We start from the raw sequence: 72,089 nt of genomic DNA, 5'->3' as shown, positions 1-72,089 counted from the left end.
CAACAACAACAACAACCTCATTTCATATTCACATATTCACCAATAATAACAATTCATGTTGACATGGTCTTTATTAACAACGTCATCTCAAATCAATATCATCATAATTATCATTATCATCACATATCAGTTAAAATCCTCAATAGCAACATCAACAACAATTCAAACAAACACAAAAATATCATTTCCACACGCACGATCTTCAAACAACACATTTCAAACAACCAAAACAATATCATTCATCACAATACATACATACATACATACATATATATATATATATATATATATATATATATATATATATATATATATATATATATATATATATATATATATATATATCGCATCCCATTAGTTAAAACATAATTTTCTTTGAAGAAAAATCAGCATGCAACAAGGACAGGCAGATATCCTCATAGCTAGGTTCCCTGACCCTAACTATGGTGTTAAAACGGTAAATTTTATATTAAACTCCCCTTACCTATCGTGAGCTACCCCGCGGATTCCTTGTCGCGTCACTTGAAGATTCCTTTTTGTCCTTGCTCGTTGATTCCACACAAGCCTCTACCATGCCAAAACGAAGGAGACTTAGTATGGATTTCAGAAAACAAAGCTAGTAACAGTGCTCTGGGTCAAACACCCACATCACTACATGAAAGAGCTAAGAGCATTTCGGGTTTTACAAAGGAACGTCATTTGGAAATTCTGACCATGCCAATGTGACCGGGGTTCAGTGTAGGTTACGAAAATAACATGCATTTCATGAAAGGATAACGTTTACAAAGTCTCTTTCTCTAAGGTTTTTCAAAGGAAGCATAAGACATGCAATGGCGGTTCCAAAGTCAGAAAAAATGCAAAGACAAGATGAAACTAACAAGAAACAAGCATAGAACCATGGTTACCTCAAAAGAAAACAAAATGTCAGATTAGGGTTTTCGTTCTCTACCGAAACCGCAAGCCAAGTTGGAAGATTCCGCTTCGGTTGAAGGGTTCCTCTCGGTGTGGGTTTTCAATGGAGAACAATGATGGTTTGTTGTGGTTAATGGTGGCTGTGGGTGATGGAGAAAGTGCTTGGAACTTTATAAATGGCTTTGGAAGAAAGAAAGAAGAAGAAATGACATTTTTCGTAAGCTACACGAAAGCAAAGGCTGAAATGCTTAAATAAGAGATGCTCTCGGGAACGGAAGCTTCTAGCACACTCCAGACATCTTCTCAACGTTCCCAACGGTCAAATCATGGAAAAGTGTCTTGTGAAGTTGCAGACCAAATTTAGAGAAGATCCAACGGTTAACGAAGGCTGGGCAGCGTTTTTACCGAGGCAGCTTCATGTAGCTTTCTCTAGAAGCTTCATTAAGAGGCTTTCTCCAGAAGCTTCCTCGTGGCTTCTTTGAGAAGCTTTCTCAAGAGACTTCTTTGAGAAGATAGATCCTTATCTATCCACACCACTCTATTAACTAAATTAACCTCCTTAAAAATAATTACGGATGAAAATAACGCAACAAAGAATCAAACATCAAACATAATTTCTAATAATATATATATATATATATATATATATATATATAAGGGTGTTACACCATGTATAGCTTGTAGACCTTGGATCTTCTTCATTAATGGAGTCCTTTACGTCTTGAAGATCAATAGAAGCGGAATGGAGAAGGAAGAAAGGTGATTGGAGATGCCACTTCAAGGAGAAGATGAGTCAAGAACAAGCTCACCACCATAGGAAAACCATGGATAAGAGCATGAAGGTAGGAGAAGATGAGTGACTAGAAAGGGGAAGAGGGGGGCACAACATTTATGTCTCAAATGAGGTCTGAAATTTGAAGTCTAATTTCTCAAATGATCAAAGTTAAAAAAATACACACACAAGGCCTCTATTTATAGCTAACTGTCACACAAAATTGGAGAAAAATTTGAATTTCTATTCAAATTTCACTTGAATTTGAATTTGTGGAGTCAAATTTGGAGCCAAAATTTCACTAATTATGATTGGTGAATTTAAGCTATGGTTCAACCCACTAATCCAAGATCAAGTCCAAGATTCTCCACTAAGTTTTCTTAGGTGTCATAAGGCATGTAAAGCATGAAGGACATGCATAAAGTGTGACTATATGATGTGACAATGGAGTGTAGCAAGCAAATGCTCACCTCCCCCTTAAGCCGGTCTAAAATTTAATTGGATTGGGCTTCTCCCAATTCTATTAAATTTCTCTCCCAACACACACACATCAAATAGTGCACTTAATGCATGTGAAATTACAAACTTACCCTTAATACAAAAACTAGTCTAGGTGCCCTAAAATACAAGGGCTGGAAATTCCTACATTACTTGGGTACCCTCCCTACACTATGGAGCCCTAAATACAAGGCCTAAAAATAATGAAATCCTAATCTAATATGTACAAAGATAAGTGGACTCATACTTAGCTCATGGGCCCAAAATCTACCCTGAGGCTCATAAGAACCCTAGGGCCTTCTCCTGCATCTCTGGCTCAATCTTCTTGGAGTATTCTATCCAATGCCCTTGGGGGTAGAATTGCATCATCCTATCCCCCTTGAAAAGGATTTGACCTCAAATCCAGAGGTTCTTGAAACTTTGGGCTTCTTCCCTTAACACCTTTAAAAAGAATAAAAACATATATATTAGTGGTGTTGGGTATGTTAGAGTAGGGTAAGATTTGAAAATCCATTTCTTGGGCATCTTCTCATGAGGGAACATGGTTCCTCACCAACTCAATGAGTGGTGCTACAAGTGTAGAAAAATAGGGGACAAACCTTTTGTAAAAGTTTGTTAAGCCATGGAAGCCCTAAATTTCCCTTATACTTGGTGGAGTGAGCCACTCAGGAATGACCTTTATTCTCTTAGGGTCTGTGGGAACCCCTTGATCACTATTTAAAAAATTAAGGAAAGTGATGCAAGAAAACATACATTTTTCAATATTTTCATGTTTATTACTCCTATGAAAAATTACAACAAACCTAAGGTGTCCCATATAAGAACCTAGGTTTGTATTGAAACCAAAAATAAGAAGAAACCTACCTAATGAGTCCTTATGTATGTGAATCATGAAGATGTTGGGTGCATGGGTGATTTTACAAAAGAGGGTTGCACCACTCAACACATTCATCATACCACCTATCTTAGGGATTTGGTGTCTAACAATACCTATTTTGGGCACCAACAAAGCACAAAGATTTAAGCTCTTACGAACCAAACCCTCATCCAACAACTCCTTTACTTGAGGAATAACATCGAGCTCGAGAGGTATGACAGTGCTAACAAGTGTCCTTTTGCAAAGGAAAAGATGTGGAGGTTGTCTAAGAAGGGAAGTTTCTTTAATGTTTGTCTTTATTGCAAAATGAATTTCCTTCTTAGCTAACCTCTTCGAGGAGACACTTACCTCCTTACACTTCTCTTTAACCATTAAAGGTTGTTTTTTTTCTTTTTATATTCTTTTCCTCATTCCATTTGAGTTTTACTTATACTTGATCCTTAGCTACCTATGAAGGTGTTTGAGGATGCAACACAAATTTAGTGCCAAGATGGGTGAAGGTAATCTCATTAGTTAGGCCATTGTAAATGATCTTCCTATCAAATTGACATGGCCTTCCTAAGAGAATATGCCCTACCTCCATGAGAACTATATCATAATTAACTTCATCTTTATATGTCCCAATGGAGAAAGGTACCTTCACTTGTTGGTTAACTATCATTGAAGTTTATAAGGTTTTGGGTGGGGAATGATAATGAGGTTCAACTTGAAAACCAATCTTGTGTTACAACAATTGCAACATGATCCACTATCCACAATGAAAAAACAAGTTTTATCTAAAAATTTTCATCTTGTATGAAAGATGTTCTCTCTTTGGGATTGGGATAGATCACGAGATTGGCCTTCAAGGAGCCTTTTAACCATTAGGAGGTCACCTTCTTCATGGGGATAGACTTCCTCACTAGACTCTTTACCCCTTACTTCATCTTCACTTCCACTAGAGGAAGGGGAAAAGTAGTCTCTTCTTGACTATTGTAAATATCTTGACCCCTCATAATCATGATTTTCTTTGTGGGGGCATTGAGAGATAATGTGACCTCTCCTAAGACATTTGAAGCATTTAATGTTGCTAGTCCTTGCTTGGGAACTAGTCTTAGGGGTGGATTTCTCTATTGTCTTACCCTTATCTTTCTTGGGTTTTGAAGGTGCAACCCCCAAAATTCCTTAGGCTTGGTCCTTCCTTGGATAAGAGTGAAAACCATAAGATTTTGAAGAAGGATTTTTTTTAAGTTGTTGCTCCTCTCTTATACAAAGTTGGACTAGCTCATCTAGGTCCCTATATGGAAGGAGTTCAACCTTGTCCCCCAGTTCCATATTAAGTCCACTAAGTAACCTAGCTATGCTTGTTCTTTCCTCCTTCCTAAGTCCAGCTCTTAAAAGGAGTAGTTCCATTTGTTGTTTATATTCTTCAACACTTATACCCCCTTATCTAAGCCTTTGGAGCATGTCCATAAGCTCCCTTTCATAGTAGGAGGGAATGTGTCTCTTCCTAAGAGCACTCTTAAGATCATTCCAATACTTTACTAGAGGATCCCCATGAACCCTTCTTTACCTAACAAGGGAAGTCCACCAATAGAGGGCATACCCTTGAAAGCTAAGGGTGGCCAATGGAAATTTTCTCTCTTTACAAATATGATAGCAAGCAAGAAGTTGCTTAACCTTCATTTCCCAATCTAGGTAGACCTCAATATTATCTTTTCCATGGAAATATGAGAGGCTAATGTTAACCTCTTGAGGCCTTCTATCTTTTTCTCTTCTTTGGGAGTGATGTTTAGTATGTGACCTATGCCGCCCTCCATAATAGTCGCTAAGTTATTCACTTAAACTCTTGCAAGAGTCATGACTACTATAGGAGACATGTTTTTCTCTTTTCATTTATTTCATTATTTTTCTTCTTTCTTCCCCTCTTATTTTTTCTCTTTCATCTTGACTTATTTCTTCCACTTTTTTCCTTTTTCTTTTCTCTCTTGTTTTTCTTTCCATAATTTAAGGGACCTCAACTCATCTAATATCCTATACAAGGGGTCCTTAGGAGTAGAACCCTGACCATTAACACTAGATGAAGAATGAAGACTCATTTTGGTTCCTAAGTTGTGGTTCTTTCTTGATGGGGGTTTGAAAACAAAGGTAAAAGAAACTATGGTTGAAACTAGCAAAAAAAAAAAAACACTAAAAGAAGTGTGAAAGATAAGGTAAAAACTAATTGGTAAAAAGTAAGCTATCTAGGCGGTTTGACAACGGAAGGTAAAGGAAATTTAAAGCAAACTAGACGGTTTCCTATTTGAAGACTTGGATGACCTTTGGAGGTCCCAATTGGCTCTTCACTTAGTATACATGGTTCATACTAAGCTATTACACATAAATAGAGGTTTAGGTGGTCTCTTGGAGACTCCCAATTCACCCCTGAAGAATGTCCAAATACAAGGAATTGTAATAGAAAAAATTCAGCACTTAATTGTTCTATTGCAACAAATTTAACAAAGCAATTAAGGTCTTCAAATTTGTCTTCATTGCTTGTTTGTTTTCTCAAGTGTTTCACTCAAAATTTGGTGAGGCTTTGGTTGCTTCAAATCTAATGGTGCTCCTAGGATGGTTAACCTCCAAGACTCAAAAATCTTCCTTCAAACAATGCACCAATTTCCTCTTCCCATCCTTGATGTAGGCAACACTTAAACACAAAAAAAGAAGAAGACAAGCAAGAAACCAAAAGACAAAATGAAGGCTAAACCAAAAAGGAAAATTAACATGACATTAATTCAATGAGATTCAAGGAAAAATAAAGCAAAAGAACAACACCACAAGCCAAGGTGGAACACAAAGGAAGTCCTAAAGTGACACTAGATTAGATTAACAAATTAAAAACAAGACTCAAAGAAAAATTCTAGTTATGTCCATTTGGCAACATATCTAAAAGATGAAAAACTCCAAGAATTCAAATAGGCTTTTAATACAACTCAAAATAATGAACAATTTTTAAGCAAATCAAACATACACATTTTTTTTGCTGTTTTGAACGTGTATTTTGACGTTAATCTTTATCACCTTTTCTTGCTCATTTATTTTTCGTTTTGTTAATTATTTTTCCATTGTTTTCTTATAGATATATATTTTTTCCATTTAAAATTTCAGCTAAAAACTTGAAGTATTCAAGCCATAGCGGAGTTAAGAAGACAGTCTGCCATAATTGACAACAACCGAAATTTCAACCTAGAAACTAAGAGTAGTGTTTATGTTGATTAAGGTTTGGATAGTTATAATTTGTGTTTACTTATGCTCAATTGTCTTGGATAACACAATTCAAGAGAGCTTAATACTTATTTTGATTCACAAATCCAGCCACAACTCAACACCACAACTCAATTTCTTCATAGGCATCATATAGGAAACTTAGAAAATAAAAAAAAGTTCAACAATAGGGCTACTTCTAGGAATTAATTTAGAACATGTTATGAACTAAATAACATGCATGAATTAGACTCAAGATTCAAATGATAGGATAAGAACTGATAGAATACATGAACAAATGTATCTAGAATTTAGTCAACAAAATCAAAATTCAACACAAACTTAGAATATAATGTGACAATTATTATGACTAAACATGACTCTAAGACAACATGAATGAAGTGATTTATACTTAGATTTTTGTCTTTTCTTTTCTAATCAATATTTTTCAAGAAAATTGAGATCTAAATGTTCAGCATAAGAAGATTATGACTGAAAAAAGATAGAACCTAAAATCAACACAAAAACATGATTCAGGAGTAGATCTATAAAATTTGAACCATAGAAATGCAAGAACAAGTGCAGATCTAAGATTTAATCGGTTTATTTTTTTGAACCTACTCTAAACAACACCAAACCACAAGACAATGGAGGAGATACATGAAGAAGATGATGAAGAACAAGGAATTATAGTGAATTGACCGAACAAAAGATAGAGGAAGCAAAAGAACATCACCTAGATAAAGATGCTCTTGATACCACATGATGTAGCTCTATGTAGAGCTTGTAGGCCTTGGATCTTCTTCATCAATAGAGTCCTTTGATTCTTGAAGATCAATGGCAGAAGAATGGAGAAGGAGTAAATGTGATATGAGACGCCATTTCAAGAAGAAGATGAGCCAAGAACAAGCTCACTATCATAGGAAGTCATGAATAAGAGCTTGAAGGTAGGAGAAGATGAGTGGATGGAGAGGGAGAGAGGGGGGCACAACATTTATGCCTCAAATGAGGTCTGAACTTTGAAATCTAATTTCTCAAATTATCAAAGTTGAAAAAATGCACACACAAGGCCTCTATTTATAGCCTAAGTGTCACACAATAGGAAGAAAATTTGAATTTCTATTCACATTTCACTTGAATTTGAATTTGAATTTGTGGAGCCAAAATTTCACTAATTATGATTAGTAAATTTCAGCTATGGTTCAACCCACTAATCCAAGATCAAGTCCAAGATTCTCCACTAAGTATGCTTAGGTGTCTTAAGGAATGTAAAACATGAAGGACATGCACAAAGTGTAACTATATTATGTAACAATAGGGTGTAGCAAGCAAATTCTTACCTCCCACTTAGGCTGGTTTGAAATTTAATTGAATTGGGCTTCTCCCAATTCAATTAAATTTCTCTCCCAACACACACATCAAATAATGCACTTAATGCATGCAAAATTACATAACTACCCTTAGTACAAAAACTAGTCTAAGTGCCCTAAAATACAAGGGCTGAAAAATCCTACATTACTAGGATACCCTCCTTACACTATGGAGCCCTAAATACAAGGCTAAAAAATAATGAAACCCTAATCTAATATATACAAAGATGAGTGAGGTGATACTTAGCCTATGGATCCAAAATCTACCCTAAGGCTCTTGAGAATCTTAGGGTATTCTCCTACATCTCTGGCTCAATCTTCTTAGAGTCTTCTACCCAATGCCCTTGGGGGATAAGATTGCATCACATCCCATCGTCAAACCTCTCTGATTTTTGGATTGGAAGTGGGACCGTACCACCACTCCACCTTCGCTCATGGTTTTGGTTCAATGGCAAGGTTTTGCTCTAGAAGACACCTCTTGGGAGGATTGGAATGCTCTTCAATCAGCTTATGACCTCAAGGATGAGGTCACATTTGGTGGGAAGGGTATTGATAGCAATTCCAACCAAGGGAATAACAGGCCCAAGAGAGACATGAGAAGACCCACTTACCTTGAGGATTACGCATGACAAAATTGGTTGCTGCTTTTCAAAAATCTGTTAGAAGCATTAGTGGAATTATTAGTGAAATTGATAATGGAATTTTGTTATAGCAATTTAGTGATTTTGTTATACCTGCTTTTTTCATTATGTATTAGGATGAGAGCCTTATTCGTGCTTTGCACTCTTGTATCATCCTATATAAACCAAAAAAATCTATGAAATAAGATGAGAATTATCTTGCATAAATTAGCTTTGGTAGAGTAGATTAGCTGTTACTACCAAACATCCTAAACCTTGTGTTCAAATCAAGGATTCTTGCTGAGGTTTTCTTCTTCTGGAATCTTGTCGTACTCTTTAGCTGTGGAATCCATCAACAGGTCAAAACAAAATCATATAATGGTCTTCCAATTTCTCCTCCATTAAGCCTAGCAATTTCTTCTTGTTTTGTGATGGTCTTGGATATGACCCAAGAACAAAAGATTTCATAGTGGTTGTAATCTCCTTCACCGAATATGACTCATCAAGCCACATGGAGTATTTCTTAATTAAAGAGAATACATGGATACAAATTCAACATACTCATTTGCATTACAAATCATGCAATTTTTGGAACAACTGCAACTTAATTGGGACATTTTTTAACAATGCCCTCCATTGTTTTTTTTTATATAATTATGAGACATATAGGTATGTTTTTCTTGCCTTTGATTTGGTTGGAAAAACTTTTTTAGAGATACATATGGCGAATCAGTTTGAATTTATGCATATCAGCCTCATGCTTTAAATGTATTTGGAGAATCATTGTGTCTGTGTTATGAGGGAGATGGGGCAAGTTGAAAATTCAATTCAAATATGGGAACTGAAACAATACATTAACCACACATCTTGGATAAAGGCGAATACATTGATTATCAATGACATTTGGTCTGGTTTATTCTTACTAGTATGAAATACTGAAATTGGTAGTATTGTTGGAAGTGATCCTATTGGCATATTGGTCAAATGGAATCAAGATGGAGAGGTCGAAGAACAAAGATCATTTAATTATATTCATGATGGATACCAACTGATTGTGTACAGAGAGACTCTATTTACAATTTAGGAATATGTATTATTATGTAATCTTGTTCCAATCTTTAATGTTTGTCGTATATGCATTAAAAGTGGTCCATCTATTATGCTAATTTGTCGTATATGCATTAAAAGTGGTCAATCTAGAGTTAAGTTGGTGCATTATTGAATAACAAAGTATACTAAAATGATGTTTTTTTCCTTTCTCCTGTACTTATGTGTTTGGATAATCTCTAAAATTAGGATAGAATTGAAGCAAATAAAAGTAACTTCTACTTCTACCAAAATTAATTTTAGAATAATTAATTATGTAAAATTAATTTCATTTAAATTAATTTTGTCATTATCAATCCAAACTACACTAATTCATGGTGTGTGTTTGGATTAGATTCATAGTGAAAAAAAATTAAAAAAAAATTCATGATAACAATAAAACAACAAATAGATACTTTTACACTTTCATGATGTAACCATGATTTTATGGAATAAAATTAATTCTTGTGTGTTACTTGATCGTTGCCCGACAAGTGTACCGGGGGGCGCAAGTAGTATTAAAACGATGATACAATTAATGGTTGAAAAGAGAAATAAAAGTATGATCTAGTCTAAATGAAAGCGAGTAAAGTGAGTAATGGTGTGTGAAAACAAATATGCGAACATGTTTGTTCCTCCTACAGAGTATTTTGATGTAATTTAAGGATATTTCTCTACTTAACAGTGCTCTTGTATTCTATGCTGAGGTCCTAACTACTAAACCCCGATGTCTCGTGAGTTTAGCCTAATCCTAACTAGACTTCATTCTCAGATGTCTCTTGTTGAACTTAGCGTAACCGGACAACATTACAATTACAACATATCGAAAAACCAAGTTACCGCACTCTGTGTCCAGATATACGATAATTAGCCCTGTCCTATCAAGTTCTAAGGATCAAACCATTTTCCAATGAGGATGATCCTAACTACACATGTGTTTGCGTGATCAAGACAAAAACATGCGAGAATTAAAGGCCGATAGGAACAAAGAACACATGAAAACACTATTAAATAGATATGAAAGATTTTACATCATTTACTCTGAAGAAGTTCCCAACTGAGGATTTAGCCTTCCATTGCGAGAAAGCTCCTTTTTACAAGTTTAAAGAAGAGAAGAAGAGAAATTGAAAAAGTACAAAGTGGTGGGGATGTCTCCTCCACCTTTAAAAACCTCACAATCTCTCAAAAACTCCTTCAAAGCTCTTCAAGATGCCTCCTTTGGTCTGCTCAGTCGCCTTTGGGTCCGCATGCTCCAAAACTCCCCTCTAATTCTGTGTTTTCAGATTTTATATGGAAATCCTGTCGGTGGCCTCTCGCTGAGCGCCAATCTTGCGCTTAGCGCGCATTAGCGAACTGTGGCTCAGCGCCAATCTCGCGCTTAGCCTGGAAGATGACGAATGACTCGCTTAGCGAGCGACAACGAGCTGAGTGCGTGCTTGCAAGGTAGATTCTCTTCTAGATTCTTGTGTCTCGCTGAGCTCGCTGGTGCCTCGCTTAGCGGGATATACTCTCTAAGCGCACAAACGAGGCTTAGCGAGACACCAGATTCACCACTTCACAAAATCTCTTTTTTCACCTGAAATAGAATTGAAATTTACATTAATTACAAGCGGAAGATTATAATGAGTAATGATCAATTTATTAACCAAAAGTATTTACAATCCTACAAAAAGAATTGTAACTTGGAGGAATTCTATATAATTATCAAAAGTTTCTATACAAAAGTTAGTCGTATAAAACGACTAATGTTACTTAAACACACTATAATTCTATGGCCAGTTTATTCTCATGTTGAGTATATAATAGACTATCTTGTTATTTTGTTGAATAAAAAATTATAAGAAATGGAATTAATTTTTATGGTGACTAACACATAAAAGCCCTACCACAACTTATTTTTGCGGGTTTGGGTGGTTTGGCAATGGGTGTAAACAAAGAGCACAAACTATTGGTGTGGGATTGAGCTCGCTTGCAAAACAGGGTTGGTTCCAAGTTATTATTGTTTCAATTATTTATGTTGATGTCCCTCTGGGAAGAGAAGTGTCATGGTGATGCTTTGTTTTATTATTGAAACCTGGATTTGTCTTTTGGTAAAATATAAATTATTCACAAAGACAAGACTCTATTAGAATTTGGAACCCAAACAACACGTACTTTAATTGATTATGAAAATATTAAGAAACTAGATTATATTTTTTTTTGCTTAGTAAAATATGTTTTGTTGATGTTGGACTTGACAATTTTAATATGGTTTGATGTATCTATGCAACTTAACTTCTTCTACTTATTTTCTTGTTGTCATATGTATTGGATCAAGATTTCTAACAAAACATTTATCATTCTTTTATTTTTAAATACTTTCCATATATATGTAAGTTTGTTAGGTTGTTATTTTGTTAGGTAGTTATTCTATTTTATTTTTTGTTTATTTCCTTCTTTAGTTTGTCTTTCTCCTTTTATATATATGTAGCTGATAATTATCAGCCAGACACTTATAATTTTCTTGCTGTTGATCCATACAAATTCTAAGGCTTTTCTAGTCTTTTTTCATCCTTTCTTCATGTACTTTCTTTTCAAGTTATCACAAGATTAATAACTTCAATATGGTATCGATGAAAAAGAATATCTATGATCCTATTCCTTATTGGGCATGTGATCTTCCCTTTGTGTCTCTCTTCTCCTAATCATTCTCACATCAGTTTTTCGGGTTTGGATTCATGGCGGAACAAGTTAAAGATTCCAGTCAAGATCCATCTCATCCACTGTTTCTACATTGTTCGGATGGACTAGGACTCATCCTCACCTCCTAGCCTCTTGATCACAAGAGTTACACCACATAGAGCCACGCCATGATGGTAACTCTTCAATGAAGAACAAGGTGGCCTTCATAGATGGTTCCCTCCCGATGCCAACCACAACAGATCCTACATATGCTGCATGGACTCGTGGTAACAATGCTATCATTTCTTGGCTTTATAATTTTGTTTCTAAAGATATCATTACTAGCATCCTGTTTGCAAATATGACTAAGGAAATTTGGGACGATTTGAAAATAAGATTTTCTAGAAAGAATGGCCTAAGAATTTTTCAATTGAGAAGGCAGTTAATGTCATCACAACAAGGAAATTATGATGTTAGTACCTATTACACCAAATTAAAATCTGTTTTGGAAGAACTCTCAGGCTATAAACCAACATTCCAATGCAAACGTGGAGGGTTACAAACTCTGCAAGATTATAATGAATTTGAATATGTCATGTCTTTTTTAATGGGTTTAAACGATAGTTTTGCTCAAATCCGGGGTCAGATTCTCCTCTCTGATCCTTTTCCCCCCGTTGGTAATGTCTTTTCTCTTGTTATTCAAGAAGAAGCACAAAGAGAAATTATTGTCAATCACATACCTTCTCTAAACTCTAACAATATGGCCTTTGTTGTCAATTCTACAACCAAGAACACTACTAATGGCAAGAGTAGAAATCCCAAGAAAGAGAGACCTCAATGTGCTTATTGCAACATGTTGGGTCATACAAAAGACAAGTGTTTCAAACTTGTTGGCTATCCTCCAAATTACTTCAAGAACAAGCCTCAACATACTGTAAAACAGGTAACTGATTATGCTGAGTCCTCAAATCAAGGTGCCAAAAATAATTTGTCTACTGCTTAATGTCAACATTTGATTAGCTTCTTGACAAATCAATTGAAAACTGAGAACAATGTTGATACTCTTGCCACAAATGTTTCAGGTGTATGCATGAATACTAATGTTGATACCCCTATGCCACTCATAATCTCATCACCTCTAATAACTCAGATGACATAGATATCACATCAATCATAGAAACACCGCAACATACTCCATAACCTGTTCAATTAGATCTTGCTACAACTATTCAACCTGAAATTCCTATTGAAGAACCCCTAAGAAGGTCTACCAGAGTTTCAAACCCTCCAAGACATCTCACTGATTATCACTGCTACAATATGACCAGCACTAATAAAGTCACCTACCCTATATAGAATTACTTAGACTACTCAAAACATTTTGATTCCTATAAACACTACATTTGCCAAATCTCAAAAAACTATGAGCCTCAAACTTATAGCCAAACAATCAAGCATAAACCATGGCAAGAAGCTATATCTACCGATGGTCATGGAGCTCAATAACACTTCGACCATTGTTCCTCTACCTCAAGGAAAGAAACCTATCAGTTGCAAGTGGATTTTTAAGTTGAAACTGAATTCGGATGGGATAGTGGAAAAACATAAAGCTTGGTTGGTTGCCAGAGGTTTTACACAACAATATGGGTTAGATCTTCAAGAAACTTTTTCTCCTGTGGCAAAAATAACTACCTTAAGGTTATTGATATCTTTGGCAGCATCAAATGGTTGGCATCTAGCTCAACTAGATGTCAACAATGCCTTCCTCAATGACACTCTTTCAGAAGAAATACTCATGAACATTCCACAAGGCTACAAACATAGTGTCACCAAAAGGCCCAATGCACCATTGGTTTGCAAGCTGAATAGATCTATATATGGATTAAAGCAGGCTTCAAGAACTTGGTTCAATGCTTTCAACAATACCTTACTCAGAAATGGATTCAAGCAATGTAAGTATGATTACTCATTGTTTACTAAAGGAGAAGGAGATAATTTCATAGCAATTTTAGTTTATCTTGATGACATTATCCTAGCTAGCCCAAGCAAGAAATCATCTCCAGAGCTAAGACAATTCTGAAAGAGCACTCCAAACTGAAAGACTTGGGAGATCTAAAATTTTTCCTAGGCCTGGAGCTATCTAGATCAAAAGAAGGCATTTTCATGTGTCAATGATATTACACATTATATATCCTAGAAGATTGTGGAATGCTTGCCTGCAAACCATCTTCGATTCATATGGAAGCAAATAACAAATTGATGGCTAATTCAAGAACTAAGCTGGTTGCTCCAGGATCTTACAAATGTCTCGTTGGCAGGCTTTTGTACTTAACTATATCTAGACTAGATATATGTTACTGTGTGCACAAATTAAGTCAGTTTGTCTCCAACCCCTATACAAACCACATGCATGCTGCAAACATGTTACTTCGGTACCTTAAGCACATTATTGGTCAAGGTATTCTTTTTAGAGCCAACTCAGACACAAAATTACATGCATATGTGGATGCAGATTGAGGATCATGTCCTAAGTAGAAGATCAACCATTGGCTTCTGTATCTTTTTAGGAAATTCCTTGGTTTCCTGGAAAGCCAAAAGACAAAAGACAGTAAACAGGTCCTCAGCAGAAGTAAAATACAGGTCCTTGGCTTCTGTCTTTAGTGAAATTACATGGATTCAAAATTTGCTTATTGATTTCAATATTAGAACTCCTTTTTTTGTTGTCTATTATGATAACCAAACAACAATTCATATTGCTTCAAACCCCATTTTTCATGAGAGGACCAAACACTTAGAGATTGATCTGCATTTTGTCAGGAAAAAGGTTTCTCAAGGGATTCTGAAGCTCATACATGTTAGAAGGTACCACGAACTTGCAGATATTTTCACCAAAGCCTTACCCCAAAATGCTTTTCTTAGCATCATTTCCAAGATGGGCATTGACTACATCTTCCTCCCATCTTGACGGGAGTATTGGATCAAGACTTCAAAAAAAGCATTTATCATTCTTTTATTTTTAAATACTTTTCATATATTAGTAAGTTTGTTAGGTAGTTATTGTGTTTCTTTTCTATTCATTTCCTTCTTTAGTTTGTCTTTCTCCTTTTATATATATGTAGCTGATAATTATCAGCCAGACACTTATAATCTTCTTGCTGTTGATCAATACAAATTCTAAGGCTTTTCTAGTATCTTTTCTTCCTTTCTTCATGTACTTTCTTTTCAAGTTATCACAAGATTAATAATTTCGATAATATGTGGATGAGTTATCTGAAATATCAAGTGTTTCTATATTCTTCTATGTAAGGCCTTGAATCTAGGATTTAACATAACTTTTTATTTGCTTTCAACTTCCTGGATTCCTACATGCGTTGCTTCTATTATTGATAGATTATAGTTCAACAACACTAGGGCAACAATTTTCTTCTTCAATGTGGTTTTGATACGAAAGAGTTTTATATTCAGCTTTTAAAATTATCAATGACTGTATACTACTATGCTTTACGACAAGTACATGGTTTAATAATTAGTTTGCCAAAGTGTTTAGAAAAAAAATCTTGCTTTAATAATTAGCTTGAAAAAATGTTTCACCTTCAATTTCTAACTATATCGTTTTACTGGATTGTTCGTTGTTATTTAATGTTTTTACTCAAGTTACTTATAAAAAGGCAAATTCAAGGTAATAGAAAATTAGAGTAGGTTGAAGTAAGTCTTGCAAAGCAAAAGCCTTGATGAAAACCAATGCCACCATGCCTTCAAAATATATTGATTATAATTCTACAAGGAGATATTTATCAATAATTATCCCAAATTCTTATGATGAAGGATAATATTTGTAATATCTGCTGACCTATCTCCAGACTTGACTGTTTAGGATTTGGGATAATAAGGAAAAAAAATTGATGGTTGTTGTATGGGCTCACACGTATTATTATTTACTGGTACAATACCATTGTATCTTCATATATGCAGATTCATATGTATATGCAACGATTCTAATGGTATTGAGGGATGCTGGTTGGGGTATGGGTAATGGTTTTCTTGTTATCGATCGATGGAGGATACTCTGATACATTATGCTAGAGTTTCTTTCTTCATGTAATCCAACACTTGTTTGTGTGATTAGATTATTCTTTATGAAAAATGTTCTATTCACTTTAAGAGTAATATTTTTAGAATCATATTTTATTTTTTCGTTTATTTTTTAAAATTTAATGATTAAGATTAGTTATTTATATATATATATATACTTGACTTATAAAAAAAATTGTATCAATAATTTCACATTTCCAAATATTTACATTGTTCATCTAACTTCCATTTGTTGATGAAGATAGTTCGGTTTAATTTATGTTTTTTAATAAAATATGAGCATACGAAACTATCTAATGATAGATATCTCATTCAATTTTGTTTTAAAACATATATATTGACTTATTTTAGGCGTTAAATTCACAAACAAGATAGGAGGTGACTATTAAGTTGATATGTTAAATTCTCTTCAAGTTTTTGTTCTTTTTATGTCTGGTTGGGTAACAAATTTATTTATTGAATTCTCTCATGAATTTTTGGAGATCAATTAATCCTTTTTTTTTTCAGTGATTCTAAATTATATGTAGTATATTGTAAACATAGTTTTTTTTTTTGTGATTCATTTTACGGTTCAATTGTGTGCTTGACAGACATTCATGCTTGTGTGGCTCTAGATTTTTTTATTTTTTTCTTTTAATTTTGACTGACTTGATGTTAGATTAAATTTGATCTATGTTAAAACATTTTTTTTATTATTGAAAGGGTGTGGTGTGACTTTTTAGTTTTCACCGTCATGTTGTTTTTAAGACATTAAACAACACACACAAAAAAAAAAAAAACACTAAACAATTTTTAAAATTCTAAACAAGTCACTTCATGTGTTTAACGCACAAAGTTTATATAAAATGATTTATGATTTATGAGAAGTCACGAGTATAGATTGATAAAAGTTATGGTCGTATTGTTTGGGGATGATATTTATTTTTAAAATTAAACAAAGAAATTCATCTACAAGTTTGTGGTGATTATGTGCTTGTTAATTTTGGATTTAATCTAACTTTAAAGAGGATTTGATTGATTTTTTTTATTAATTTTTTAATCCTTATTTTTTTAAAAATCTAATTTTAGTTTTTAAATAAAAATTTGATACATCAAATTTCTTAAAATTTTAAAATTTTAGTTTTTAGTCAGTAAGCTAGCCCATGTTGTCAATGTTTCATTATTTGCAATATAGACTAATATTTAATTAGATTGTGTTTTAATAAATATTTATTTCTATGTAATTAAAATTTATAATAAAAAAGTTTAAATTTTATTTATTTATTTAATGATATTTCAGTCACTAAAATCTATTATTTTAAAGAAAACTTTAGAAAGAAAAGTTTAAAATTTTTGATCGGTCTAACTTTTTATTCAAGAAGTATAAACTGAATTTTGAAAAAATTGTTAAACAATATTTAGTATGATGATAATCCTATTCATTATTTAAAAAATATTTAAGTAATTATAGTTTGAAATAATTGTTATAATGCGTATTTAATAACCATAAATTAGCAGTGTAAAAACTTGTCCATGGTCAATTAATAAAATTATTAAAATTTTAAAATATAAAAAACTAAATATACAATAAATTTGGACAATTATAAAATTTAGGTTTATATATATCTTTCGTTCATGCAATTTAAAGTTTTTTACAATTTTGTTTTTGTAATTTTTTCATTTTAATCCTATGTTTGTTTGGTCGTTTAGATAACTTTTTTTTATTGTTCGAAACATTCTTTTTTATTATTTAAAATCTTTTCTAAATTTTTTTAAGACTACAAACAAAATAAATATATTTTATAACAAGTAAAAGGAAAAAGTGAGAAATCGAATACATAATTAATATGGTGAAGTTAATATTTAAAAAAAAATAATAGGTCAAGCTGTCAAATTGCAAGGATCAACTTGATTTTCTAGATTCCAAATAAGAAAACCCTAAAAAAGTCACCGATTACTAAATCTCTATTTTATTTTGTTTAAAAATACCTAAAGTTAATAATTTGTCAAAAGATTAAATTATTTAAATACCATTTAATTTTTTTAATAAAAATAATTTTTATTAGATTTTATTCACATTCTTATGATAATTTTTCGTAATCAACTGAATTGTCCTTGGTGGTGGTGTTCTGTTCTCTCACATTGCATTCCCTTTACTCTCTCTGTCTTCGTCATCTCTCTGTTGCGAAGAATCGCAATGACGAACTCCATGGGTCCCCCACCCCCAAAAAACCCTAATCCACCAGACACCACGCCACCGTCAATGCCCCCTCCTCCTTGTGACTCAGCGGAACCGTCACCGCCACCGTCAATGCCCCCTCCTCCTTGTGACTCAGCGGAACCGTCACCGCCACCGCCTCGCGATTCGAGCAACGCTGCCTCTCAGGGAGCCGCAGTTCCGTATAAGATTCCTCCGTGGAGCGCCGCCCCTTGCCATGAATTCTACCTTGAAGTTCTCAAGGACGGTTCCATCATCGGCAAATTCAACGTGTTCGAGAAAGGAGCTTACATGTTCGGCCGATTGGATCTCTGCGACTTCGTGCTCGAGCATCCCACTATTTCTAGGTTTCATGCTGGTACGTTATGCAATTACAATTTCGTTTCTTCGTCATCTCTTCTTAACTACGTGACACTAACAATATAAGACTATAAATGTTTTTTTTTTGTGTGTGTAGAAAATGAAGTTGCATACTGCAATATTGTTTTGCTTATGGTCAATTATGTTGTAGGCAATCTCTTCCTTTGAGTTTTGTGGTAAAGAAGATTAGAGTTGATTATTTTAGACCATACATCAGATGATATAAACCCCACCTTAGCCTGCACTATCGTAATAGCCAATTTGACTGGATTACCTGCATCCACTTTGAAAACATCTAGAAGTCATATTAAAGTTGTGCATGACTTTGTGAATTTCTTAAATAAATTTTTACCCTTATTGGTAAGACCGTGGCATTCTTATTCAGATTATGGAGTTTAAGGTGTTGAAGGAGGTAACCGAAAGAATAGAGACTTTCAATAATATTCTCTTGAGTATTGTATGTGTTACAGTTTTTATACAAAACATAAAGTACTAACACTTGTTTATACTAATACAATATCATAATCCTAAGTAAATAGGTAGACAAATCATGAAATAAAACCAAATCTGCAAATAAAGGAAATAGGGGAACTATAACTATTCCTTGGAGATAATGTGTAGATTACTCTAAATCATTTCAAGATATAATCAAGATTTCATCGAATAGTTTTCACATATTTTAACAATTCATAAAGCTCGCCCATGATTCTTACCAAGGTTTTCATTTGTCTTTTGTTAGTTGTACAGTTTAAGAGAAGTGGTGATGCATATCTCTATGATCTTGGGAGTACTCATGGAACCTTTTTGAACAAAAATCAGGTATTACATAGCATTTCCTCTCCCTTCTAAATTTTGGTGATACTTTCTATAAGATCTTGAGCAAATTACAGAAACCTCCTGAGGTTTAATCATATTACACATGCATTCCCTCCTTTTTTTCACCCTACAGAAACCCCCCTATCGTTTGCCTTCATATTACACTAGCACCCCCTACACCCCAAACAGCAGTAGCTCAGTTTAATTTAAGCGTCATGTGACAGGCATGTGTAGTTTTTTTCCTATGATGCCCCCACCTCATCTTCTTCGTTAAGCCCCTTAACCAAAATCTTTTGGCAGTCAATAAAAATTTCCAAGAAACTTTACCAACAATTTTGTAAGAGAGTATCAACAATATTGAAACGAAATTGCTAGAAGCAAATTAAAACTAGCTTCAAAATTTATATTGAATAAATGGATACATAATCCCAAAGCAATCAAGAACTCAGAAACCCAAAAGCAAAGAAACTCAATGGAACAACACTATTTCAGCAACTCAAAAACAAAATGCAAAAAGAAGCAAAGGCTCACAGAAGTTCTTGTCTTCCACAAGAAACCAAACACCCCCTAAACCCAACCATTTATGCAATTCACAAACCACACCTCTCACTGGCTCAAACGCACGAAGCCGCTACAAAGAGCTTCCCCGCGGCCTCCAGATCTAGAAGACCTTCAACATCAGGATCACCATCCTCTGCGGCTTTGTCACAATTGGCATCAACCTCGGCTCCTTTGACAATGGTGTTGTCAACCAAAACCTCATCAAAAGACCAGCTGCATCCTCGTTCAGATCCGCCAACCCCTCCGATCTACACCTCCTATCCTGACTGAATCTGCACCACCATACTCCACATCTGGGGTGCCTCATACGCTGCCATCCCCATCACAAATTTATGGGTGTTGTCATTGCTTGCTGGAACGTCGATGGCAGCGGTGACTGAGTAGCATGCTCAGTGGTTCCTGGTAGTGGAGGAGCATCACAGATTCATGGAGCTCCTTGCGATAAGTGCGGGCGAGGCCCTTGCTGGTGGTGCTGTTGAACCCTGTGACATCGCTGAGCTGTGCCCACGGTGCGGCGTGCTCTTCCTTCTGCAGAGAGCATCAATGCTTGATTGTTCCATAGGTCTGTTGGAAATAGAGAGAGGGCATTTTTGGGTTTGATACAAAAGATGCAAACGTTAGCTAACGGTGTTAGGGGAGGGAAGGTCAAAGAAATGTGAAAAAAAAGGAGGGGGTGCATGTGTAATATGAGTAAACCTAAGGAGAGGTTTATGTAATTTGCTCTAAGATCTTTGATACATCAAATATTTTTGGTAATTCCCATTACTTACTTTTTTCATGTTTGGAATAATATACTGTGGCAGAGATGCTGGAATTGTCACTTTTTTTTTTATTACAGCTCTTATTCTTAGAATTATTTTTTATTTGAATTACCCTTTTCTGCTATTTCATGTTTTTACGTGAGGCATAATAACTGTTGCTAACATGTAGCTATGCTGTCACTAAGGTGATGCCTGGTTTGAGTGTTTTCTGTTTTCATTTTCAAAGAAAGCAGAAAACAAGATTGAAAATACATTTTCTTAGAATTTAGAAAACATTTTGTTTGAAAATAGTTTCTAAAACAGGCCCAAAACTGAAAACAACTAATTAATGTTTTCAGCCTTTTTTGAAGAAGTGAAAATGCGGTGGCACCTTAGAGCACTTTCTTCTGGATACATGTTTTTTAAATCTTGAAAATTTGAAAACAATAATGGAAACAGAAAAGAAACACTCAAACTAAGTGCTAGTGGACTGAAGAGTCAACTAAGCGTATTTGCTGAAATGGTTCAGTTGGAGATGCTTTTTCCCAAAGCCTTATCCAAAAGTGATTAACTAAACCCCATGTTTTTAACAAATAAAAAACCTTTAATTACCTCATTTGCTACTTGGGCTACATCTAAAATATTTCCCCCTGCACTTAGTGAACTAAGTTTATCAATTAAAGACCTCATTTAGCCAAGGCAGAGATATTCTTGGCAAGAATCTTGTGTTGTATTTACTGGTAAGGTTATTGAGTCTGTAATCCTTCATGATGCAAAAGCAATCTATTTTTGGTAAAAGAGATATGTGAGTATAATTTAAGTGAATAACAATGCTACATTGCGGTGGAGCTCGTTAGCACTTTCAAAAGGTTATCTTTGATATTATCCTGATTCAAGTGATGTATATGCAAAAAATCTTGTGTATCCCCAGCATTATATTAGCAACTCTAAAGTTGATGAAAGTCACAACCGTAATTTTGATTTAATTTAACATTTTTCACCTTTAGTTCATACATAGGTCTAGTGTATTTTGTTGAAATATTTGGGCCCAACTGTGTGGAAAAACTGCAAATTTATAACTTTATAGTGTCAATGACATAATTCCTTTTCCTTTTCCTGTTTGCTTAGGTGGAGAAAAACACATATGTTGACTTGCATGTTGGTGATGTCATTCGATTTGGCCGGTAGGTATTTGTTTGGTTATTTTTCTATTATGCTCATAAACAAGTATTTCTCTCTAGTCCCCACTGTTATGGTTTTCACTTAAGCCATTATTACTTTCTTTTTTATTATTTCAGATGGTGTAATAGGTTTATTTGTTTAGTCTATTTATGAATCATGTGCTAGGTATCTGTAAGAATCTATGCAGTAGTCATTAAGTCATTAGACTTTGGCTTGAGTTTCATCATTATGCAACACACACAGAGAAGCAAATTACCTAGCGAGAGAATGAGTGAGAGAGAGAGAAAAAGCAGGGCGAGAGAGAGAGAGACAGAGAGCAGAGTGAGAGAGAGAGTGGGCAGACAGCGAGCCAGAGAGAAGGTGATAGGGCCAGAGTATGGAAGGAGGGAGAGATACCAACGACGCTCTTCTCCAAGACATCAAGCTGATGGCAAACCTCGAACCATAGTGAGAAGATGGAGCTGTAGTGATGAAGGCTACAATCATCATAACAAAGTTGATGTGAGATGGAGTACAGAACAGGAAGAGGACAATGATCCTACCACCAACCAAGGAGTATGGCTCGAAGTAACACACAGGCGGAAAAAGAAATTGGTAGAAAACAGGGGCAGAGTGGATAGGAGCAGTCTCAAATGGCAGGATAGGAAGATGACATGGCGAAACAAGGAAGATGTCACGACCTTCTATTTCTCTAGATTCCCCGAAGGGATTAAGGAGAAAGATCTATGGCAGATTTTCCAGAAATGGGGAAAGGTATGGGAAGTCTTTATTCCCAAGTCTAAAAACAAGGAAGGTCACAGATTTGGGTTTGTAAGGTTTAAAGAAGTTGAGGACGAACGGAGACTGGAAAGACAACTTGACAACAACATATACATCGGAGGGATGAAACTGTTCGTTAACACCCCAAGATTTGACAGGGGGAGGGTGTTTCGTGCACACCAAAATGGCACCTCCATACAGAGGGTGGTGAGTACTCAGGAAGTGCACAAAGGGAATCAGGAGGTTATGAAACTAAAATGCTCTGAGGGTAGACCGCGATCCTACGTGGAGGTGGTGAGAGAGGAGATGTATGGAGAAGGAAGTTCTTATCGGAAGAAGGAAGTCCCTCAAAGTACCAGAAGGTCTATGCAGAGGCCAGTGGTCTTGAGCTCACACAGGAGACCAATGAATGGCTTCAGAACGCATGGGTGGGGAGATTGAGGAACAGAGGTATGTTCAAGAGGGTGGAGGAGGAGCTCAAATGGGTGATAGATGATGAAGTTAACCCCTGCTACTGGGTTGATGATTGGATTTTTCTCCCCTACCTGGATGATTCCAAGGCGGCGCGACTGATAGACGAGGAGAAGCAGAAGGGGTCTACACCCATCATGGAGCTTCAGAAGTGGACCTCGAAAATTCGACCAAACCACAGGCTCACGTGGGTCTTGCTATGGGGTCTCCCGCCGACTGTGTGGGAGCCGGAATACATGGAGAAGGTGCTGACGGACATTGGTGAGTTGGTAGAGGTGGACGACTACGTGGAGGACTGCAAGCGGATGGACGTAGCGCGCATCCTTATTCGGACAAAACGGAGACCACGAATATAGGAGACGGTGCTGGCCATTATTGACAGGGTTGAGTACGACCTCGACGTCATCGAGGACACGATTGGAACGCGTGCGCAGTTGAAGCACCACCGGACTACCAGCTGGTTTCCTCCATCCCTTTTCTCGACCCAGCCAAACACTCCAGTGTCTGCCGACGATGGTTCCCCCGAGCCCCACTTCGGTAGCATCGCTTCAGACGGCGGCTCCGACGACTGTGACGATGGCCTTTGCAACCAATGGGGTAGGCCCAGTTCGAATTCAGGCCGTGGCGACCGTTGGGTACAACCCCCTGGTCGAATCTGTGACCGGTCCGTCATTGACCTGGATGACGTGGACCAACCAAATGCAATTGACCATCAAAGATACACAGGCGCTGGTCCTGGTGCGGTTTTCGAACCCAGCAACGGCCATATAACCCAGAACGACAATGAATTAAATGCTATCGAAGAAGGACAAAAGAAGGCTAGCATGCAATTGGAAAAAGGGTCTGAGAAGGTCAAAGGAAATCAGGATGGCCAGCAGAGAGACCTTTTTGTAGATTTTCTTGGGAACAAAACTATAGTCACAGAGGGGGAAATGGAGGAGGATATTTCTTTTGATGCTATCACGTCACACAGTAGTGATACACATATAAAAGAGGCTTGCATAGTCAACATTTCCAGTGGTCAAAATGACCCAAAGGAAGTTAGAGGGGAATTGGGCCAGAGGATAATTGGCCCACATGAGTTAGCTACTAAGGTCTATGTTAGAAGAAAGGAGGTGTTGGTTAGTAGGGGAAAGGCCCATTATCCTCAGTCGTGGATTCAATTCGAGGCTTAAAAACAGATTGCATGTCAACATGTCTAGGAGAGGACTTGGAGAAGCAGTGTGCTCTGGTAAGAGAATTGGGCCTGACTTATGGGGAGGATGTTTCGAAGGTTAAGGAGCTTATGATAGACATGGACATCAGAGATAACAAGGTGGCAGCTGAGATGGGTATTAAACACCAACAAAAATGATCATTCTCTATTATAATTCAAGAGGTTTGGGGAGGAGGATTAAATGGGCTGCCATTAGAAGGCTCATTCTAAAGCATAAGGTGGATATTGTATGTATCCAAGAAACCAAAAAAGAGAGTTTCAATAAAGGAATCTGTTAGTCCATATGGGGGGACTCATCTGCATCATGGGATAATGTCCCTTCAGTTCAGGCTGCTGGGGGGTTGCTTTGCTTATGGAATAATTCAACATTTGAGGTGGATAGGAAGGAGAAAGGCAGTAATTTTCTAATGTTGGAAGGGAGGTGTGTTAATATTAATCAAAGGATGTTTTTGGTTAATATCTATGCCCCTTGTGACCTTGCTGGGAAGAGACTTCTTTGGGATGAATTAAAGCAGCTGAGGGCATCTAATCCTCCTGGTCTTTGGTGTTTTATGGGGGACTTTAATAGTATTAGAAGCCAAGAAGAAAGATCTAGCTTATCCCAAAGATGTGCTGACCCCTTGGGTATCTCAGAATTTAACCAATGGATATCCGAGATGGAGTTGCAGGAAATTAAATGTGTTGGCAGCAGCTTTACCTAGATCAGGCCCAATGGTAGTGTGAAGAGCAGGCTTGATCGCTTCCTGGTTTCAGAACAGTGGCTGGCCTCCTGGCCTGATAGCTGTCAATATGTCCTCCCAAGGGACATTTCTGATCACTGCCCAATCATCATGCAAACTAAGAAGGTAGACTGGGGTCCTAAGCCTTTCCGGGTAGTTGATTGGTGGCTTCATCAAAAAGGGTTTCAAAGAATGGTGAGAGAGGCATGGAGTAGTGACCAGCAAGGGGGATGGGGGGGAATTGTGCTCAAGAACAAGCTGAGAAATTTAAAAGTGGCCATAAAGCAGTGGAGTAAGGAGTATGGGAACATTAGTGTTAAGGGGATTCAGAAAATTCAACAGAAGTTAAATGAAGTGGAAGACTTAGCCTCTACCAGAATTTTGTCCGAGGATGAGATCAAGGCTAAGAAATCCCTTCAGCAAGAGTTGTGGGATGCTTCTAATGCCTATGAATCTCTATTGAGGCAGAAATCTAAAGCCAAGTGGTTAAAAGAAGGTGACAGCAACTCAGCTTATTTCCACAAGGTAATAAATTTCAGGAGAAATTATAATGCTCTCCAAGGAATTCTCATAAATGGAGTGTGGGTTTAGCAACCTGATGTGGTGAAGAGTGAAGCTGTGAACTTCTTCCTCAAGAGATTCACTGAACAAAACTTATCCAGGCCTACCCTTGATGGAGTCCAATTCTCCTCACTTACTCAGAGGCAGAGGGAGGACCTCATTACCCCTTTCTCAGACCATGAGATCAAAGAGGCTGTGTGGAGCTGTGGTGGTGACAAATGCCCTGGCCCTGATGGTTTTAATTTCAATTTTATTAAGGAATTTTGGGGAGTGTTGAAACCTGAGTTTAGAAGATTTGTGGATGAGTTTCATGTCAATGGCAGCTTCCCTAGAGGCAACAATGCTTCTTTCCTGGCTTTAATTCCTAAAGTAAACCACCCTCAGTCCCTCAATGAATATAGACCAATCTTTTTGATAGGCTGCATGTACAAGGTGATAGCCAAGTTACTAGCAAACAGATTGAGGCATGTCATACCTGTCTTAATTGATGAAAGACAAACAGCTTTCATTAAAGATAGACATATCCTTCATGGTATTTTGATACTCAATGAGGTGGTTGAGGAAGCTTGTAGGAGAAAGAAACCAGTCATGATCTTCAAGGTGGATTTTGAAAAGGCTTATGACACAGTCTCCTGGTCTTTCTTGGATTATATGCTGCATCGATTGGGCTTTTGTCTCAAATGGAGAAAGTGGATCTCAGCCTGCCTCCATTCAGCAACCATATCTATTCTTGTTAATGGCAGCCCTACAAAGGAGTTTGCTCCAACTAGAGGTTTGAGACAAGGGGACCCTCTAGCCCCTTTGCTTTTTAACATAGTTGGAGAAGGCATCACAGGCTTAATGAGGGAAGCAGTTCGGAAAAATTTATACAGAAGCTACATGGTTGGAAAGAAAAAAGAACCCACTAATATCCTGCAGTATGCAGATGATACTGTTTTTGTGGGTGAGGCTACTTGGGACAATGTTTTGGTGTTAAAGGCCTTGCTTAGAGGTTTTGAAATGGTCTCAGGCTTGAAGATTAACTATGCCAAGAGCCAGTTTGGGGTTATAGGAGGTGTTGTTAACTGGACCAATGAAGCAGCCCAAATCCTGAATTGTAGGCAATTGGAAACCCCTTTCTGTTACTTGGGTATCCCTATTGGGGCTAAACCTTCAAGTAGTTTGGTGTGGGAGCCTTTAATCAAAAAATGTGAATCTAAACTATCCAAGTGGGCCCAGAAAAACATATCAATGGGAGGGAAGATCACTCTAATAAACTATGTTCTCAATGCTGTACCAATATATCTGTTATCCTTTTTCAAGATTCCTCAAAGGTAGTCCATAGATTGGTAGCCTTGCAAAGGAATTTTCTGTCGGGGGGAGACCATGACCATAAGAAAATTCCTTGGGTAAAATGGGAGATTGTCTGCCTGCCCAAGACTGAGGGGGGTTGGGGATCAAAGATATCTCCAAATTCAATACAGCTTTGTTGGGCAAATGGATATGGGCCTTAGCTTCTGACCAGCAGCAGCTATGGGCTAGAATTATTATTTCCAAGTATGGAGGCTGGTCTGATTTTCAGTCTGCTCGTGTCCAAGGGGGGTATTCATACTGGTGGAGGGACCTAAGGAAGCTTTATCATCAGTCTGATCACAACATTTTCCACCAATACATGAGTTGGAAGGTTGGGTGTGGGGATAAAGTCAGATTCTGGACAGACAAGTGGTTAGGGGAAGAATATACTCTTCAACAGAAATACAATCAGTTGTTTCTCATTAATAGACAGCAATCAGACCTCATTTCAATGATGGGAAATTTCTCTCAGGATAACTGGAGGTGGGACTTGAAATGGAGGAGGAATTTATTTGATTATGAAAGTGATCTAGCTGTGAATTTTATGGAAGATATCACTTCTGTACCTATTCAGAGACATGTTAAGGACATCATGATCTGGAAAGCTGATCCTAGTGGTGTATATTCCACTAAGTCAGCCTACAGACTAATGATGAACCCCTCTACTCCAGCCTCTGATGTGAGAACCTCAATATTAATTTGGAAGATGAAAATTCCCCCAAGGGCTGCAGTCTTCACTTGGAGGCTTCTTAAAGATAGGCTCCCCACTAGGGTCAACCTCATAAGAAGAAGTGTGATCATCCAGGAGGCTGCTTGTCCTCTTTGTGGCCAAGAGCAGGAGGAGGTGGGTCATCTCTTTTTCAATTGTAAGAGGATAGTAGGTCTATGGTGGGAGTCCATGAGATGGATCCAGGTTGTGGGACCTCTCCCAGCTTCTCCAGTAGATCATTTTCTTCAATTCTGTGATGGGTTTGGAGCAGACATAAACCATAGTTCATGGTGTGGATGGTGGGTTGCTCTAACTAGTACCATATGGCAGCATAGGAACCTCTTGATTTTCCAGGACAAACCTTTTGATTCCTCTAAAGTCATGGAAGATGCTTTGTTCTTAGCCTGGTCTTGACTAAAAGCTAGAGAAAAAGGCTTTAACACTAGCTTTAACCACTGGTCTTCCAATATCTCGGAATCCTTTGGTTAATCTGTGTGGGGTAGCCTTTCTAGTTGGGTTAGCTTGGGTTTTTTTGGAGGGCAGCACCAGAGGTGCATTGTATTTTCTTTTATCGAGTACCCCTTGTACTGTTTTGATTATACTATTAATATATATACTTTTTGCCTTCCAAAAAAAAAAAGTCATTAAGTCATTAAAAGTTGTTAGTTGCAGCTTTCTTGAGGAACTATTGCTTCTTACAGGGATATACAATGAGTCCAGTTGACTTGTGACGTGCAACAAGTCCATTTGAATTAGTATATTATATTTTACCCTCAGGATCTTTCTAAGGGTGTTGCCTTTTTAGATTTGCGTAGAGATTAAGTTTGTCATTATGCATTGTTATTCTTGAATGCTGTTTTGTTGCTTCTTTCTAAGGGTGGAGGACATGTTATCCTTCTGTTTTTGTACTTCTTTCTGGACGCAATCTTCAGCAATTTATTGTGCCTTGCCCCTGTAAATTTTGTTACAGACTCAGTAAGCTAAATATTCTTTAACACTAAGAGCAATCAGTATTGAAGTTTCATCATTGGAGATTTTGTAGTTGATTCTACAGATCCTGATGGTTTTTTGCTTCTATTGATTTTGAAGTACGTTTTTTTTATTGCCTCCTTCCCTCCCACTGTTTTTGTGGTTCTCCATAATTTTTTTTACCCTGATGATAGTTGGTGAAATGGCAACAAGAGAATAAGTATTGTTGGACGAGAATGTTGCAATAGATGGCTGGATATGAAAGAAAAGATAAGCAAATTATTTTTTTTTTATCAGCCAAAATAATTATATATATATATTAAGAAAGTACCAGAGGTACTGAGAAAGTACATGAGAAAGATATAGGTGAAACAACTGGGAAATCAGCCCACTTAGTAGTTCACCCCAGATTGGGGCACACAGCAGGCTGAATTACAAAAGAAATACCCTGCACGCCTATTGATTACTACATCTAAAACCTTGGGTCAGATTTGATGACCACTGGTTGTAGTGAGTAGTGAAATCCTTCTCTAAGTTTTTCATCCACGACCACACCAAAAACAGTGCGTCCTCCATCAATCTATTTGCATTGAAGTTACTATTGGAAAAAACTATGTCATTTCTGTGCTTCCATATGCTCCAAGTCAGTGCTATCCACCATCCTTTCCATCTAGATGCTGCCATTCCTTCCACAATATAAGACGCATGCTGAATAAAATGATGTCTTGGGTGGAAAGGGAAAACATACGCCAAATTCACCCAAGACAATGACTCCCACCAAACTGAAATTATTTTCCAGCAATGAAAAAACAGATGAGACGCGCTCTCTTCCGCACTTCCACAAAAGGGACAAGCAAATTATTGAATGTATTAGGGAGAGACATGATATAATCTCTCCTAAAATGGTTTGGACATTTGAGAAGAAGACCAACTTAGGCCTTAGTAAGAACAATCAGATTGAATAAGACGAAGGAAAACTTTGAGCGAAATCATTACAAAACATCTCACCCCAAATAATAGTCTTATTGAAATATTGGTTTGTGACAAAACATTTTTTTTATCCATGTTGTTAGTTGATCCCACATGGTTGGAAAAAAGGCTCTTGTGATTGTTTTTCATGTTCATATTTTTAATTATTAATTATGTTTTGTTTAGAATTAGGAATTTAATGTATAATGATGTGATAGGATATAATATTGGATAAGGAAGCTGAATATCCTCTAATTATGTGTAATCAATACCACCTGTCTATATAAACAAGCATCTGTTGTGCACTATGACACATGGTTTCACTCAATTATCCCTCTTTATTTTCTCTCATTTTACATGGTATCAGAACTAAGTTGAGGGAGTAAAGAAAACCGTCCCTACTGGGGACAGTCCATCGGGGACCTGCTGTCCCCGGTGGATCTTTATACTCGCCACACCTTTTCTGGCAAACTTCTTTCCTATGTTTTCGCTTTCTGGGAGACCTTTATGGTCGTCACATTTATTCTGGCGACTTGCTTCCGCTTTGCGACGACCCTTTTCTCCTTTCCTGAAAAGTGTTCCGGTCATCACCGGCTGCCGTCACTTTTCCGGTGACCCACTGTCCCGATGGACCTGTCTGCTCGTCTCCCATCTTCCAATGAGCCTTTTATGCTTTTCCGGCAACATATAAACCTTTTCTGGCAACTGCCGTCCGCCACCGTGTCGGCAACCTTTCTGATTGGTGACTACACCATCGGACTTGCCTTTTGCGGATCTACACAGATCGGCTACCACGTTGGCGTAGGAGCCCTCACGTGCGGCCCCTTTGATGCGCCAAACAGCACCTTTTGCTGGTGCGTGGCAGCGCGTGCGCCATCCTTTCCTGCCACGCTTCCTGCTATGATCTCGCTTCTCAAGTGCAACCGCACCCCGGAGTCTCGCCTAGGTCTACGCATCCTTGCGGGACCACATCTCCAGGCATGGTGCTGTTTGTTCATGTTTTTATTTTGTTTGCAGGAACTGTTTGGTTTGTGTCTTACAGTTACTGTTTTTCACTCATCATGGCATCTGCTGGTCTTGTGGGGATTTTAGCCAGTACTACCTTCTGCTTGCCTTCATCAGAGTTCTTTTGCGTGCTCGCCTCTTCAGCCTAGGTTTTGTGTAGGTGTTTCTTTTGCAGTTGCTGTTTGCTCGTGCACGGTTTCTTTCCCTTGGCTTCAAAACCCTGGGACCTTTGTTGCAGCACGTGCTTTGCTTGTCTTGTTTTAGCCCGTAATAAATTTTCTTGTAAGCTTTAGCTTGAGGGGGAGTGTTGAGAATCAGGAATTTAATGTATAATGATGTGGTAGGATATGATATCTGATTTAGAGGAAACTGAATATCCTCGAATTATGTGTAATTAATACTATCTGTCTATATAAACAAGCATCCATTGTGTACTCTAACACATGGTTTCCCTCAATTATCCCTCTTTATTTTCTCATTTTAAATGTTTAGTGTAGATATGAAGATGATAGAATTGAATGGATTTTCTTCTACATGGAATTTCATGGTCCTAATTTATATTTGTATATATTCATCTTGTCTTGTATCACATTTACAGGTCATCTCGCTTGTTCATTTTTCAAGGACCGTCTGACTTGATGCCTCCTGTAAGATCCAGGCTTCCTTTTTTATGTTTTTTTTTTCATTACATTTATGACCATTATGGAACTGGTATATGTTGTGGGCTGACTATCCCCAATATCCAGTTGTTAGTTAAAGACACATGAATAGTTTTATATTATATCTCTAAAACGCTGCTTCATGCAAGTGCTCTTTGGGCTTCTAGCATGGATCATGCACGACCCACTTACCTTGTGCTGAAATTCAACTTTTTATTAGCAAAATTTGGGCGATATAAGAATTAAAAACTACAGTCTAGACAACTTGGGCATAGAGGCTCTAATTATGAAACAACTGTCCCAAAAGCTTAAGCTGGTGGGTAAAGATACAAAAATTGTTTCATTTTGTATATGAACAAAATAAAAAGGGGGATGCTAGTAAATATGTCCTGCTCTTTTGAGTTGTTACATACAATATCCAAGTCTATTTTTAATTTATAGCTTCCTGTGAAATATGTTCTTGCACATTCTTGCTTATCTAGTAAAGCCTGACTTCGGAGTAATGCTTTCATACATGATCAGTTATCAGTAATTTTATGCGTTTCTTTTTGGAAGAATTTCAATTTCTAGGGTTTTGATGGACAAATTTTTAATTAGTGAAAACACCAGAGTCAATTTATTTTATTTACTCATAATCATTAACCATTCTAGGACCTTGTGACTCAATGTCTATGCTTTTGTCTAACTTTCTTTCCTTCACCTTTTTTTACAAACAAATTGTAATTTTTAAATGTTGTTATTACCGTAATCCACTTTTTTTTTTCATTTCATGTTGGCTTTATTTTGTAGGAAACTAATGCAAAACTTATGAGAGAAGTGAAGATGCGTGAAGCAATGCTAGATAAGGAAGCTTCAGTCCAAAGAGCAAGGCAGGAAGCATCTCTTGCTGAGGGTATTTCTTGGGGCATGGGTGAGGATGCTATTGAAGAAGATGAGGTTTGTAGAGGCTTGTAATTATGGTATACAGAATATATGATAATATATGGTTTTTCCTTTGAACTATCTAATTAATTATTAACATTTTATATTTTCAGACTTTAGAATCTACTTTTTGTGTGAAAACTCAAGTTGACTATTTATGCCTTCTAATTCATTAATTGATGGATTCAAATTTCAGGATGATGTTGAAGAAGTGACATGGCAGTCATACAAAGGACAACTTACAGAAAAACAGGAAAAAACCCGTGAGAAAATAATAAAAAGAATGGAAAAGGTGTGTCATTATTGTTAATTTGGTTTCTTATGGCACGTCTTTCATTTTTAATTATAATCCACAGAGCTTATAGATATTAAACACTAATTTTTATAGCAGTCAGTGGTCAGACCCATCATCTTATCTAATCCTCAAATTGAATGCGAAGTTGCTAACCATATTACTTAAAAGATATAAAAGCCCTGTTGAGTAATTCACCAACTGATTGATCTACTTTTTTGGTGTTGCGTAATGTGCACGGCAGCCATGCAAGACGCCAGTGGTCCTGCAACTCCCAAGCAGAGTATGCAGGATTCTCTATTCCTGCCTTGTAAATCAGATTCAGAGACAATCAACAAAGGAATGTGAGATGAAACTACAAATTGATGATAGCTGATGAAGAACTGGTTCCATTTGTTGGAGCCAGTTGAGAAATTTTTTGTCATTTAGGGTATGTTTGGTTTAGAAAAGAAGTGAAAGAAAAGAAAAGGAGTAGAAAATAAGTGGAAAGTGAGATGATTTTTAGATCGTTTGGTAGAAAAGAAAATAAATATGTATAAAATGACATGAATGCTATAAATAAAAAAGATATAAAATAAATAAGGGTGTTTTTGGAATTATACAAATAAAGGCCTTCTGTTTCCTTTTCTGCCCAAATTGGGTGGATAGCTACAGTGCACCAGGCCCCACATATTCTGCTCCTTCCTTCCCTTTTATGCTATTCCTAACTAAAGAAAGAGCACCGTGTCAGCTTTCCTTTCCCCTTTCAATCAATCTGTCCACTTTCAGCCTTACAAAACAAACGTTTAGTTTCTCTGTGATTTGTGTTAGGAGAATGCTGGAATTTTGAAAATTGAAGATTTGGATTGGAGGATTGATTGAACTGGACCAGACACAGAAACAAAGAATGTCTGTATTATTATAATAGTGCACCCAAAATAGAGTACAGATGAGTTTCGAGGTCTCACCACCCTCCACTTCCCAAGTTCTCTCCCTCCTCTCTCTAATTCCCGTTACTATTTATAGTTTCTTAACTAACTAACTAACTAACAGTTAGTTATCCTAGCAATCTAACTATTTGACAACTAATATACACCTTTCCCTCATCTATCAAGGAGATACTAGTGGTGGATTTGGATCCATAACCATGAGAAAGGCTCTAGAAGCTCATGAGTCATGATACAATGTGGAATTTCAAAGAGAGAAAGAGATTTTATTACTCTGAAAAATTGATACAACTGAATCAAGTTGTTGTTTAGGGAGTCTGATATTTATACATATAGTGTTAGACTTCTCTACGAAGCTAACTATACTAACAGGTTAGTTAACTAACCTACAGCTATCACAACAGAATGTAACCAAGAGATACAAAGATACACCACCACATACTTAACACCTATTAACCATGGTAATATACTCGCAAGGGCTTACCCTATATTTGTGTTGTTTTCTTTGTACAGATTGCTAACATGAAGAAAGAAATAAATTCTATTCGAGTTAAAGACATTTCTCAAGGTGGATTAACTCAAGGTCAACAGACTCAGATTGCTAGGAATGAGCAAAGAACAATGCAGGTAATGTTGAAGAAAATAAATTTGACAAGAACCTTATATATTGTTCTCCACAATATATTCTGTGATTATCATTTGTCTCATTGTCAGAGGTTTTTGAATTAGAATTTTTTTCTCATCAAGCCATCTTGTTAATTGGGTAAATATTGATCACACAAGCTGATAAGCTGACATTTTCTTAATGGGATAGATATTGGAAGAACTTGAAAACCTGGAAGAGACACTGAATGATAGTATTCGAGAGAGTATGGGTGCACGTACAGGAAAGCTGTCTCATGGGAAGAAGAAAGGTGCAGTGGAAGGCGAAGAAGAATATTTGAGGTATAATATCACTGATGGAAGAAATTTTTTGTGAAAGCTGAAACTTATTGAGATGAATTTCATGTTCGAATATTAAATGATGATAACTAGATTTTTTAACTGCTAAAAGCTATTTAATTTTCTTAGAATGCTGTGTTTTTTTGGAGTGAAACAAGTGCAATATTTAATGTGCTTGCTTGGCTCTTTCATGCTGCAATATTTATAGTGATGTGCCAAAACTAAAATGCATGTTGGTAAATACTTGTATTGTGCAGTGATGATGATGATGAATTTTATGACCGTACAAAGAAAAAGGCTTCACATCAGAAAACTGGTGACAACCAATCAGTCGAGACTGCAGATACTCTTCTTGATAAGAAAGATGTCATCACCAAGGAAATGAATGAGAAGAAAGAGTTGCTTATGATTGAAAAGAACAAAATATTGTCAAACCCGGAGAGTGCCACACAAGATGAAGTTGATGACTCACTTGATGCATACATGTCAGGGCTTTCATCTCAACTAGGTGAGAGTTCCTTTAACTAAATTTATTAAGCTTTCAGTATTTTAGTTTATTTCTAAGTATAATGTCTTTGCTGGACAGTTTCTTTTTTCCACATTTTATATATCATGTCTTAAGCTGCAGATAGAGATTAGGTCTTGTGCTTATCCATTCTGATTTCTTCTTTTCTGTCAGTGCATGATAAAAGTGAGCAACTTGAAAAGGAATTGTCAACTCTTCAGTCCGAGTTGGATAGGATATGCTACTTGTTGAAGATTGCTGACCCAACAGGAGAAGCTGCCAAGAAAAGGGAGTTGAAAGTACATGAACCCAAACCAAAAAAATCTGAAGTAACCATTACCATCAAGAAGAAACCACCTGCAGAAGCACAGAAAAGCAGTGGGCCTTGTGCAAAAGCAGATAACAAGAATCCTCCTGTGGAAACCCTGAAAATCCGCGAGACCCCTGTCAAGGAAGATGGCTCTATAGAAGGGGAAAAGCCTGGAGCTGCAACTTTGGGTTTAGACAAGTCGGAACCTGACTCTGACAGGTTGAAAGCTGAAAATGTTGTATTTGCTATACCAAAGCCCCAATGGCTTGGAGCTGTAGAGGATAGGGTTACAGACAATACCCAACAGTCGATGCCCTCTCTGCTTCTGCATGAGATAGATGAGTCCAATCAGTTTGTGGACTATAAGGACAGGAACCAAATTTTGGGCAGCAGTGATAATGCAAAGACGTCAGTGGGATCTACAATTGAGTCTGCTGCTGGTTTAATAATAAGGAAACGGAAGCAAGTTGAGACAACTGCAACAAATTGTAATGATGCGTCTGAACAATTGACATCCTCCACTTCAGGTGAAAAAATGGCTGAGGATGCCGTGGCATTATTGTTAAAGCACAATAAGGGGTTGTATACTAATGATGATGAGGAAAAATATGAAGGCCAAGAGAGGAGGGGGCCTAAAAGAGTGCTTGGGCCTGAGAAACCATCCTTCTTGAATGATGAGATGGATTACGATGACTCATGGGTTCCTCCTGAAGGTAAGCATATTTTGGTTCAATAGTCTGACTTAACTAGTGATTGAATTGTCATTTTTGTCAGATGATCATACATTCCTTTGCTTTGTGCAGGACAATCAGGTGATGGACGCACTTCCTTGAATGATAGATATGGCTACTAAGGTTGAGTGAAGTGCATCATTGTTCATTTACAAGAAGGGGGTTTAGGCTGTACATTCACCTTAATATATCGGTGAGGGATCAGGTATAGCCTACTCATCATTGATGCACTTATATATAGAGTTGGCTATATATGACTTTCAATGACTTCCATCCTCTGTTAAATAGAAGTGAAAGGATGATAAAGTTTGTTGAAGGGACCAATGTAACAGACATGGCAGGGTGAAAGCACTATAGTAAAATGTAGTGAGACAGATGCACTTGACTGGTCTGGTACCCTTGTCAACTGCTTGCTGCGTGTACAGCCACATGATCTGAGTAGCGAGTGACTTCTGTTTGTGAGAAGTTTGGAATGAGGGCAGGTTACGCCATTCCTATTCTGATTATTAGCAAAGCAGTTTAGATCCAAAACTTGGTCAGATGTACATTCTGCATGCTACTGTCCTTTGGAAAGTTTTGTTATCACTTTTCAGTTGTGACAAGTGTTAGTCGTTGAAGAAATGACTCTAATTAAAGGCTGTCTGCACTCTTATATTTGAAGAAATGATAACAAAATTGTTAGTTGTCTTTTTCTCGTTCTCTTTAAACATGGAAAATACAAGGAATACTAGTCGTAACAGACTTTACAGATAGTATTTTCTCTCGTTTATTTTATTCTAAGATAAACGATGGCCACCCAAAGCAAATACAAAAGGAATCAGGTGTTTCTGTGTTCAAACCAAGTGATGAAGCATTTACTGTTTGCATCATTTTCTGCCTGGCATGTGCTGTGTGAGTTCTGCTCCATACTTGTTTAGTGTGTAATTGGCAATAACGATCTAATCACGGCGATAGGAGTTACAAAAGTTTCAAATGTCAATGTAAAGACAACACGTTGCAAAAATGGAAGTTGCCACATTTAAGAATAACACACTAATTGTGGAGACGTGAGTGACAAGTTTTTAATCCCAAATGAGTTATTGAGTGAGTTGGGAATTGAAGGAGACATGGTAACGGCCACTTGTGAGAGGAGGTAAGAAATTGGAAGTTGTGAAATTGACAGGTAATATATATATATATATAAACATTATAACGTATAAACAAATATATAAGCATTAACCATCTTGAACTGATGACCAATATGGCATTGATTGCTGTCACTAAAAAATTTTAAGTTAATAGTACACGTATACTATAAACCATGTAGGTACACTAATTCAAAAAAAAATTCATCTTCATATTTACAAGAAAAAAAAAAAAAACCTTGTACAAATGTGAATGGACAGTGTAGAATTCTCTGTTGATTTCAGGATGGTTTGCAGCTACCCATACCATAATTTCCATGGTGACTTGGGAGCCGAACTGTCAGATTTGCCACTCATTGTTAATGATGCTCCAAATCCTTGAAATCAATAAATGAAATTCATTGTGCAAACTTCAGTGTCCGGAAATGCAAATTCTAACCCTTTGGCTTTCCTTGGAAGCCTCCTGAATGCTGCACCAGCTTCATAAGCTCGTATAATATGTGTACACCCTCAAAAACTTTATTCATCCATACATCACCAGCCAAGTTGGCAACGGGTGAATTTCCTATCATACCACAAAGGTTCTCCGGATGCCTTTGAAGATATATAAAGCCATTGAAATAGCCTCTACAATGAGAACTTTCAGAAGACATCTTGTCTTTGCCATGCTCTCAGACATTACATGAGATGTTATCAGTAAGCCCTAGAAGACAGTCCAAGCCTTAGTGAAGGCAGAAGATGGTGATCAGTTGAAGAAATATGGTGACTCTAAAACTTCCCTCAAGTCAAAGTCTCCCCGTTCAGGCAAGGATGGAAAAGATAATGATGGGAAAGAGCTCTGAAAGCTCTCCAGTAACTGTTAACAAAATAAATAGATGAGAAATCTAGCAATATGTTTGTTCATGACTTTTTTTACGTTATCCTATAATCTCCACAATAAATATTTTCTTCTTTTAGTTTCTTAACCAATGTCCTAAGGGAACTAGTTGGCAAGACCCCTATTCAAATCCCAGAAAACAGCACACTCCCCAAAGAAACATCTGTAATTCGACAAATCTAATATATTCAGGCATGAAATCAGATTCATCACAAATATAATTAGAATATCTAGGAACAAAAGCATTGGATGTAAATAACTTATTTAAACCATACATTTTCCAGCACTGGGGTCTCGTAGAGTTCTACAAACTTCTCTCTCAGTATTCTGTTCATTTTATCCACATCGCATGCATGCGTCCAATATGAATCATGAACCCCTACAAGCATGCAGCAGAAATTATTCATCATCAGTATCATAATACTAAAACAACTAAATATAAGTGGAACCACAAGCTTGGTTCACTTGTTTGGGACATTTGCATGGTGTAGGGGTTCGACACCCCTCTTTGATGGAATTATCCCTCCCCTTTTCCCTTCACCCCAGGCACCACTTCAGTGGTGGGGCTGGCCCTAGTCCCTAGTAGGGTCATGTACTGAAAAAGGGGGAACAACAGAAATGGCCTAACAAGGAAATACCTGCAAAATTCAAACCTTCCTTTTTGCAGGCAACTGCAGTCATCATCATATGTGACCCATCAAGTGAATGAACAAAATTTGGTGGAAATGCTGTCCTCTGCCTTGTGACCATGACCTAGAATATTTGAATTAAAAATACACAATTTAATTCTGGAAAATATAAATTAAAATAACAAAATTTTCTCCCCCCTAAGCTATGATAGAAATGTCTGTTAACTTGTTTATACAAAGATACAATTACTTGAGGAAGATTCCCAAGCATGTTGTAAAGTCTTCCAACTAACTGGAATCATAAATTCCCAAGCATGAAACTTTAACCTTTTTCCTATAAGTGATTTTACCCTGCAATTACTTTTTACAGTTCTAACAAAATATCCATTTGCATCTTCTTTTTTTTGCTCAGTTTATAGATAGTTGTTAATGATATATAGAACATTGGCTAAGAAGCTTAAAGTAGAACCTTTTTATTACAAGTGATTTTACCCTGCAATTTCTTCTTTACCAGCTCCTTGAGACAACTATTCTAAAAAACAAAAAAAATCCTGAACATTGGCTAAGAAGCTTAAAGTAGGATATCCAAGATTGATCACAGCAACCACTCAAAGGGCATCATCACACATACTCACGCATCTTGCATATAAAACCACACCAGCCTGCAAGCAGCAATTCCTGTGCAGGCAATATACTGGTAGGTGCTGATGAGTAAAAGATACATAGAATAAAGATACAGAGAATAGCATGAATTTTTGCGGCATTCTTAAAACAAACCTCTCAGTCCAGAAATTTATCTTTAAGGTTAAGATGGAAATTATTTGGTGGGAGGGAGGGGGGATCCTAATTTTATTCAAAATACTTCCCATTCCCATATCTATAGAATGATGTGAAATTTACTTACCTTATCTGTTTCCCGTTGCAATGTCAACATTTGAAGTGAAGTTTTGATCTGCAACCATATAACAATAACAATAGATTATTAACTTATAGAATGCCTTGAAATCCTAGGAACTTGAAAGAAGTATTAAGGATGTAATTCCAAGAAAATTCTATTGCACTCACGATATGCTTTCCTAGTTTACGGTAAGGTTGCACCACAGGAAGTCCAAGAGGAGTGGTCCAGCGCACTGGTTGATTTTCAGAAGCAATTACCTGTTCAAATTGTCTTAGTCATAATCATACCATACACTAAGTACATAAGTGACACCATATACGGATGTCATCACTGTTTGCTTCACCAATTTTCTATCCAAACACACGTCAGTACAATGAGTAATGCAACATACTTTTGCACAGTCACCAAGCCAGTTCATGATACCTCGTGCACCTTGAAACATCTCCTCTAAGGCAGTTAAGGTGACCTGAGAAGTGAGAAGGGAATAAAGATTAAACAACCACCACATACATACCTATCCAACAGGGACTACGCATTTAAAACAGACATCTTAACTCTCAAACCTTTGCAGCATAACAAGAAGCACCAAAGAGCTCTGTATCATCTGAAATGGCATTCCTTTCTTTCAATCTCCTTTTTATCTGCTCCCTTGCACCAATATATGTGACACCATACACAGATGTCATCACTGTCTGCTTAACCAATTTTCTATCCACCTAAAAAAAGTTCAAGATCAGCCCAAAATCAGTTGAGATGAGGAGTGAAATGAGAAATGTACAGCATTAACTAGAATCGGTTACGCAATAAATTATTTTCATTCAAGTTTCTGATTCCAAGCAAACTACAATTTAGACTTTCCAACAACTATAAGTAGCCAATATCTTTGCATAAATATGAACCTTATCAGATCAAAAGAACAGAAAAGAACCTGATTAACTAAAGTCCTTGCATGAAGAGCATCAGGAAAAATTGCAGGATCTTTCTGAGCATCCCTTTGCATGATGTTTGATACTCTGCATAGAAATGATTTTTCTATAACTGAGCTGTTTATTTTGAGATCATCCCTCTCACAAGGGAGGATTTGCATCTTAAGAAAAGGGCTGCGAAACCAAAAAGTAAAGAAAAGATTTCCACATATCATAATAACTACAAATAAATAGCAGACTAATAACATGAACGGAAAGACTGTAGTTCCATACACATAATTTTTTATAAAAGAAATTTTATTAGAAAGAAAAACAAAATACATAAGAGCACAATAAAACATCCTCCATAGCAAAGACAAAAACAAAGTGGTCAAACACTGCTTCCTTTTATCATCCAACAATTCTAACACCCCCAACAGTAATGCAAGAAAGTCGGCATGCTGTCTGTAACTGCTAAAATCAACCATTAGTTTCCTTAAACTTTGTAAAAGTATAACCTACTAACAAAAAGAAATTTTGAATACTTCCATGCCTACCAATAAATTTTCTAAGATAATAAAAAGGGCCCAATGTCATCATCAAACTTAACCCTAATGCTCTCCAACCAAATGCATCCACCTGAATCATAGAAAATTCCTTGGAGAAATATTTAGCAGGTTCATGCTCATTGGGGCTTCTCCCCTCTCTTCCTCCTAAATTTCTAATTGAGAGGAAAACATTAGGACCTCGAGAGAAAAAAAATACATACATATAGTAGGTCCAATCTTGTTGAAAAGAACAGTATTTGTGTTCAACTTCTATTGGCATTCTAGGCATTATATATTGTCCTGCTATGTATAAATAATTCTTTGTTTATCCCAAAAAAAAACAAGAAACCTAAATGCTAATTGGTAGCGGTTCAAATTTTAAGCTATATGCAACAATAAACTAACTCACCTAGCTGCTATTCCTGAGTAAACATCTGCTGGCTTCTCTCCTGCAACTAGATTGACAGCAGCAGCCCCTAACTGAATAAAAATGTTAAATAATAAATTATTAGACAGGCATTTCTGATTGGCAATAATGTTATGATAAAAAATATAATAGAAGGCATGCAAATTGTCAAGTGATAGGGACAATAAACATAGTAGGAGATGAAGATATAAAGGGAACATCAGTTAAGAGTTCTCACTGAACACATGATAATTACACGTCTGCTGATAAATCACTACAGGACAACAAGAGCATAGGTTTTGCCCAGTGCCTATTGGAGTATGTAAATACATAACTGTGTAAACAGTTTTGTTTCATATTAGACAGCAGTGTATAAGTTGTAAGGGTCGTTAGTTTTCACTAAACTGCACCCAAGTAGTTACATTCTGTTAGAAGTTAGTTAGAGGTAGTTAGAGTTAGTTTACATTCTGTTAGAAGTTAGTTAGAGGTAGTTAGAGTTAGTTGTGGTTAGTTTCTCAAGTCAACTCTTTAAATACCTCTATTGTATCTAACTCATTGAGTTTTTCTTTCTGAGCAATAATATCAGCTTTATCTTTTTCATTTTCTCTCTCACTCTCACTCAGTTTATCGAAAATGGTATCTAGAGCCATTTTTTCGTAAGCTTGTTCTTCTGCGAAGCTTCCTTTTGTGCGTCCATGGCTTCCACTCCTTCCAATTTTGTTTCTCAATCATCTCCCAATTCGGTTGCAGAGAAACTTGATGACTCCAATTATTTGCATTGGCGTCAACACGTAGAGCCAGTGATCAAATCGCACAAGCTGCAGCAATTTGTGGTTAATCCCATCGTTCCTCCGTGTTACCTCACCTAAGACGATCGCATTGCTGATCGAGTTAATCTAGAATATGAAACCTGGGAGGTTCAAGACCAAACGCTTCTTGCTTGGCTACAATCTACACTTTCAAAGTCCGTATTGTTGAGAGTTCTTGGTTTCAATCACTCGTATAAAGTTTGGGACAAAATCCATGAGTACTTTAGCCTCCACACCAAATCTCATGCGCAACAACTTTAATCTGCCATGCATGCTGTCAGTCTTGATGGAAAATCAATTGAGGAATACTTGCGCAAAATCAAAGGCTACATTGATGAATTAACTGGCGTCACGAGGAGTATGTTGATGCACTCCTCGAAGGGTTACCGTCAGATTACACGCCAATTATCTCTGTTATCAAGAGTAAGAAGCGTACTCCCTTTATTGCAAAAATTGAAGCTCTTCTTGATGGCCATGAGACTTGTCTTACACGCTACAATCGAGATGCTCAAACGACCAATTCTGCGTCGTTAAACTACACTCAAGGCTACTCGCATCCAAACACCTACAAAATTGGTGGTTATCAAGACTCGTATGAACGCGGCGGTGGCTGTGGTACCTTTTCTGATTGAAAAACTGGACGTGGGGGTGGTGGCTCTGGCAGAGGCCGCAATTGTGGTCGTTTTGCTAACTTCCAGTGCCAAATTTCTCTCAAATATGGGCACACTATAAATGTTTGTCATTTCAGGACTAATGTTAGCTTTCAATCACATGAGTCCCTCACTCTTTTTGATCTTACTACGATGCAGCCCATTCCTTATTCAGCTGGTCCACCTAGAACCTCCAACACTTGGGTTAATCCCAACTCTAAGTCAACAGGCTCAGGCCATAATCAGCCCAGTGCCATGCTTACAAACTTAGCCTCTCATGGGACTGCTCCAGCTAGCTCCAGATACCAGATTCTGGAGCTAGTTTTCATATTACTGGTGATTCTCAAAACATTAAGCAGTTCACCCATTTTGATGGCCCAGATCAGATCTTTATAGGCAATGGTAAAGGTTTAAGTATTTCTAAAACTGGTTCCTCCACCTTTATTTCTCCTACTGATATTGGTATAACTTTTAAACTTCACAAACTGTTACATGCCCCTTCTATTTTAAAAAATTTGTTAAGAGTGAGTCAATTTGCCAAAGATAACTCAGTGTTTTTTGAATTTCATCTTGATGTCTGTCTTGTCAAATCTCAGGAGACACATAAGGTCCTCCTTCAAGGATTTGTGGGTGCTGATGGCCTCTATACATTTAACAATCTTCAACTTCAAGGAGTCCATCACTGCCGATGTCCACTTCTATTCCAATTACAAATGTTGACCTCTCTTATTCAACTGCAAATGTCAATAGTAGCTCTAATATAGGCTCAAAATCTGTTGTTTCTTCTACCAATGTTGGCAACCTTTGGCATGCTAGGTTAGGTCATCCAAATGATCATGTTATGAAAATTGTTCTTAATCATTGTAACATTTTCCATTTGAATAAAAATTTCACAGAATTTTGTTCCTCTTGTTGTATGGGTAAAGCTCATAGACTACCTTCTCACAATTCCACTTTTGTATATTCACCTTTAGAACTTATTTTCACTGACTTGTGGGGACCTTCACATGTCCCCTCATATGTTTTTTATACATATTATGTTTCCTTCATTGATGCTTTCTCTAGGTACACATGGATGTTTCCTATAAAGTCCAAAGCTGAAACCACTGTTGTTTTGAAAAATTTTAAATCTATAGTTGAGTTACAACTTAATACCTAGATAAAGAGTATTCAGTCAGACTAGGGATCACAGACCATTCTCTAATTTCCTAGCCTCCTTTGGCATCTCCCATAGACTAATTTGTCCTCACACTCATCATCAAAATGGTGTGGTTGAGAGAAAACATAGACTAATTTGTCCTCACACTCATCATGCTTCTTTACCTCTATAGTTTTGGGACTATGCTTTTACAACAGTTGTTTACCGAATTAACAGGCTACCTACTGCTACTCTTAAATTTGTTGTTCCTTTTGTTGTCTTGTTCAATAAAGAGCCTGATTATCACTTTCTCAAAACCTTTGGACGTGCCTGTTTTCCTTTGCTAAGACCATATCATACATACAAACTTAATTTTAGGTCTCAAGAGTGACTGTTTCTGGGTTACTCTTCTTCTCACAAAGGCTACAAGTGCTTGTCACCTTCTGGAAGGATTTACATCTCTAAGGATGTCTTGTTTAATGAGTAAAGATTTCCTCTCTGATCTTTTTCCTTCCTCCTCTAATTCCACAAAAAGTCTGGATTCCTACTTTAGTCTCAGTCCTAACCTTTCTCCACCTTGTGTTGCAACTATACCACCCACTAATTCAAGTTTTATTCCTCTCATTCCTCCGGGTTTTTCACCTTTGCCCACTCATTCTCCCATCACTACTATGTCTGTACCTCCAACATCTACTTCTTCTACATCCATTTCTACTGAACATCGAAATTCTGAGCTCACTACCATTCCTACATCCACTTCAGACATTGTTACTCCATGTACCTCTCTCCCAATTAACACTCACCCCATGCAAACAAGATCTAAATCTGGTATTCACAATCCTAGACTCCACCCTTCACTGTTTCTCACTCATTCTGAGCTTAAGACTGTAAAACAAGCTCTAGCAAATGATGACTGGCTCTCTGCTATGCAATAAGAATATGATGCCTTGATGAAGAACAATACTTGGGCATTGGTATCATTAGCTCCTAAAAGGCAGGCTATTGGCTGTAAATGGGTGTACAGGGTTAAGGAAAATGCTGATAGTTCTATTAACAGATTCAAAGCAAGGTTAGTAGCTAAGGGGTTCCATCAAGTTCATGGCTTTGATTTTCATGAAACTTTTTCACCTGTGATCAAGCCTGTCACCATTAGAATTATCCTTACTCTTGATATGTCCTATGGGTGAAAATTGTTTCAGCTTGATGTGAATAATGCCTTTTTAAATGGGATTCTTGAAGAAACTGTTTTTATGAAACAACCTCCTAGGTTTGAAGTTACTGACAGGTCACTAGTCTGTAAACTCAATAAATATCTATGGTTTAAAACAGGCTCCTGGGTAGTGGTTTGATAGACTTAAGTTCACTTTACTACAACTTGGTTTTGTTGGCAGCAAGAGTGATTCCTCTTTGTTTATCTACCAGCATCAATTGCATACTGTTTATTTGTTGGTTTATGTGGATGATATAATTTTGACAGGCAGCTCAACCTCTTTGATTCAGCAGCTTACAGACAAACTTAATACTGCTTTTTCTGTTAAACAGCTTGGTCATTTAGATTACTTCTTGGGTCTATAAATCAAGTATCTGTCAAATAAGTCTATCTTGATGACTCAAAGCAAATACATTCGAGATTTACTCCATAAAACTAATATGGCTGAGGCTCACTCCATTTCTTCTCCAATGGTCTCTAACTGCAAACTGTCCAGACATGGGGCCGATGCTTTTCACAATCCTAGTCTATACAGGTCTATGGTTGGTGCATTGCAATATGCTACCCTTACTAGACCTGAAATCAGTTTTGTTGTCAACAAAGTTTGTCAATTTATGGCTGCTCCCCTAGATTCTCACTGGACAGTGGTGAAAAGAATCTTAAGATATCTCAAAGGGACCTTGTCTCACTGCTACTTCAGCCCACCTATATTGCAAAGCCCTTGAACATTTGAGCATTCTGTGATGTTGACTAGACATCTGATGTGGATGATAGGCGCTCAACCTCAAGAGCTGCCTTCTTTCTTGGTCCAAATTTGATATCTTGGTGGTCTCGCAAACAAAAAGTTATGCTAGGTCCAGCAAAGAAGCTGAATATCGCAGCATAGCTCAAACTTCCACTGAATTAACCTGGATTTATACTTTGCTAACAGAGTTACAAGTCTCTTTCACTACTGTGATAATCAGAGTGCAGTCTCCATTGCTCATAATCCAGTCTTTCATAGCAGAACTAAACACATGGAAATTGATGTATTCTTTGTGAGAGAAAAAATTTTGGCCAAGCAGCTCACTATTGTTAATGTCCAGCTCTGGATTAGTGGGCTGACATTCTGACTAAGCCTCTCTCTGCCTTAAGGTTCGAAGTTCTTCGAGACAAACTCAATGTGAAGAGTGTTTCTTCTGAAAACTCTTCCCCTTGAGTTTGAAGGGGAGTATTGGAGTATGTAAATACATAACTGTGTAAATAGTTTTGTTTCATATTAGACAGCAATGTATATGTTGTAAGGGTTGTTAGTTTTCACTAAACTGCACCCAAGTAGTTACATTCTGTTAGAAGTTAGTTAGAGTTAGTTTCTCAAGTCAAAACTCTTTAAATACCTCTATTGTATCTAACTCATTGAGTTTTTCTCTCTGAGCAATAATATCAGCTTTATCTTTTTCATTTTCTCTCTCACTCACTTAGTTTATCGAAAAGTGCCACTTATGACAAGACTAGTTTGGACAAAGCCAAAAGAGACAACAAACCTGACAGTAAAAATCAACCAAATAGTATGAAAGTACAGAGATGTGATGTTAATCTACTCAAGTCAAAATCATTTTCAACAATTATCAAAATCTTATGAGCTACATTCTTAACTAATATTCATTCTCTAACTTGAATTCTAATATCTAGGACCAAAGAACTGGGGAAAAAAGAAAAGTGACAGAGGCCTTTACGCCTTTACCTTGTCTCTCCCCAAGGCAGCATAATGTTGCAAGCCATTACAGGAGCCATCCTAAGAGAGAAAAATTATGGTAGTACAGGTTCAGTGATGAGTTAATAAACATGATTCATTCCATACAGAGATGATGAAAACGATAAACTTGACAATGACAATTATGAGTATTACATGGTTAATTGGTGATTGATATTAGACATCGAATAATTGGTAATTGTTGACAGCTGTATGTCTATATTAAGAATTAATTAGACAGCTGGATGTTTATTTTTGGAATTAATTTTCTAGAAGATTGAATAATTAGGATCAAGATCAGATTATTCCGATTTGATCTAATTTGATTATTATTTTGGGTCAGAATCAAATCTCTCTGATTTGATCTGATCCCTTTTTATTTACTTTCCTTTCTGCATTTATTATGTAATTGGCAGCCTTGCCTATACATGTAAATCTTTTATTCCTGAATAATATACAAGAATTATTCTTCCTCTCCTATTGTTTTTCTCCCCAGCAGTCCCTAAAATCACATGGTATCAAAGCTTCGACTTTGATCTTGTGGTATCCCGCCATGGAAAAAAACGCTGCGACTAGAGAAAATTCCTCCACCACTTCTACGAATTCTGGTGGTAATGAAACTATATCATCCCCTATCATATCTGAATCTCTGTCCATGGGTACCAATTTAGAGCTTGTGATTCAAAAGTTGAATGGTAAAAATTATGTTGAATGGGCTCAATCCGTGAAACTGGCCCTTGATGACAAGGGAAAGTTGGGCTACCTGACAGGAGACACCTCTCAATCAGGAGTGACCGACCCCTCTCTCCCAAGATGGAAGTCAAAAAATTCACTAATCATCGCATGGCTGATCAACTCAATGGACTCTTCCATTGGGAAGCCATACTTATTCCTCCCAACTACGAAAGATGTGTGGGAGGTCGTCCGCGATTGCTATTCTGATCTAGAAAACTCTTCTCAGATTTATGAACTTAAGACTTAGTTGTGGCAGTCCAAACAAGGAGACAAGGATGTCACAACCTTTTACAATCTCATGGTTACTCTCTGGCAGGACCTGGACCAGTGCTATGAGGATGATTGGGAAAATTCCAATGATGCAACCAGGTTCAAGAAGAGAGAAGAGAATGATAAAGTTTACATGTTTTTAGCAGGCTTAAATCAAGAACTGGATGAGGTGCGTGGCAGAATTTGGGGCAGAAAACCACTGCCGTCAATGTGAGAAGTGTTCTCTAAAGTTAGGAGGGAGGAATCCAGGAGGAAAATCATGCTGCAAAACTCTGATGGTACAAGGATGCAAGAAGCTGAAAGTTCAGCCTTGGTTGCAAGGGGACACGAACCAGAAGGAGAAAAAAAAAGCGACCTTGGTGTGATCATTGTAGAAAACCATGGCACACTAAGGAAACCTGCTGGAAACTCCATGGAAAACCACCCAACTCAAAAAAGAAACTAACTGGAGAGGGTCGGGCTTTCCAAAGCTCAAATGCTGAAAATGTGGACCAGAAAGCCAACTCCGAGTCGTCTCCATTCACTAAGGAACAACTAGAGCGCCTGTATAAACTCTTTACCACAAAAATGTCAATGACTCCATCCTCTTCTTTAGTTCAAAAAGGTATCTCTTTCTCTGCTGCTCTCCTTAGTTCCAAACCTGATTCCAAAGCTCCATGGATTATCGATTCTGGAGCCTCTAACCATATGACAAACTGTTCAAAATTGTTTTCCACATATAGTCCTTGTGCAGGTCACAAAAAGGTCAAAATAGCTTATGGTACCTTTTCTACTATAGCCGGTGTTGGTTCTATTCCTGTATCTAAAACTTTAACCCTTCACAATGTCCTTCATGTTCCAAATTTATCATGTAATTTGTTGTCTATAAGTAAATTAACACAGGACCTAAATTGTTTAGCTATTTTTTATTCCTCTACATGTAAATTTCAAGAGTTGAGTTCGGGGGAGAGAATGATTGGCAGTTCTAAAGAGGTTGATGGTCTCTATCTCTTTGAAGATGAGTCTGGTCCTAAGGAGAAACTCCAGACAATTGTCTCAATTCAATTCTGATTCATGAAGATGAAGAAATAATGCTATGGCATTCTCGGCTAGGTCACCCCAATTTTTTGTATTTGAAGCATTTATTTCCTGACCTCTTTAAAAATAAAAGTCCAAATTTGTTTTCTTGTGAAATTTGTCAATTTGCAAAACATCATCGTTCCTCTTATTCCCCCTAAGGATTATAAACAATCTAGTCCATTCACCTTAATTCACAGTGACATTTGGGGACCTTGTCGGGACCCTACACCAAATGGAAAAAGATGGTTTATAACCTTCATAGATGATCATACTCGGATAACATGGGTTTACTTGATGAAAACAAAATCTGAGGTTGAAAGCATATTCAATACTTTTTTTCAAATGATACAAACACAATTTCAAGTGAAAATAAAAGTTTTCCGTAGTGACAATGGAAGGGAATATTTTAATAAGCACTTGAGCAAGTTCTTTCTTGAAAATGACATAATTCATCAAAGCTCGTGTTGACACTCCACAACAAAAAGGAGTGGCTGAATGGAAAAATAGACACCTTCTTGAAGTAGCTAGGGCATTATTGTTTCAAAATAAGGCACCAAAATATCTTTGGGGTGAACCAATTCTCACTGGAACATATTTGATAAATAGAATGCCTAGCAAAATCTTGAATTTCAGAACTCCATTAGATGTTTTCACAAGTGCTTTTCCAAATAACAGGCTCTCGTGTACTCTACCTCTTAAAATATTTGGGTGCACTGTTTTTGTACATATTCATGAACCAAACCAAGGAAAACTTGAGCCTAGAGCAAAACAATGTGTTTTTGTTGGCTATGCTCCCAACCAAAAGGGATACAAATGTTTTGATCCCACTTCCAAGAAAACCTTTGTTACTATGGATGTTACCTTTTTTGAAAAAACTCCTTTTTTTAGTGATCGTCTTCAGGAGGGGAGCAAGAGGAAGATGTTCAATATTTTCAAACACAAAATTTAGATTTCTCAGAAAGTTTGGATTTTTTGGAAAATTTAGAAGAGGCAGACATTGGAAAAGCAAAAAATTTGGGTGAATCAAACCAGTCAAGTCAAGACAGCCATGAAAATGATATTTCAGAAACTGTATTGTCAAAACCAGAATTTGAAAATGAGACAATTAGAGACAAAGGTATTCAACCCTTTGACCGTGTTTACTTAAGGAAAAAAAAGACCTCAAAGAATAGAACCAAATGATTCTCGAAACTGACGGTCATCCAAGGATCCATCAGGTAAGAATCCTTCTAGTTTTGTTCAACCCATTCAAAATATTGTGGAATCTGAATCTGTTCTTACTGTTCCTGACCTTGTTGAACCTATTTTTGACAATTCTGACCTTCCTATTGCTGTTAGAAAAGGTGTAAGGTCCTGTACAAAACATCCTATTTCTAATTTTATATCTTATGAAAAGTTGTCTCCTACCTTTAGAGCTTTTACTTGTGAACTGAAAAAAATAGAAATACCAAGAGATATACAGGAAGCTCTAAGGGTTCCTAAGTGGAAGGAAGCTGTCTTGGAGGAGACGAGAGCTCTAGAAAAAAATCAGACTTGGAAAGTGGTGGACCTACCAAGAGGAAAAACAACTGTGGGATGCAAATGGGCGTTTACTATCAAGTATAACGAAGATGGGTCTGTTGAGAGGTACAAGGCCAGGCTAGTTGCCAAAAGCTTCACCCAAACCTATGGTATTGATTACTCAGAAACTTTTGTTCCTGTTGCAAAACTTAACACCATTAGAGTCCTCTTATAATTGGCTGCAAATTTAGATTGGCCATTACAGCAACTTGACGTAAAGAATGTCTTTTTAAATGGGGACTTAGAGGAGGAAGTCTACATGGACTCACCTTCTGGTTTTGAATCTCAGTTCAATCAAAAGATTTGCAAGCTTCAAAAGTCTCTCTATGGCTTGAAACAGTCACCTAGAGCATGGTTTGAGAGATTTGCCCAGTTTATTAAGAAGCTGGGATATTCTCAGTGTCAGAGTGATCACACCTTGCTTGTGAAACACTCTTCTGAAGGAAAGATGGTTGTATTAATTGTCTATGTGGATGATATTATAATTACCGGGGATGATTATAAAGAAATAAATAATTTGAAGGCATCTCTTGCGGGTGAATGGAGGTTGCAAGATCAAAAAAAGGGATTGTGGTGTCTCAACAGAAGTATATTCTGAACCTACTCAAAGAAACTGGGATGATGGGTTGTAGGCCAGCAAATACTCCAATAGACCCCAACCAGAAACTTCAGAGTGAAGGCAAAGGAGACCCTGTAGACACAACCCGATATCAGAGATTAGTGGGGAGGTTAATTTATCTATCCCATATCCGTCCAGATATAGCCTTTGCAGTCAGTTTAGTGAGCCAATTCATGCAATCACCACACAAAGAAAATTTGGAGGCTGTCCACCGAATTTTAAGGTACCTTAAAAGTACTCCAAGCAGAGGATTGTTTTTCAAAAAAACTGGACAGCAAGCTATTGAAGTATTCACAGATGTAGACTGGGCAGGATCTATTACTGATCGGAAATCAACATCCGGTTACTGCACATTTGTTTGGGGAAACTTGATTACTTGGAGTAGCAAAAAACAAGATGTTGTGGCCAGGAGCAGTGCTGAGGCTGAGTATAGGGCAATGGCCCAAGGTGTTTGTGAGATTTTATGGCTTAAAAGGATTCTAGAAGAATTGCAGCTTCCTATGACTCTTCCAATGAAATTGTATTGTGATAACAAGGCTGCAATCAGTATCTCCTAGAACCCTGTTCAACATGACCGAACCAAGCATGTTGAAATTGATAGACATTTCATAAAGAAGGTGGACGCCGGCCTAATTTGCATGCCTTTTGTTCCTTCTTCACAACAAATTGCTGACATTCTTACAAAAGGATTGTTTAGGCCCAACTTTGAGTTTCTTGTAAGCAAGTTGGACATGTTGCACATCTATGCACCAACTTGAAGGGGGGTGTTGACAGTTGTATGTCTATATTAAGAATTAATTAGACAGCTGGATGTTTATTTTTGGAATTAATTTTGTAGAAGATTGAATAATTAGGATCAAGATCATATTATTCCAATTTGATCCGATTTGATTATTATTTTGGGTCAGAATCAAATCTCTCTGATTTGATCTAATCCCTTTTTATTTACTTTCCTTTTTGCATTTATTATGTAATTGGCAGCCTTGCCTATATATGTAAATCTTTTATTCCTAAATAATATACAATAATTATTCTTCCTCTCCTATTATTTTTCTCCCCAGCAGTCCCTAAAATCACAGTAATAATAGATTAAGCTGATCATTTTACACAACAGTGAAGAGCACGACCCAAATGAAGAAAAATGCTAAAGGAATACCAAAACTTATTTCTTAAAAATTCTTATATCCATGAGGAAGACAAGGATAGCCTAGTGCCCTAGTGCACAAGGCTCCCAACAATGTGGGTATGGGGAGGGACAGATACATGCAGTATTACCCATAAACAAAGTGGTTATTTCAGTGAATAGAACCTGTGACCATCATGTCACAAGGCATCAATGATCAACCTTACCATTGATCCTCTAGGCTCACCCTCATCAACAGGAGAAAGATAAAATCAAAATTTAAATTCTAGGAACTTTTAAGATGAGCAGTGTATATCAATTTTTCAGTAATGATAACCAAAATTACTACCCTGTTCTTACCAAAATCATTCATGCACTCCTAGTAGTACTCCCCTATATCATCCATATATTTTTTACTGTTAACCAGAGGTAGGTAAACAAAAGCAAAGTATATCCAATGAAATTATATGCACATATACTAGGCTATTTAAAAGCCAAAGTAACCTGATTAACCTGAAAAATGGAAAATGTTCAAAATTGAGGCGTTTGGCTTTTGTGTACAACATGGGTTAATGTGGCATCACTTTTTTGAAGAAAACTTTGCTCTTAACTTTTTTTTTAAATTAGGTTTTTATCATTCTTAGCTCAAACGCTTATCTAAGTTCTTTTATAGCAATTGACAAGAAATATGATGTTCATTACACATAAAAGGAGATACTTAGATGCTAATCTATCTTCATAAATTTAGAATTGGATATCTTCCACTAAACCTTTCTAAGATAAAAATTCCAACTCAACATTCCAACCCAACTCATGATTAATTATAAAGAATTGGTTCAGATTGGGATAATGTAATGTGGTCTGTTTTAGCAGAAGTACTTGCTACTCCTAGTGTCCACCTGATTTATTAGGTATGGGAGATTCATACCCTCTAAACCGTTTCCAAGCAAAATTTTGAACCCCAAGCATATCTTGATAATATATGCTAAACTTCATTCAAACCATGCAAATACCTGATGTACTGGAATATGTGAGATGAATGTTTCTGGTGAAGAACTTCTTAAAGCTTCGGTTAGAGTTATGCACACAGCTAAGCACTGCAATGGATCTTCTGCTTTCAACCACCATCGCCTCCCTTGGAGAGGTTTATCTGCAGAATCAAATATGTCTTCAAAATGATTTTCAGTGAACACCAAGCGACCTTCGTGTGATAGTTTATCAACACCACCAGCATATAGATTTGCCAAGTGTATCTTCAGCCACTGTAGGCCAGACTTTCCAAGAAAGCGTCCCTCTGCAAATTCCAATATACCTCGGCATAAATCTGAACCAAGGTGATTTAAGTGTGGGTGCATGGGATATGCACGCCCTCGGAAATCAAGGTTGTGTGGGTAGTAAAAACCCTCTTCATCCTTCATTTTTCGTGCAACCTGTACCCCACATTGGGTGTGTCACCAGACATAGAATATGATTACAAACTAATGTACATAATGTTCAAGGAAGCTTACAGCAAGTTTAAGTTCTATGTCACAACGTTGTGAATATCTCTCTCTGTTCTCTTTCTGCAGAGATTTGCATTTCCACTTCCATTTCTTTATCTTCTCTTCATCATCGGTAACTGGCTTGTCAGGTAAAGGAACCTAACAATAGAAAGTTAAACACCATTTCAAACTATAGTCAACATAAGTCTCTTAAAGCATATAACTTCAAAATATAAAATTCATAATCCATAGACCTTGTAAGATTTATGTATAGTAATAATGAAACAAGTTAACAAAGCTACAATATAATTAGTTGGAAACAGAAAAAAATCAACAAACAAACAGCAACCATTTAATTGAACTTACATCATCGCGGTCCACCAAATCAGCAATACGGCCTCCACTAGCCCATATCCTGTCTACAACACTCAGTACCTTCTTATTTACCCTCCATTTCGTATGCCCAAGAGTATCCAGAGCCTGATCATGAGTATTTTTATGAAAAAAATCCTTCCATAATTCCTATATAGTTTAGACAAAAGCATAGTGAAAAGAATTCACCCACACACCCACACACAAATTCAGTTCAAACACTACTCTTCATTGAGTAACACTAATATTTGCACTGTAGTGAAGTGTACCCAACATGCATGACATTGACGTCTATAACAAACTCAGACCTCAAACACAGGCTCTAATTGCTTCCTAGGGGCCCTCTTAACAGCTTCACGTTGTTGCCTGGCTCCATGAGTACGCATGACATAAGAGGGTAAGAACAAGTGCCCACCTTTGTCATAACTGTGAAAATACAGCAAAGGGAAAATGGAGAAGTCAGCACTTAAGTCGTACATTCAGCTAAAAGAAAAAACGCTGTAATTTACTTATTGTAAACATTGATTCATGTGCTCGACGGTGTACAAGGAAAATCCTGATCCACATTTTGAAGCTAATTGTAAATGCCAGTTTTTACAAGGTTAATAGTGTAGTTGAGGAGAAAAAAAGTACATTGCAGCAAGCATGAAGTATCTTCAACAGCAGGAAAAACAAAAACAAAAAAAATGACACCAGGAATTAACAGGGTAGCCTAATCCCAATGCCAATCAGAAATAGTAAAACCCTTTAACAAAAAACAGCCACAGCCCAAGCATTACCACAGAGAAGCTAACAACCAAATGCACCAAAGGATACTATATTAAGGGGTATAATATACTGATTATCTTCAGATTTTTTTTACCTTGGTTGGAGTTTGGACCTCCATCTAGCCCCAATTTATAGCATTAGCTTAAAGAAAAGCCCTAAAATCATACCCAACCATAAAATTGAAATACAGAATGGTAGCAAGACAGCAAATAAATTTGTAAGTTATCATACCCTGACCAGTTGACTGGTGGAACCAACATAGGCATATAAGGAATGACCATATTTTTGGCCTGTAGAAAAACGAAAATTTAAAAAATAAATAAATGATTTGTAGAATCCATGGACAGGAGCAAAGATGGCTATAAATCTAAATATATACAAACAATATAGGATATTAAGATGCAATCATCAATTGAGAACTGATTGAAATAAACTGCCCATATGCTTTAGCTTTGATTCCCAATTAGATAAACTAGAAAACCTCTGAAAATTCACGCATTCAATCAGAGATATGGAGAAAGACAGGTGAGAGAACAAGAACCCTTTGTTCATTCACAACCAACTCCAATATAGTATGTGATTTTTCCACTGACGAAACTCTATTAATCTACTCCCAGGGACTTAATAATAAAATACAGTTCCTAGGACATAACCACTAGCCAGGCTATGGCTATGGCTGGAATAGAAGTATATTAAAAAAGAAGAAACAAGCTTTGATGTGCCAAGAGCATGAATACAATGCCAATTAACTCCAGGGCTAGCAGGTAAATTTACCCCCACCACCCATTGAACACCGAAGTCCATTTAGCAAAAACCAGAGACAACGAAATGACCAACAGAGCATAATACTGGAGAGATATCCTTTAATGGGCTAAGCAAGGAACTACATTTGTGGGTTTGAAAATAATGATCTACCTAATAAACCACATCAACAGCAAAATCTGAACATTTCCACGGAAGTTTTCTAGTTCTAGGATCAGGGATTTAGATTTTTCTATGCATAGGGAGTAAGTCTACTATTTTAGGACTATATTGAAGGTAGTATCCCGGTAAAATCACTATACAAAGTCAGTCTTACAAGTATTCCCTCCAGTCTCAAATATAAGAAGAAAAAACATGTCACGCTGTTAGGCATCTTCTACACTCTCTCACCCTCACACACTCACAACAGAGTAGAGTAACGAGAATTGCACAAGACACATAATAGGAAAATAAAGAATGAATCTTGTATTGATCACACTCTAACAGAATTCTGTTACAAGAGAAGCACTCCTCTCTTACACAAGGCAAGTCCTTGTTACAGTTACAAATGAGCCACCCCATCAGTTTGTTGGCATTGAACTTCTCATTTGATGGAGAGATAGAGTGGAGAGAGAGAAACAGTGGGTGGCAGAGAGTCAGGAATAGAAGAGAGAGGAGAGAGAGCGCCAAAGTTCGTACAACGAAGGGTCCCCGTCTGACCATTGGAGGGAAAACAATAGAATAATTATGGCTCCATTTCAAACAGAGTGGAGACGTGCGTGAGGTTTTCATACCCCGGAAACGAAATAGTCAAGGAAGGAGATATGGTTTCGAGAGGTTCAAAGGAGTGAGGGACACACAACAACTCCAAAAGAAACTGGATAGTATGGTGTTTGGAGGATTGAAGATGAATGTTAATGTCCCCAAATATGGGAGAGCCAAGAACGAGAGTCATCAACAACAGAAGGGGTCAGAACAGAGGCCAGAAATCCACAAAAGGGGAAAAGAGACTCGTACCTGAGCAGGATACCAGGAAATAAGGAGGGAGTCCAACGAGGGTCGTATGCGGATGTGGTCAATCAGCGTATTCCAAGATCAGAACAGAAGAAAGCGCCAGCCCAGGACGATCACACTCGTTACAACTCCTCATTCGAAGTCAACCTTAATATACCGATGACGGGCCAACAATGGCTCAAGGAGGCTTGGGTGGGCAGATTGAAAAACCTAGCAAGTTTTGCTACCATAGAGGATGATATATGGTGGGATAACGGACAAAACATATCACCAAAGTACATCGGCGGAGATATGGTTTTGCTTCTTGGTCTCACAGAAGAGAAAGTGGAGAGAATGTTGAATGAAGAAGATGAAGGATGGGGCGATTTGTTCTATTCAATAGAGAAATGGAACCCAAAACTACGCCCTAGTTTCAGACTGACTTGGCTCCAATGTTAGGGAATACCTCTGGTTGCATGGGATATGCTTCACATCAAACAGATAGTTTCTGGTATCGGTGAAGTGGTGGATGTCGATGATAATGTAGAAGAGCGAAGGAGGCTAGACGTGGCACGGATCCTAATCAAAACGCCATGGAAACCATTGATACAACCTACGGTGCACGTCACGATACAGGGGGAGACATTCTTGGTGCATGTAGCGGAAGAGAGAGGGCTTCTAGGTGACACGTGGCAGCTAAAGCGACAGTATAACTTTAGCTCATCGGAGGAGATTAATTCCGAAGAAGGCGATGATGAAGGAGAGGTGAAGTTGTGGAGATATAATCCTAAAGTATCGGACACGAACGTGGATAAGGCGGAGGATAGAAGAGTAACAGGTGGAGGCACGGGTGCAGAAACACGAGGGTTGAATATCGAGCTCTCGAAGGGAGCCATGGTGAACGACGGCTCAGATCGCGGCGGGAGAAGTGGAAGGGTGTCAACAATGTTTCAATCAGGAGCTTGAACCACCATGGACAGCGATGAAGGCAGGCGCAGACGAAGCTGATGGCGACGATGACGCTGTTTCCGACGACGACGATCGGCTGATGCGTGGAGTTGGAAAAGGGTGACACCTGTCGAGCAATTGTGCACAGGAGCCGGCGGCGGCAGCGAAACAAGCAACCCAATCGGGTGTTGTGTTTGGTCAAAGCAACAGAGTCGACTCAACGGACAAAGCTATTGTCCAATGGTCAGCCAAACACCTGGACATTGTGCAGACTGATGTACAGTGCATGCAGGGTTGCAGTGTATCGGGGATAGCGGTGCAGGGAGAAGGAAAGAAAGAAATAGGGGCTGAAGAGGACACAGGGGGGAGTGTCAGAACTACCACTGATGAGAGTTTTCGCGAAAATGGAAAAATGGAGGAGACAAAGAACGTTGAGGGAGAGGAGGAAGTTGAAGGTGAACGCAATTTTAAATTACCCCTAGTCAGGTCACGTGACAAGGGGATGAAGGGGGTAGTGGACTTGGGCAGTGCTATTGACACCACCCCTAAGCCATGTTCACCTAATAAAAAAGGCCCATTAGCTCAAAAAGCAGCCAGTCTAACTCTGTGGCTTGTTTACTCCCGTAAAAGGAGTAAGAGAAAAATAACAAAAGCCCATAAAGAAGGTGATACGATGAACCAAGATAACTTAAGCCCAGAAAATCTCAATACTGAAGCAAAGCAGCAGCATCAGCATGGAAATGGACCAGATAGTCAACAAGTGCAGAAAGAACACACCAACAAACAGAAGGCATGAAAATCAAATTCAAGCGGAAAATGTGTGGAAGACGATCACTGAGTTGGGGCTGACAACAGGATCTTCACAAAGAAATTATGTTCAACAGCTGTTGGATATGGAAGAAAGAGACGAAGAAGAGACAGCTACGTTGGGAGGCAGGAGATGGATCCCATGAATATCATCTCTTACAATGTAAGAGGATTAGGGAGGGGGGTTAAATGGCCAGCAATCAGAAGGATGGTCAAAGAGCATCATGTTGATCTTTTATGCTTACAAGAAACAAAAAAGGAGACTGTGAATAAGAATTTGTGCCAGGCCTTGTGGGGAAATTTTGACTACAGTTGGGAGTTTTATCCATCTGCTGGGCCAGCTGGTGGCATCCTCTGTATTTGGAATCAAACCTCTTTCAAGGTGGAGAGCATAATTGTTGGAGCTGGATTCATCTTGCTGTCAGGGAAGTGGGGCAAAGAGGTGCAGTCAGTACATGTTGTAAATATCTACTCTTCATGTAATCTGCAAGACAAGAGAGTGTTGTGGGATACCGTTTCTTAGATGAAAAACCAGATTTCGGATGGATATTGGTGCATTCTAGGAGATTTTAATAACATCAGGTCACGTGGAGAGAGAATGGGTTCCTCGCAAAGGGAGTTGGTGGATGGAAGCATTGTGGAATTTAATAAATGGATAGAGGAGCTGGAGGTAGAAGAAGTGCCATGGGTGGGAAAGAAATTCACATGGTTCAGACCAAATGGTACCGCTAAAAGCAAGTTGGATAGAGTCTTGGTCTCTCCAGAATGGTTATCCAAATGGCCTGGTTCGTTTCAGTCTACACTGACCAGAAATTTTTCGAACCATTGTCCCGTATTGGTCAGATCCAAAAATACCGACTGGGGCCCAAAACCTTTTAGACTACTCGATTGTTGGTTATCTGATAAATCTTTCGAGAAGATGGTCAAAGACAGCTGGTCATCCAACCTTCAAAGTGGATGGGGGGTTATATGTTAAAAAAGAAAATCATAGATCTCAAGCAAAAGATAAAGGTGTGGAACAAAGATCATTTTGGGGACACATATAGTCATTTCAAGAAGATAGAGGAAGAGCTAAATAAATTGGATGAGGTGTCAGCAGACAGACAGTTGGAAGATAACGAGCGGGCGCTCAGAAAGCAACTTCAGCAGGAATTATGGGAGGCAGCTCAAACACATGCGTCGTTGTTGAGACAGAAAGCAAGATCCAGATGGATTAAGGAAGGGGATTGCAATTCAAGATACTTTCACCTGCTGATAAATTCCAGGCGTCGATCCAATTGTTTGAACGGTGTGAAGGTTGATGGAGTGTGGAAGGATGAGCCGGCAGAAGTCAAAGAAGAAGTAAGGAGGTTTTTTTCAAAGAGGTTCCAGGAAGCGGATTTTGATAGACCAACTTTGGACGGGATTCCCTTCAATACCATTGACGTTCAGCAGAATGTCATGTTAGTGGAGCGATTTCAGGAGGAGGAGATCAGAAGGGCCGTTTGGAGTTGTGGTAGTGACAAAAGCCCGGGCCCGGACGGGCTCAATTTTAAATTCATCAAGCAATTCTGGGAAGTCATCAAACCAGATTTCCTTAGATTCTTTGATGAGTTCCATGTCAATGGAGTCTTCCCGAGGGGTTTGAATGCTTCGTTTATAGCCTTAATCTCGAAGGTAGCGGATCCTCAAGAGCTGAATGAATATAGGTCTATTTCCCTCATAGGATGTACTTATAAGATTCTTGCTAAGGTGTTGGCTAATAGACTGAAGAAGGTTATGCACTGTATTATTAATGAAAGACAGTCAACTTTCATAGAAGGCAGACATATGCTCCATAGTGTGTTGATTGCAAATGAGGTGGTTGATGAGGCTAAAAGATGCCAGAAACCGTGCATGGTCTTCAAAGTGGACTATGAGAAGGCGTATGATTCGGTGTTGTGGGAGTTCTTGATTTATATGATGAGGAGATTGGGTTTTGGTCCCAAGTGGACCCAATGGATGCTTGGATGTCTAAAATCAGCTTCTATTTCGGTGTTAGTAAATGGAAGCCCTACAAAGGAATTCTATCCGCAGAAAGGACTCAGACAAGGAGATCCGTTATCACCTCTTCTATTCAATATCGTGGCTGAAGGGTTGAGTGGCCTAATGTCAAAGGCTATCAACAGAGGTCTATACAGGAGATTCTTAGCGGGCACAAATAAGGTTGAGGTTAGTTTGCTCCAGTACGCAGACAATACGATATTCTTGGGAGAGACAACAATGGAGAATGTAAGAGCGATCAAGGCAATATTGCGTGCTTTCGAGCTCGCATTGGGGCTAAAGATAAATTTTGCTAAAAGTAGTTACGGGGCCTTTGGTGTGTCAGATCAGTGGACTTATGATGCATCCAATTATCTCAATTGTAGATTGATGTTCGTTCCTTTCACATATCTTGGCATCCATATTGGTGCTAATCCCAGAAGATGTCAGACTTGGGACCCTCTAACCACTAAATGCGAGAGAAAATTGGCGAGATGGAAACAAAGACATTTGTCTTTCGGGGAGAGAGTGACTCTCATAAATTTAGTGCTAACATCCATTCCAATTTATTTTTTATCTTTTTTCAGGATCCCTAAACAGGTGGTCAACAAGATAGTCAGATTACAGAGGAACTTTCTATGGGGTGGCACGTCGGATCAAATCAAGATTCCATGGATCCGGTGGGAAACGGTGTGTTTGCCAAAGGAGCAAGGAGGACTGGGAGTCAAGGATATCACATCATTTAATATATCACTGTTAGGGAAGTGGAAATGGGATCTGTTGCAGAATTAGGGGGAGACATGGACAAGAGTTCTTGAAGCAAAGTATAGAGGTTGGAGGAGTCTTGATGGACCTTCGAGGGCTAGCTCTGAATCCTTATGGTGGAGGGATTTAAAGACGATATATCATCACCCTCATTTGGGTCAGCAATTGAATAAATCGATTTTGTGGAAGGTAGGATGCGGGGACAAATTTAAATTTTGGGAGGATAAGTGGACAGGCGGAGAGAACAACTTGGCAGTGAAATTCCCTAGACTGTACACCATTTCGGCTCAGCAACAACATCTCATTCAGCAAGTAGGAGCTTTCAGTGAAGGAGGTTGGGAGTGGAATTTTCAGTGGAGGAGACCTTTGTTTGATAGTGAGATAGATATGGCAATCGCTTTCCTTCACGATGTTGAGGGGTTCAGAATCAGGCCGGATGAACATGATCGGTGGAAGTGGGCGGCAGAGCCATGTGGTAGTTATTCAGCTAAGAGTGCTTATAAGGTTATTAGAGAAGACATTTCAGGAGATGGTCAGGACGATCAGTTCAAGGAGCTATGGAAGCTTAGGGTACCGTCGAAAGTGACTATGTTCGTGTGGAGGCTAATCAAAGATAAATTGCCAACCAGGAGTTGGTTGAAATTTTCTTATATTTGAGACTAAGAAAAAAGTTTTTTTCTTATATTTGAGACCGGAGGGAGTAGGACTAAACATGCTTAAAGTTTCCCTAATATATACACTTATTGTGAATTCAAAGTATAGGAAAAAGATTAAATTGTCAAGATTTAGCTCTAGCTAGATTCTCACATATCTCCTTAATTCTCTCTTATCCTAACTTATCATCTGCATCCTTTGATTGTCAGGATCCAGCATTGCCATTATTACAAGTCCAAGTTTTCCTAGCCCTGATTCAATTAGGGATCTAACTTATCAGTAAAAAAGTCCATAACATAAATCTCTTTTCAAAACTAAAGGCTAAAAGACCTTGACAAATAATAATACAATAGTACAATACCAAAAATGTTACTCGGAGATATCTCAAATGATGAACAAATCAATTTAAACTTCAACTGAAGAACAGAAGGTGATGGAATATACTTACGGTTCTTTCAAGTCCTTTAAGAATTAGAGGATCACATTGAACAATACCATATCTTTTGCTTGCTTTACTGTTTAAATAAAAAAAATCCAGAGCAACAATGTAAAATACTGCCGGAAGATTTAAAGGTGACTATGAGATTGAGAGGCAGAGAATAAAGCTCACGCTGACACTTTTGCCACTGTTCTAAATGAATGAACAAATGCAGGCCGGATATCAGGTGCAGCATCCAGTAATTGATCTGGTGGTGGTTGTATATATGCTGTTTGCATTAAGAGCTCAATTAAACGGCTTCCTACCTGTGAAGTGGATAGGATACTATCTCATCAAGTAGCAAACAAATAGCAAAAGAGAAATTTAGACAGTGTAGGAGAGGCTACACAAACCTTTGTCTTTATGGCTGCTCCCCACGGTTTTGTATCATCCTTGCCCTTCACTAGCCCCCTCACTGCAACTAGCTTTTGCTTTTTCATCAAATCAATGACTTTTTTCCGCAGCTTTTGTTCCTCTTTGATGTCAGCGACAGACTCACTTGCTTTATTTTTCTTGCTTCTATCACCCTTTTTCTTCTTAGTTTTCTCCAAGAACTTGTGTATTCTAACCTGAGCCATCAAATAATAAACAATACATATGGTTGCACCCATAACAAGATATTCAATTAATATACCTATAGATATAAAATGTCATTCCCAGGGAACTTAATTATTCAGAATAAATTGTAGAACATATATAGGGTAACATGACAAAAAGAAAGAACATTTTGCCGTTAGAAAGGCACAATCTTCAAGTCTTATCAAGCCTTATACTTTAATTGTATATACATCAATATGCGCATGTGATTTGAGGAGATACGGATCAGCTTGAGTAGCTAGTAGTGTACTACTCATCTCCGATTTCATACCCATAGAGATACCCAAAAAAACCTTACATCACACATATTCATCCCCATCTTATCTTATGATTGCCACACCTGGCTACCATACCTGCCTCCAAAAAGCATTCTAACATAATTATATTTTTTTCTATTAAAAACCATAAGATCAAAGCCATAATTTTATTACAACATTAGAGCTAACCAAGTAGGTCTTTGCCTCCTCAAGATACTCTCTCCTTCCCCCTCTTCAAACTTTTGAACTTTCTCCAAACTCCCATGGTTTTCTAAGGGTGTTCCTTGGGTAGTTCCTAGTTCTTTTGAACTAACACAAAAGGAATGCAATTAAATTTATAGAACATAATTCAAAACAGTACGAAATGAACAATTTAAACTATTTGAGCACATAAGACTTAAGTCCAAACAAAACGAACACAAACAACAGTTACAACACAATCAATGCAACATCCCACCTCATTTTCAATGGCATCACCTATGCCACACGCAGCCTGCACAACCCTGGCAGTGCCAACGGTGGCATGTTCTGTTCCTGTCATCAACAGCCCCATCAACTTATGCATTGCGATAACAGCCATCTTGTCTGCCGGCAACTGAACAAAGTATGGCACATAGGCCGTCCTATTCTTCCCTTCACCATACATCTCCTGTTCCTTGACAATGGCATCCCTCAGAGGCTCAAACCAGCCGAGAAAGAGCGACTTCATGTACGGCAAATTGGGTGCCAGCTTATGCTCACACATGTCCATCAAAAGCTCCCTATACTCCTTTGCCGCCTCTTCCCACGTCTCAGTCTCAATCTTAACCTGCCTCCTTCTCAGCTCCTGGTACCTACACTGCCCCACACCCTTCCCCTCATTCTGCCACCTATTATATCCAACCACCTTCTTCTGCTTCTCTTTCTTCATCCCCTGAAACAGTCCTCGAATTCCGTCACCTGGGGCAGCCTGTTCCTCCACCAATTCATTCCTCTCTTCTTTATGCATCTCATGCAATAACAGTTGCTGAATTTCATCAATTGGGGCACCCTCTTCCTCCACCAATTGACTCTCCACCTCATCATTCATCTCCTGCAATAAAAGTTGCTGAATTTCATCAACAAAAACACCATCTTCCTCCACATCAGTGGAAGAAGCCGCCTCGGCAACACCGGAATACCCTTTGGCACCAAACTGAAACTGAAAATCGCCACGACCAATACAGTTTAGTCTTGCCACGCTGTACAAGAAAGCCTCCCTTTTGGGGGAGAAAATGGAGCCGTGGGAGAGAGAGAGGAGCCTGGAAGGGTGGAAGCTCTGGCGAATACTACCGCGGCAGGCGTGTTTGGCGGCGTGCCGCCACATGTTCGAGGAAATGGCGGAATGAGAGGGTTGGGAAGAGAATCGAGTCCCTTGGCGAGGGAGAACATCAAACTAAATGGAATAGGAACGAGAAGAAGAACAAGAGTGAAAAAAAGTGTTCAAAATTCATAGATGAAGAGAGTGGAGACATGGAATGAAAGTGTCGCCGCCTTTAAGACAGAAAATGGTGTTGTGGGAGTGAAGGATGCAGTGGCCACGACGCTCAAAAACCCTTCTAAGAGGGAGTGGGGTTTTGCATTTAATGGTTTTCAAAGATAAATAATACTAGTATTAATAATGTTCGTTTTTAAATTGTTGAATGATAAACTCATACAAAAAAAAAGTAAGACTATCATCTTTAAAGGATTTTAAAAAGAAATTATAAAAAAATTGTAATATTTAATCAAAATTTTTAAATGATACAAATAAGTTTTGTGTTATTTAATTAAGAATATTAGGATTTTTTTAAGGAATATAAAAAAATTTGGTGGTATTTAATTAGGAGTTTTTATAACTTAAAAATGTATTTTATAATTCAAAAATATATAAATTTTGATGAATTATTTTTAATATGAATTTTGATAGATTTTATCTTATTTTTAGTACAAAATATCTATCAAACAATCTTATATAAATTCTTAAGATTTTGTTATAGTTTTTTCTTTCTTTTTATATTGGTTATCTCTTTTCTATCATCCCAATATATTCATTCTTCTTTAATACCCATTACAAAAACCAGATCTATTAAATTGAAAGAGGTATGGGCCAATTGTAAAAAAATAATATCATATGTTTCTCCTATTCTTTTGAAACTAAAAAATGTCAAACATACTCCTTCATTTTACACTTATTTATTTATTTTTTAAATTAAATTAATATTTGTCTTATGTCTTAATGTTAATCATGTTTTTCTTACGCTAATTATGTTCATCACCTGATCGATGTAATATTTTCGTAACTATTATCCTTAATTTTGTTCTTCTGATAATTTAGTAATTCTCCTACAAATTTTTCACACTCATCACTTTCTTCTAGTGTAGGCATATTATTACACCTCATTTAAACATATAATTGGAATTATCATAAAATAATTATAGTAATTGAAAATAAATCAAAAAATTAGAATATAATTTTAAATTTATTGTTCAAATCCAAAAGCCAGAAGATGTTATTGTAAGAAGGATTAGGATAGAAGGACCTAAGGTTAGAAATAATTTAGCTATTAAAAGATTAAAAAAATTGTATTGATTTTACTTTTTTATCCAAATTTCCTCATTTCTTATTATTTTTTTCACCAACTCTTATAATTTTGAATGTGTTTTAAAAAAATCACATAATCCTTTTAAATCTTATAAATTTATAAAGTCTTTTTAAATTCTTTAAATTCTTATGGTATAAATTCATTAAAATTTAAATTATCATAAAAGTCTTATAAACATAACATTCTTATACTATTTTTAAAATTCACATGACTTTTTTATATTAAAATAGTCTTTTAAAATTCTAATCCAATGTATTCCTTTCTTTTTTCATAATTCATGGTACAAAGACTAATTTAATATTTTTCAAAAACACCAAAAGACTAATTTAATAAAAAAAATACAGTACATAAGTGTAATTTTATTTGTTCATGAAATAATATCATTGAAGTTATTTGTGTGTAAATTGTTTAGACTTCAATATTTTTTTTGGCAAATACAATCTTATCATGAATTTTGAGATTTTTTAATCATTTATGTGACAAGACACAATTTGATATGATAATCACACCTATTTTACAAAGGATCTTGAAAGTCTAATTTGTATCATTCTAAACCTAGATTGACATTTTCTATATTAATTTTAACTTATTTAATGAGTCTGGAACAAAAATATATTACAATAATAATTTTCTTACTTCATCGTTGCAATGATAGTTTAATCGCATTTAAAAACAATAACAATTCTCATCAACATTTACCTTGACTGAACCAGCCTACCGACAAAGACAAGGGAGGGGAGCGTGGTTAGACATATAGCTTTAATTTTTTTTTATACCCTTTGTTTTGCTTATCATGCTTACTCCAATTCCTCCTTATAAGTGTTCTCATCATATCATCCTTACTTAGCATTAGTTGGTGAGTGAAAGGCAAGTCCAAGTTTTTTCTTGATTGATTTTATATTGGGAGGAGTCTATGCCAACCCTTTAGGCAAAATTCTATTTTTGTCAATAACAAAAAGGCAACAAATAAAATACTTTACTCACTTATTTTGTTTCATTTACTACTACTATGTTAATAAATTGAAAAATAATAAACAAATTAGTAAATAGATCAAATATCTGTATAAACTACTCAATGATTTAATATATTTGTATTAAACAATTATTCTACTATTCAATAATTTTTAAATAAATAACTATCATATTTCCTTTCTTTTAAAATGATCAATATTCTGATAATCAAAGAATTTTAATTGTTTAAAATATAATTATTCAGTGAGAAATATTTATTACTTTTTCTACTTTTATTGTTTGAAATTAAATTAAAAAAACAGTTTTAATTTATGTGTAGAATGAGTAAATATTTTATAAAAAAAATTCTTTGATAAAAATTAGAGTTTTAAATAATTGTAAAAGAAAAGAAAGTTAGTCCTTATCTAGTAGATCTGTGGATCTGTCCTTGTCTCTCAAGGTTCCCAAGAAACAAAAATCAGAATTTATATTGTCTAGGATCCACAAAATACATGTGGCACAATACTTAGCACTCAGATGTACACGTCAACCTTCTATGTTAGCCTTGGCACATAAGGACAGATGCTCAGCCCTTAGCAGCCGGGCTCTCAACAAACAGGTTATCTCTAACCACTCGATTATTTGAATATATTATCCTCTCTTTATCTCTCGGTAGGTATTCAATTAACTTCAAAGCTATAGATTATATGTAAAGTACAATTATCTACTAGCAATTATCTCTAAGCTACATGTTATCTGTAACATTATCTATAAGCTACATTTATCTACTAGCTATTATCTACAAGCCGGTAATTATCTGCAATAGTTGTTACATCACTGTAATAGCCCCTATCAACAAGGACTTGCAGCTCCCTCTCCACACTATAAGTATCAATTGTCGTCGCACTTTTTCCATGAACACACACCTACTCACATACACATACATATACATACTCATTAATATTCATACTCTGCTAATTCACATACTTACTTGAGTGTCAAAATCCTTTGTTTTGTAGGTCCCCCCTTTTTTCCTCCTAACAAAGGTCACTCTCAATCCGACATGTGAAGTCCAGCAACCCACCATAGCCATGTTCGCCCTAACATGCACCCGTTTTAGATTTTGATAAGTACATTTGGTGCCCACCATGGGGTCACAATAAAACATACCCCATAGTCTCTCTATCTCTCTTTTTCACCCATGGTTAGCACGTAGTCTAGCCTCAAACACAAGATGTAACATCCCATTTTTCATAAACTAATTTAAAAAGAATTGTTATTTATAAATAAATAGAGTTTTAAAAAAATGATCATGTTTTTATAAAGAAATAAATAATGAGAAATAATGGTTTGAAGAAAAAAAATTTGATTTATTCATTTGATAGGGAATAAAATAGAGTTTCTTTTTATAAAATATTAAAAATAAATAAGTAGAGTAATAATAAGTTGTGTGTACCCTAGGTATAAATAGCGATGTTAGGTCAATTTTAGACTGACGATGCCTCTTCTTTTCCTCATTTTTGTTTTCTCTATTCTCCTCTCCAAAACCCTTTCCTTTTCCCGCAGCCCACAAAACCTGTCTCAGAAAAACGATGATCCCGGACTCATTCACCGTTGGATCATCGTGAAATTTGAGTGCCATGTTCGTAACCCAATTTCGAGCATTCTCAAATTCTCACCGTTGGGAATTGCAAAAACATGTCAGAGCTAAGAGAAATACCCTTCGCACCGTAGTTTTCTCTTTTCTCGCAGAAACCCAAAACAGTCTCAGTAAAACTATCATCCCGGTTTCTTTAACCGTTGGATTTTCATGAAATTTGGATATGTTGTTCGAAATTCAATTGCGCACACTTTCACCGTTGGGATTTGCGATATAATATTTGTGGAGGGAGAAAAAGGAATCTCATGAAGCCAGTACAAGTGGAGGTTTCAATCTCTTCTCCGTCTCTCTGATGTTTGAGTATTCTATCGGAGCAATCGGAGGAATAACTGGAGGAATCTCAAGGAACCGCTAGAGATGCCGCTATCGCTGTTGGAAGACACGTGAGTCCACTTAGAGGTAAAGGATGAGTTTATCGCAATTGGGGGTTAGAATGAACGTGTGTAGGGATCCTTAGAGAACTAAATTTGGGTTTATTTTGGGATGTTTATTGAATTATAATTTTCTCTTTATGATTATAAATACAATATTATTGTGTTATATGTACCAATTGATGTCCTGATGAGAATTGATTGATAAACTTGAGTGATCTTGATGTCTTTGTGTTTAACCCATGAATTTGATTAATTGATTTTGATATAATTGTGAGAAACTATTTCAAGGATTTTACACCCCATGTTGTGATAAAATCTTTTGTATAAATTGTTATGTTGAGGTTATGAAATGATGATTCAAACTGTGATTATGTGATGAATTGAACATGTGATGGATGATGAAATACATGTGTATTGAGATGAGATATGTGTATTAAGTTGTGAACTATGAACTGTGCAATCACACAATTGTAAAACCCTTTAAAGGCGATGAGTATTGTGATGGGATCCATTGTGGGAACCCGACGAGTTAAAATGATTTTGAAAACAATTGAGTAGTTGTGTATATTGCATAGTTCATAGGTAAAGTGAATATGATTCATGAGATGTATTAACATGTTATTTTGAGATTATACCATTGTGATTGAGATCGAGTGTATGTGATAAATTGTGTATGTATGTGCTTTAGATGTTGTGTGCATTGAGTATTAACTATGAATTGTACAATCACACGACTATAAGTCCCTTTTAGGGCGACGAGTTAATGTTAAGTCCCTCTTAGGGCGACGAGTTAAAACTATTTTGAGAATAATTGAGGAGTTGTATGTTTTGTACAGTTCATAGATAGAGTCTGTATGCTAAAATGTTTTCTGGGTTGGACCTGAATCAGGAGGGAGAGGCCCTGACGGACTCTTCGGAGTGTAGGCCTTGGGGGTCACACGGTTTGAGTGCTCCTTTAAGCCTATGTTGATCTCATATGGTTGGAGCATTCTCGCAAAACACTGTGACCCTAACTGGTCTCCCTATGATATTACCTAGTGAGAGTGACTTGACTTACTAGTGTCTGGTTTATCTTGTCATGTACTCTTAGGCGCCTGACGAGGTTTTTCACTAACATGGTACCACATTGCATATAGGCTTGAGTCTTAGCATAACTGTTGCATACGCTTGCTAATTGTTTATTATGAAATTGATGTGTTATTATGTCTTGATCGGAGTGTGTGATTCTTGTGTATTGTGATTGATGATTGAAAAGTGAATTTTGAATGACAAAGTGATGAAATAATGTGAGATATGCTAAGTAAATTGTATTTGGCTACTATATGTTATCTTGTTTCTCTCTAGTAGTTAGGAATGTGATAACTCACTCCCGATTTGTTGTTTGTGTTTGGATCTTGTGATGATCTTGAACTTTGTGTTCGGGGGAGCAGATGAATAGGTGGATGACTATGAAGAACCTCATGCTAGAGGACACGGGAACACAACGCTCTGATAGGATGTGACATTAGGATATAGGTTCTATATTAATTGTATGAAGCTTAGACAACCTTGTTTGAGCCGAGATGACTTTATTATTTATTTGGACAAGTTTGAATATGATATAGAAAAAAGTGAATGTAACCCTTTTACTCCTTTGAAAGTCTTGTATTTAAAAATGTTTTAAAAATACTTTTAATTAATATTTGAATTTTTATTCCTTTATTAGTATATATGTGAGGGGTAGAGGGTGTCACACAAGACCCCTTTCGAAGGGTCCAATCCTCCTCTGACAACCATGCTAGATATTGATACCCTCCAACAACTCCAAAACCGCATTGCAGAGATGGAGCGACGCCATGAGGAGGAGCTCAGAAAGCTAAATGCTGACCACGATCAGCTCAAAGTTCGTGTGAGACACCCCAAGGGTGAAGAGCACTCTGCTCGCACATTGATTGAGTGCACTCAAGGGGAATCTCATTCCTAATGCACAATCAACACTCAAGATGATCCAAGTCTCTCCCACATACACCATCCAACAGGGCGAACTACTCGTCAACACCCCTTTGTCGACCGCATCATGGAAGCTAACATACCCCTAGGTTGGAAACCACTTAACCTTGAGTGATATGATGAGACCACTGATCTAGATGAACATCTGGATTCTTTCCTCACACAAGCAAATACGTACACCAATGACGATGTAATTTTGTCTTGTGTCTTCCCAACGCCCCTTAAAAGGGTAGCATTGACCTTGTACAATGGATTTCCCCCAAGGTCCATTGACAGCTTCAACACTCTTATTGAGTGCTTCAGTGCACAATATGCAACCAACTAGTCACATCGTATGACATATGTCGCATTGGCTAGTCTGCAACAAACAAATGATGAATCTCTCTGGAAATTCATGGATAGGTTTGGATGCATTGTTGTCCAGATCCACAATCTCAACCCAGAGGTAGCATTACACTCCATGCTCCTCGCTCTAAGACCTGGTAAGTTTGCATACATTCTATGCAAAAAAATCTAGTAGCATGGACGAGTTGCGCGAACAAGTCAAAGGTTACATCTAGATGGAAAAGATGTCCAAGTTCAGGAACAAGGTGCGACAAGCTAGACAAAAGTGCGACAAGCGAGAATGAAGCACCAAGACCGACTCACACAAGTCAGACAAAAGGCACAAGTCGGACAAGCGCTAGCCTCTACCAAAAGTGTGGCGTCCCTAAATAATGACTGGTTTAATAGTAATGATTTAAATAACAAAAACCATGGGAAAATTTTTTTTTTCTTTTTCTTTTTCTTTTTCATTCCTTCCTCTTTTTCACAGTAATTAAGTTCAGAAGGAAAGTCATCACTATAGAGTCCTGAATGGCCAGTTCACAACTCTATTCGGAGTCATTTCTTTTTTATCACAGATAACCTTTAAAATATGTTGCTCTTTCCAAAAATAAAAGTATGCCAGCCATTACTTTAGGTCGTCACGTGAAAATAATGGGAGTTAATGCTTTCCTTTCAAATAACAGATTAAACATAAATACATTCATCATCTAAAGCTGTCCAAAATATGGGAGTTTTGTAAAATACTTAGTGTCATCCAGAGCAAAGGTGTGCAATGTGGTGGCTTCAGCCACATGTATACATTCATCAAATTCCTATACAATAGGTCTACCCATACAAAAACAAAAGAGTAAACCTAACAATCAGTACTAGATACACCCACCCTCAAAAAGTATATAAAACTAGTCTAAAGAGTTATCTGCTATGATGAAGAGCCTCCACTAGTCGCCATCTCTTTAGGGCCGCTCTCCTCCATAGAGTCTGCCTCAGATGCCGACATGACGTCCTCGGGATAATCCACCTCAGGGAGTGGGTCCTCATCACCCTCTAGAAAGTCAAGAGCATCCAC

At 37.3% G+C, this 72,089-nt stretch overlaps 3 protein-coding genes across 9 annotated transcripts in view; 2 read left to right on the top strand and 1 right to left on the bottom strand.

Annotated features, from left to right (window-relative positions):
- Positions 1-8,283, top strand: part of LOC113002318 (uncharacterized) — a 10,000-nt gene extending 1,717 nt beyond the window's left edge. The window contains exon 3 of the mRNA XM_026129416.1: positions 8,059-8,283. Coding sequence (XP_025985201.1) covers positions 8,059-8,283 — 225 coding nt within the window. The remainder of the gene's footprint in view (positions 1-8,058) is intronic.
- Positions 8,284-18,196: 9,913 nt separating this feature from the next.
- LOC100794168 (kanadaptin) lies at positions 18,197-36,652 on the top strand. 3 transcript variants are annotated; one of them, XR_415627.4, is made up of 12 exons: positions 18,197-18,668; positions 19,410-19,489; positions 21,916-21,971; positions 31,278-31,326; positions 32,128-32,274; positions 32,456-32,551; positions 33,991-34,104; positions 34,292-34,422; positions 34,677-34,927; positions 35,099-35,947; positions 36,038-36,170; positions 36,254-36,652. XR_415627.4 is itself a non-coding variant. In XM_041018437.1 (11 exons), exons 1-11 carry the CDS (start codon positions 18,528-18,530, stop codon positions 36,085-36,087), a joined length of 1,956 nt encoding a protein of 651 aa, XP_040874371.1. In that variant the 5' UTR covers positions 18,197-18,527; the 3' UTR covers positions 36,088-36,652. The 3 variants fall into 3 exon arrangements, 2 of the variants coding, with proteins under 2 accessions (XP_040874371.1, XP_003531892.1); XM_041018437.1 differs by having other exon boundaries at positions 19,418-19,489; positions 36,038-36,652; XM_003531844.5 differs by having other exon boundaries at positions 36,038-36,652.
- Positions 36,653-37,179: 527 nt separating this feature from the next.
- Positions 37,180-64,713, bottom strand: LOC100781410 (DNA-directed RNA polymerase 2B, chloroplastic/mitochondrial). Of its 5 annotated transcripts, none has more exons than XM_014779241.3 (19): positions 63,577-64,713; positions 62,619-62,834; positions 62,398-62,531; positions 62,236-62,302; positions 55,110-55,168; positions 54,419-54,536; positions 54,105-54,218; positions 53,766-53,897; positions 53,271-53,687; positions 46,883-46,933; positions 41,356-41,426; positions 40,422-40,593; positions 40,057-40,209; positions 39,885-39,959; positions 39,661-39,750; positions 39,500-39,547; positions 38,605-38,719; positions 38,242-38,345; positions 37,180-37,945 (listed from the first exon to the last, which is right to left on the bottom strand). In XM_014779241.3, the coding sequence occupies exons 1-19, from the start codon at positions 64,462-64,464 to the stop codon at positions 37,835-37,837; spliced, it is 3,135 nt and encodes a 1,044-aa protein (XP_014634727.1). In that variant the 5' UTR covers positions 64,465-64,713; the 3' UTR covers positions 37,180-37,834. The 5 variants fall into 5 exon arrangements, 4 of the variants coding, with proteins under 4 accessions (XP_014634727.1, XP_003530460.1, XP_040874368.1 ...); XM_003530412.5 differs by having other exon boundaries at positions 40,422-40,506; XM_041018434.1 differs by lacking the exon at positions 46,883-46,933.
- Between the last annotated feature and the right edge of the window lie 7,376 nt (positions 64,714-72,089).

This window comes from Glycine max, chromosome 8 (genome assembly GCF_000004515.6).
Source record: "Glycine max cultivar Williams 82 chromosome 8, Glycine_max_v4.0, whole genome shotgun sequence".
NCBI lineage: Eukaryota > Viridiplantae > Streptophyta > Magnoliopsida > Fabales > Fabaceae > Glycine > Glycine max.
Note: the sequence above shows the minus strand (reverse complement) of the source record. Positions and strands in the feature narration are given on the sequence as shown.

Coding starts and splice junctions, on each gene's coding strand:
- LOC100794168 (XM_003531844.5), top strand. CDS start 18,290: ATGACGAACTCCATGGGTCCCCCACCCCCAAAAAACCCTAATCCACCA. Junction 18,669..19,409: donor TATTTCTAGGTTTCATGCTG/GTACGTTATGCA, acceptor GTCTTTTGTTAG/TTGTACAGTTTAAGAGAAGT. Junction 34,105..34,291: donor ATGAGCAAAGAACAATGCAG/GTAATGTTGAAG, acceptor TTAATGGGATAG/ATATTGGAAGAACTTGAAAA.
- LOC100781410 (XM_014779241.3), bottom strand. CDS start 64,464: ATGTGGCGGCACGCCGCCAAACACGCCTGCCGCGGTAGTATTCGCCAG. Junction 40,210..40,421: donor CAAGGACTTTAGTTAATCAG/GTTCTTTTCTGT, acceptor AACTTTTTTTAG/GTGGATAGAAAATTGGTTAA. Junction 39,960..40,056: donor CTTCTTGTTATGCTGCAAAG/GTTTGAGAGTTA, acceptor CTCACTTCTCAG/GTCACCTTAACTGCCTTAGA.